We start from the raw sequence: 60,529 nt of genomic DNA on the forward strand, positions 1-60,529 counted from the left end.
GGATTCAGCTCCTACTCTTACCATTTATATTTTAACTCATTGTGAAATCGGAATCTGAAAGGTAGATTCCTCTGCCTGGGGGGGATCCACTCTGAGAGACCTGATTAGATTTGAGGAAGCTTCTTTGCAGAATAAGACTGATAACTAGTCTGCACTACTTAGGTAAAAAAAAAAAAAAAAAAGTAGGTAAAAATTAAGTAAATTAGGTTTAAAAAATTAGGTTAAAAAAGGTTAATTGAAAAAAAGTTTAAAAAAGGTTAATTGGGCCCGGAGAGATAGCACAGTGGCGTTTGCCTTACAAGCAGCCGATCAGGACCAAAGGTGGTTGGTTCGAATCCCGGTGTCCCATATGGTCCCCCATGCCTGCCAGGAGAGTAACCCTTGAGCACCGCCGGGTGTGGCCCAAAAACCAAAAAAAAAAAGGATAATTGATGGAGATTCTGTGGTTACATAATGATGGTTTCTCCTGCATGTAATTCCAGCACCACTGCTAGCACCAAGATAGGGGTTCTTGATAAAGGAGATAGTATCAAGGGATTTTTTTTTTTTGGTAAAGAACACAGTAAAATAGCCCATACAGGATCAATATTACACTCAAGTAAGTTTACTTTAGAAAAAAACTATGGCAGCATACACAAAATCAGCATTACAATAAATAAGTAAAATAACAAGTAGAGATAAAAGCAGAATAGCAGATTCAAGTCCTTTCAAGCGCTTAACCAAGCAAAAGTCAAGCAACTGAGCAAGGCTTTGATGTTATCTCAAGCAGCAAAGCAGACTGCATCTTTGTAGATGCTAATTATGTCCGATGAGCAAGCCAAGTTTTGAGTCTCCCTTTTAGTTGATGCAGGGTTGGAGAAGACAGTGACTCCTCAAAAGGTCAGCATGACAGGTGCATTCTTAAGGTGGTCTCGGGCTGCTATGTGCTGAAGGAAGTAGTTTGTGAGGCGTATTTTTTTTCTCTATTCCTCACCTAGATCGTTTATGTTTTTTCCTCAACCATATATTCTTTGTTACCAGGTCATCTTAGTTATTTATGTCTTCTTGACCTAAGCCTGGTGTAGCTATTCTTACTCAATCAAGTTCAGTTGCTTGTGTTTTTATCACTAATCATCCATCTGTCCTTTATTAGCAAACAAATTCAAAACATGCTTTCTGCTGCCTCCTCAAAACAAATTTTAGATTGCAAACATTTTTCTCAATGAGTCTGGTCTGACAAAATTTCAGTCATTTTATGAATTCAGTTTTTATGCTCAATCGAGACAGACATGCCTGCCTGCATGGTTACCTAAGCAGTTTTTATAAAGAGAAGAGGGATACCCATTTTTAGGAAGAGTAAATTGCACACCATACTAGCCAAGTTGACTTCCTCCTAGACTGGTTTTAGGAGCCTTAAGTATAAAATCTTTCAGAGATCTAAGTTAAAGATAACTATTTTTTTGTTTATTTGTTTTGGACTTTGTTTGCTCTTATTGTAGTTTATCTAACATGGTTATAATACTGTTAATACTTATAGTTTTGATGTACAAAGTTAGGGCACACCACTGTCATCAAAGTATCCAAGACCCCTTTTACAGTCTTTAGGTACTTCTAGCCTACCTTTGCCTTCCTCTTACCCACTCCCTTTTGTTGTTTAGTAATCCCAGTTCTATAATCCAAGGCCAATAGTTTACCATCATTTGATACTGTCTAATCCATTGTTTTGTTTCTCTGTATAACACATATGAATGAGATCATTCTATATTTGTTTTTCTGATTTATAGTGCATACTATTGCAGTTCTACATTGCAGTTTCATTCAAATTGGAGTAATCTACATCTTTTCTTATAGCTGCCTAGTAGTCCATTATGTATATACACCACAGCTATATTTTAGGATGTCTTTTCTTTAATTTAGATAGTATTTATTATATAAGCATTTTGAAATCATTTTTATGCCAATATAAAAATATAGAAGTTATAAATTTAAAAATCACAAAGACATTACTAGTATTACTGGTATTTTTGAATATATATTATATCAAACTCATCTCTATAAATCAAGAGAAAGTAAGTCTTAAAGCAGTTTGAAAAAGCTATCTACATAATTCATTATAAACAATTATATATTTAAATGATTATATGAAAAAGAGACCAATAACTCACTATCCAGTTATGAAGCAAACTTAGAATTTAGAACTAACTAATCATCTTCAATATGATTTAAAAAGCAGCTATTTTAAAAATCAGCTAATATCAGGGCCAGAGCAATAGCGCATTTGTCTTTCATGGGGCCAATACAGGATGGACTCTAGTTCGACTCCGGTCATCCCATATGATCCTCTGAGCCTACCAGGAACTTTCAGAGTGCAGAGTCAGGAGTAACCCCTGAGCACTGCTGGTGTGATCCAAAAACAAAAACAAAACAAACAAACAAAACAAAAACCATCAGCTAATATAAAAATATTTAATGCAATATTTTATTTTTGTTTGGGCCACACCTGACAGTATTCAGGGCTTACTCCTAGATCTACATTTAGGGATCACTACTGATGGTGCTCAGAAATTGAACCCTGGTTGCCCACCCTTATGAAGCAATATACCCACTATACTCTCTCTCCAGCCCTTAACATTATTGCAGAAGTTTAAGAAAAGAGAATACTAGGCGAGATTAAAATTATCACCATTCATACACAATTCTTCACTCAAAAACTAAAAATTGTATAAAATTATTCAGTATTAGGGCCAGAGAGATAGCATAGAGGTAGGGTGTTGGCCTTGCATGCAGAAGGATGGTTGTTTGAATCCTGGCATTCCATATGGTCCCCTGAAGCCTGCCAGGAGTGATTTTTGAGCGTTGAGCCAGGAGTAATCCCTGAGCGCTGCCAGGTGTGACCCAAAAATCAAAAAAATATTATTTAGTATTAAATAAGTGATTCAACAATGTCAGGGCCTGAAGATTAATATAGTTATTCTCTGGGTTTTTTGGTTTTTATTTTTTGGTGGGGAGGATAGGTGTAGACCCAGCAGCACTCAGATGTTACTCCTGGGTCTATGTTCAGAAATCTCTCCTGACAGGCTCCAGGGACCATATGGGATGCCAAGGCTTGAACCTGGGTTGACCACGTGCAAGGCAAATGTCATATCTGCTATGTTATTTCTCCAGCCCCATCTCTCTGGCGTTATTTTTTAATATTCTAATAAGGCTACTACATTTAATTTTATGTGTTCTCCTTGTATATATTTTAGTATAACATTTAACAATTTATATGCATGTATATATTTTGTCTTATCTACACCTATATACCTATTTGTATATATAGGAAAAAATTAGCTTACATGATACAAGAAACAATCACAGAAGGTTGATATCATCCTGAAGCTTTTTTCTTAAATATTAGAATACAAGGTAAGGGGTGCAGGGAACAGGAGAAGCTGAAGGAACCCAAAATAAGTGCATATATCTTTTCAAATTGATGTTTTTGTTTTGGGGGTGTTGATGCCAAGAATTAGAATCACTGGGCCATTGTGGTAGCTCTATTCTTAGATTTTAAAGCTTTCTCCACACTATTTCCATATTATAGAGGTTGAATCAGATGACATCCCCACCAATTGTGAAAGGAGATTGATTCTTTTTTTTTTACCATATCCCTGTCAATACTGGTTGTTTTAGCCTTTTTTAGTAAATGCCCTTCCCACTATATGAAATGATCTCCTGGTCATTTTTATTTGCATTTCATTGATAATAAGTAACAGTGAACACTTTTCATATGTTTAGCTTTCCTTGTTCTCTTCAAGAACATGTCTATGAAGTTCCTCTCCACATCCTTTTATGGGTTGCTTGGTTTTGTTTTGGTTTTTTTTTTTTTGTGTGTGTGTGTGTTTTTTTTGATGTTGTTGAATTTTGTGAGTTCTCTTTGTATATCTCTAATACTAGCCCTTTACCTGCTGCATTATGTACAAATACTATCATGTGGTAGATGTATTTTTATCTTTACCTATTTCTTTTTTTTATTTCTTATTTTTATTTTTTTATTTCTTATTTTTCTATTTCTTATGTCATGCAAAATATTTTTGTTTTGATGTAGTTTCATTTGTTTTTCTTGCTTTGTTATCCTTACCAAGTAGTCAAATCACTGAAGATAGCCGAGTCCATATGCTGGAGAGTTTTTCCTGTATTTTCCTCACTGTGTTTTATCAAAGTTGTAGTTAAAGAATAAGCTCAACTTATTCTTATTTAGACCTTTTGAGAAAAGGAAAAAATAAAGACAACTGTCCCTGCCCCAAAGAACTTTTACAATTTGGCAGTGGCAGGGAGAGATGGGATCAGTTTCAGTAATGTATCTATCCCCATACTCAATTCGCATTATGAAAATGTCTTTATAAAACACTCCAATAAACCCTTTTCCTCTGGTTTATGTCCTCTATTAGGACCTGAAGCATATGATCATTCAGACCACTGAAACAGTCAACTGCGAATCACAGACTTATGTTACAGGACCTACTCATCAAACATGTTTTGACCAAATAACACATCTTCTCTCTCTCTCTCTCTCTCTCTCTCTCTCTCTCTCTCTCTCTCTCTCATATTTTCCCTCTCTACTCCCCACTTCTTTCTTTTTCCCCTTTCTTATTCTTCCTCTTCTTCTTCTTCCTCCTCATTAATTCAATGTCAAATAAAACCCACACTGTTAGTTTCTCTTTAAAAAAGAAACTTCAATACATAAGATGCAGCGGACAATAGTACATAGGGTAGCCATCTACATCGCTAGACCTCATTACCACATTGTTTAGTACCCGAGACATGAAACCTATGTGTATCCTAAACTGTGCGAGCCATTATCTAACCCTGAAACCTTCAGTAAGGTTTCTATCCAAATAACAACCTAATAAGTAGGTGTCATATTCTTATTACTGTTTTAATATTAGCTGTTAACTCATGTTATTTCACTAGGAGGAAGTATAATAAAATTCTGAAATTTAAGATTATCTTTGTTTTGTTTTGTTTTTGGAAAAGGAGGGGTTGGGCCACAACCAGTGGTGCTCAGGGGTTACTCTTGGCTCTGCACTCAGAAATTGCTCCTGACAGGCTCGGGGGACCCTATGGGATCCCAGGAATTGAACCAGGTCGGCCGCACGTGATACCTCTGTGCTATCTCTCCTGCCTCTTGACTATTTTTGATATGTTAATTTGCTTAGAAAAAATTAGTGCTTCTTTATACTTATTATTTGGTTGTATTATCTTGGTAATTTATAACTATTATTTATATTGTTTATTTATAATTATATTATTTGTTATTTATAATATTATTATATTGGTAATGATATGGCCCATTGGTATAGCTCAATCCTTGAGACATAAAGCCCTAGGTTCTATTCCTGTCACTGTAATACTTACACACACACACTCACCGGACCAGAGAGATGGCTTAAAGGGCTGAGTGTATGCTTTGCATACAGGAAGCTAGTTCAATCCCTAGTACTTTTTGGTCCCCAACCACTGAGCAACCCTGAAGCACCAGTGTTTGGCCTAAAATAAAAAATGATAAACAAAATTTTCAAATGTTTGCTTTCTTTCACTTAAAAGTGAAAAGTAGAGACCATAAATATTCAACCTACCTGTGTCATACTTTTAATGACTCAGTGTGTGGGTTTTATGACTGATTTTTGTTTTACATACAATTTCAATTTGTTAGCAGTTCAAAAGAAAGTCTGATTAGGCTCTCTTATGTGAAGCAAAAAAAAATCCTAGTTTCTCAGTTTCAAACATAAAACATTTCACAAATTTGTGGAGGTTTTTCCATATATCAAACAAATATCATCAGCTGTGTACAATATTATATTGAAAAATAGCTTGTGAGTCAACAAATAAAAGGCCTAATCACACAAAACTGCACACCTACACAAACTCATATACTTCAGAATATCAATGGATTCCAATGACCCCCCTTTTAGGTTCAATAAATTTGCTAGAATAACTCCCATAACTCAAGAAAACTATTTTAAAATATTTGAGAAAGGATACAAATGAACAGTGAAATTATATATATATATATATATATATATATATATATAATATAAAGTCTGGAAGGGTTCCAAGTGTAAGAACTACCATACCCATAGACTTGGAGCAGACCCCTCCATGTTTGTAATTTACTTACCAATCTGAATGCTCTCCAAACCCCATGCTACTGGGATTCTATGAAGGTGTCCTCATATAGGCATTATCAGCTATTAATTAGCTTCTAGCTCCTCTCCTGTTACTCTAACACGAAGGGTTAGAATTATCAGAAAATACTAAAATCCAAATCCTGGCTTGTAAATTTTGCCAGTTCCTATTCAGTCCTGGTTACCAGCAGTCAAACTCAACTCATTTGAACAAAAGATATTTTAAAAGCAAAGTTTTAGAGCCCTGAAACAAGAACTGAATCAAAGACAAATATTAGAATTAATGTTTCTAGTGTTCCTTTATCTTAGGAAACATAAGAGTTTTAGAAGCTCTGTGCTAAGAACTGGATATGCAGAAACCAACAAGAAACCTTGAGAAGAAAAAAAAATTCTCAAGGACAGTAAACTAATCTTAATGAGGACTCTTTAGGTTTTGGGGGGAATTGGGGGTGTTTTGTTTTGGTTTTTTTTGGGGGGGTCACACCTGGCAGCATTCAGGGGCTACTCCTGGCTCTGAACTCATAAATTACTCCTGGCAGGCACAGGGGACCATTTAGGATGCCAGGATTTGAACCACCATCCATCCTGGATCGCCTGCATGCAAGGCAAATGCCTTGCCACTATGCTCTCTCTCTGGCCCTCTTTTAGATTCTTAACTGAAATAATGGAGCTTCATCAGAAATGCAGGGAGGGAAAGAATATTGAACTGTATTGTCATAGGGAAGGGGGAAGACTCATGGGTACTTTGATGGATAGGGTGGGCAGTATCTTTGTATATTAATAATTAATATACAAACACTATTGTAACCTTCCTAACTAAACAATAATTTTAAACTATATATGTATATAAGTATGCATATATCACTAAATGTAAATACATATATGTATTATATTTTTAAACCAGGGAATTTCAGTATTCCTTTTGATATAATTCATCTGTTTATTTCCTAGAATAGAATAGCAGCAATAAATTTTCACTGATAACTTCCACATGAAATTGGGTTTCATACCTCTCTCATTGAGTAATTTTCAGTGAGATACACATGCCAATTTCTCCTAGTCTCCATATTTTTTTAATGTTCATAATATGAATATATTAAAAGACATTTAGGAATTACCACAATAAGTGTAATGGAGCAGTTTAAAGAACAAGCAAACCAAGAAGGCCAGACACCAACATCCACTGAGCATTTTGTTTATTGTAAGAGCTTATAATTTTACAGGTTTATTAGATAAAAATGTCTTGTCCAAATTCAGGGGCTGCTATTTTCCCCTGCTTTATGAAACTATCTATTGGCAGGCCTTTGATCTTCCTGAGCCATGCCATTCTGTGGGCTTTTTCTGGATTGAGTATTCCAGTGGACTTTGTCACCTGATATTCCTTCAATTTAGCTTCCCTATACTCATTCTCCTCCTTCACAGTCATCAGCATGAAATCAGTGTTCATTCTAAATGGATCAAGGGATGAGTAGAAGTGAGGCCTTTCTTTCTTGAGAGACAGGGATGCTGTGCCACCTGGTGGAGCCAACATTCGAGTTGGTTTAATTACATGCATACTAGTTAAGGGGCTGTGGCTGCGTACTATCCCATCAATTGCATTTATATTCTGATCTTTACCCTTTAAATTCCTAGTGGATGTTGGATGGATAAGCATGGGCTCGGGTATGGTGGACTGGATTTCAGAACTATGCAAAGATTTCTTCAAATTTGGCTTCAGTTTCTGGATTTTAAGAGGAGTATTTGTTTGATACATATCTATGGGAAGGTGACTACTTCTTAACCTATCAACTTCAGGTTGTAATGCTTTTCCTTTGAAACTCAGAACCTTTCTTTGGTACAAAATTGAAGGTCCCCAGGCTTTGATGGCTTGGCTGTGGGGCTTATGGTGATAGGCAAATGTCCCTGCCTCATGGTCTGTATGCAGGGCATTCACGGTCAGGAGTAACCGGTCAGGTGTCATAGGAATTTTCCAGTACTTTTTCATTGGAATTTCTAATTGTTCTTGTTTTTGTACTTTCTCCGTATCTGGTTTTATAAAAAAGAAAAGAAAGAAAATAAGAACAAAGCTCGTTCCATGAAAATGTTAATTAATTTCTTTGGAAAGTTGAATTTATTAAGACCTTTATTGGTCAATGGGCATATTATGTAGGCAGAAGATTACTAGAGCACCAGAAATCATGGCATATTCAACACAGATTTTTAACAGATATGCTAGTTCTTGTATAAAATGTATAATAGCCTCTAGATATACATATTTTTGAAGGAACATATATAATTCAAATGTTTCATGCATTTTTAAACTTGGAAAGGCCTTAACATCTTATTTATGATCCAGACAAAATAGGCCTTACTAATTTATAGAAATAGACCTTTATTTTTAATAAAAAAAATAGTGTCATTAAGTTTAAGCTCTAGTTCATTAATATTTGACTCAGTGATCTATGAACTTTTCTCAAAATCAAACCTATCTTTGAAAAATGTGAATAATACATTACAAAATTTATAAATAGGAATTACCAAAATGTTTTGAAAAGATGCCATGGCATAAATGAACTTTTAGGGGAGCTCAGCCCACTAGATGTATCCCTAGATTTTTCTGGTGGAGTGAATTGAAATAACCCCCATGGGGTTCCTCAAAAGCCCCATGCTGGGCACCATATGCTGCAGGCACCTTGCATCTCAGCATCTCTAGTGGGGAGCAAATCCTTCATGAGAGGAAAATGGGTAACACGAGCGACCTAATATGAAATATGAAATAGTGAAACCACACACAGAGTATGTGGGGTCAACACATCTTATGGCAGGAGTGCAACAAGTTTAATTTTTTTTTGGGGGGGGTCACACCCAGCAGCACTCAGGGGCTACTCCTGGCTCCATGCTCAGAAATCGCTTCTGGCAACCTCAGGGGACCATATGGGGTGCCGGGATTCGAACAACCGTCCTTCTGCATCTAAGGCAAACACCTTACCACTGTGCTATCTCTCCAGCCCCAACTTTAATTTTTTAAGCAAAGGGATCTATAGGGGTAAAACCAGCCATAGGTATAGAAAAGAATAATTACAATCACAAAGTAAAGTTTAACAGTAAACATGCTTAAACTATGGATGTGAGCTATAAGAATTCTGAGCTACAAAGGAGAAGGTTATAACTTAAGGCAGCTCTTTGCAAGCTTACTTCGAATGCAAAATCAGGGATTATTAGGAAGTAAAAAATATCTAGAAACATGGTCTTCGCTGAGCTGGGCTCTATTGTTTTAGAGGTCAAGTAAAGGAAGGATACAAATCCCCTTAGGTGTGGTTAGGTGTGGTTCCCTTTTTCTAAGGAGAGTCAATAGCCAGGGTGTGCTTTCTGGCTTCATCCTTGATTATCAGAAACTGCAGCTGCAAAGACATATTTGAAAAAGAGAAAAAATAGTCCTTGCTTTTAGGTGCTAAATATTATCCAGAAAAGTGGTTCTCATAGTAATCTTTGGTGCTGGAATTTCTGAGTCAAATTATTTGATAGAGGTCATAATTTGCCTGAGATTTTACAAAGGAGAGATGGCCAAGTAATGGCAGAAAATGTAATACCAAGCATGAATTTTTCTCTTCAGGAATTTCTCAACTATCCACAAGGGGAAAAGGCGTCCACAGTGTGCCTTTTGAGGAACCCGATGGGGAGTTATTTCAGTTCATCCCACCAGGAAAATCTGGGGATACATCTAGTGGGCTGAGCTCCCCTAAAAGTTCATGTATGCCATGGCAAAAATATACAGAAAAATCTACTGACAAGGACAATAACTTATTCCTTCTGGCTTACTACTTATGGTCAAATCCTTCATTGTGTCTGTGACACTTTTTCTTCACAGGTGAGCAAATCTATATCTGACTCATTTGGATTTTTTAATCTTTATTATATTTCATATAAACTGAACGTTTAACATTCCCATTTTACATAAAAATTAACTGAGTCTTGGATGGACATAGAATTATCACCATCATTTGTGGGATATTAATAGATAGTGTGGTAATAAAACCTAAAGACAGTAGAGACAAGGGCCAAGAGAATAGGTCTGTGGTAGGAAGCTTGCCACAAAGACCAGGGAATGCAGTTAGGAAAGAGAAGGGACGGGACCAGTATGACAATGATAGTTGGAAATGATACCTCTGGACAAGAATTGGGTACTGAAAGAAGGTAAAGTGATATGCATATTGTTACCCCCTTCAGTAATCAGCAACAATATTTAAAACTACAGCATATAAAGGGAATGAGAGGAAAAGTGTGTGCATGCATGAGAGAGACAGTAAAGAAAAATGTCTGTCATAAAGGCAGGCAGGGGAGGCATGAGGGAAACTAAAGACATTGGTGGTGGGAAAGGTGCACTAATGAAGAGATGGGCGTTGGGAATTGTATGATTGAAATTCAATCATGAACAATTTTGTAACTTTGTCTCATAGTGATTCAATTTTAAAAAGTATTAAAATATAAGATTAAATGAGACATAAAAATCATAAACCATCTAGTCTGACATGGAGATTAAAAGTCTAAGCCCCAAACTATACCAGTCTATGACTAGGAAAGAGCATGCAACAATATATTAAGAAAAGTAAGCATTGTTTTAAATACATAATTTTCCTTATTCAGACTGGTTTTACCCTAAATTCTATATGATGTCTATACAAGACTTAAGTGAAAATTTAAATGTCTCCCTGACTGCTACCTTGTTAATTATATTTTATTCTAACAAAACAAAATTGATAAATCTAAGCCTCTTTTACAGTCCCAGAATAAATTTTCATAAGTTTTTACGTGCTATGTTTATGTGACAAAATATATGTTTTCTCTTTTTATACAAAAGAATTGTGTGATATTGCAACTCACTAAGTTTTTTATATAATAATATATTTTATCTCTTCCTAAGTTAATATATGTAGATCTTAGTAATACCATTCTTAGTTATGGTTATATTCCATAATATGAGTATATCATTTACTAATGGAATTGCTGATGAATTTTACTTTGCTGTTAATCAGTCTTAAAGAAATCCAAAATCATTGTAATTTATTTAAGCAAGGAAAAGATAACTTATAATCAGAGCTGGCATAGGTACAGTATAGTAAAGAGTCAATACATTGTTTAGTAATTATCTTTCTAGATTAAAATACAATAATCCTTTGAGTTAGCAATGCCACTTCATGAATTTGGGGGGTATACATATTCAAACAGACACAGGTACATATAAGAATACCCATTGTTCATATATTCTAACATTTTATTGTTGAAACTAGACTTGTTTAAGTTTGTCTCTGCAGGGAATTTAATTCAAAGGAACAGTTATTAAAAGAAGTTGTAAATATTAAAGTCTCTCAAATGTTACAAGAGAACATACCAATCCTGATGGCCAACAACTCTTCATAAGAATTCCTTACCCATCTTTTTACCTTCTCTTTATTTAATATTCATAAAACCTACAACAAATCTATCCTGACCTGATGAAATCCCCTAAAATGCTTTCTAAAACCAATCCTAATATTGCCTTTTGTCCCATCTACTTTGTGTCTTACTCAGATTGATGGTGGAAAAACCACAGAGGAAACTACATGGCAGACAGTGATTCCAAAATTGAATACTCAGAGAGCCAGAGAGATGGGATAAAGGTTAAGCACTTGCTTTGCTAGTGACTATGGTGTGATCACTAACACTAATTGGTCCACTGAACAGTTAGCTTACAAGTAAGTTAGTTACAAGTAAGCTTTGAACACCACCATGCTGTGAGCCAAAGCCCCACGTTGGGCGCCAATTGCTGTGAGCCAAATTTTGTTTGCAGTTTACAGCACCTGCAAACAAATCCTTCGTGGAGTTCGGGAAAAATTCCATGGGAAAAGGTGGGCACGCGGAATGGCTAATGACGGAAATATATTGTAGAAATGAAATGAAACCACACAAATTGCATGGGGACCTACGTTCAAGGAACGAAGACAAATTTATTTTTTAAGCTGGCAGCTTTTAAAAGGTAGAGGCAGGGAAAAAAAGGTGCAAATTCTAGACGTCAGAGAGACTGGGGAAAGAAAGGAAAGACCCTGGCTAGATTAGCATATGAAAGAGCTGATACTGAATGTGAAAATGTGGCTTGTAATTATCAGGGAAGTTGGGAGAGTGAGGAATGTTTCAGAGTTTCGGGGGGGAAAAGTGAAAATTACTTTGTTTTGAGCTAAGTTATGGAAAAATCTGTTTATTGGCACCAAGGTAGCAAAAATTACAGGGAGCTGTTAAATGGGAGACTTTTGGCTGGATTGATTGCTGTCCTAGAAAGAATTTACTAAGGCCTGATTTCTAATAAAGGTTTAAAATAAAGAGAGAGATAGTTATAGCCACTATTTAGAATTATTGCCAAACCCTCCACGCAAAGGGTCAAGTGATTTTGACTGCTCTAAGCGGGCCTTTTTGGCAAATAATTCCTTTTCAGGAGAGCACTACACTTTGGTGTGTGCTTCTCCTGAGTGGGAATGTGGCACCACCAGATATAGGTACCTTATATACTCGAGTATAAGCCAAGTATATTTGTGCTGAGTAAAATTTGTGCCGAAAACCCAAACTCAGTTTATACTCGGGTCATACAGGTTATTTGATTTGGTGAGCACACACCATATCAAATGCACGTAGTCTCCAGTCATCGTCTGCCATCTGCTGAAGGGGGCAGTGCTTCAGCTCAGTCCACAAGTCGAGGCTGAGCTGAAGAGGTAGGCGGCTAAACTGAACTATTTAACCCACAATATTCTGCACTTTGTATGAGACCGACAGCAGTGATGATGATACCTTCGAACTCAGTGATGATGACAATGTCTGTACCCTCACATTAGATACAACTGAAGCTCTGTTTGAACATACAGATGAGAAGGAGGAGAAAACCACTTTTGAAGGATTTTAACCTTTGTGATTTAGCTTGATTACCTGTTAAGCTCTGGTTTTCTGCACTTTACACTTAAAGTTTTAAAGTTATTGTTGCTAGTTTAGTTTTTCTTTTCCTTTTTCTTTTCTTTTTTTTTTTTGGGGGGGTGGTTTGAGGTCACACTCGGCAGCGCTCAGGGGTTACTCCTGGCTCTATGCTCAGAAATCGCTCCTGGCAGGTTGACCATATGGGATGAAAGGATTCGAACCACCATCCTTCTGCATGCAAGGCAAATGGCCTACTTCCATGCTATCTCTCCGGCCCCACGTTTACAGTTTTTCTTTAACAATATAAATATTGAAAAAATTGACCTACTGATTCCTCAATTATTGTAATTGTTTTGGGTATATATTTTTATTTTTGAAATTTACCAGTGGCTGCTGCAATTTACACCTTGGCTTAAACTTGAATCACTAAGTTTTTCAGTTTTTAGGGTAATATTGGGGGGTCAGCTTATAAATGAGTATATATGGTTTATCTCATTACTACCAGCCAAAAATAAACCTGAAGACTTAGTCCTGTGAAAAGTTAGTAAAGAAATGAGTAAGGGAAGTCCAATTTTCATTGGAAAAGATTGACATCATTATGAATTCTCAAAGGTAAGCAAAATTGTTAACTATTAAACAGAAAGAATGAGGAGGAGGTAAAAGGGAGGGCCTTGCAGTTAACTCAGAAAAATGTATTACCATTCAAGTTATTGACTTCCATGGATTTTGCTTCCAATTTCTTTATGTCCTTTATTTCCTGAACACAGCTTCTTATCTTCTTACCTTCGGTTTGGGCTATTTTTGGCTTTCCTTGAATTTTATGTGCTATGTTAATGATGTTAATTAATTGAGAAAAATTTTAACAGTAATGTATTAAGTCAAACTAATTGAGGCATAGAACTTTTAACAATAATTATACAGTGCATTAGGACCAAATAATGGAAACATAGAACAATTAATTTTTAACCAGTGTTCCCTTTTTGTTCATTATATCAAACTAGGTAGTCCCTATAGTCCAGTGCTTCTCAAATAGTGGGGAGTGCCCCCCAGGGGGGCACCAGGTTCCATAAAGGGGAGCGCTTTTTACCTCAGTAAACATTGTCATAACAAGCTAAGCCCCATGTTTATGTCTCTGTATGTCTCTGGAACTGAGAGTTGCTGTATCTGCTTCAAACCCCACTTCAAAAAGCTATGCATTGCAAAAAGTGCTCATTGTAGCCATTAATCCAGACATCACCTCTGATTCAAAAATCAGCTCAAATTATTTTATATATTTTTGTTTTGCAGGTTAAAGTTTTTTTAATAAAGATACTATTTATAGTCACGTGGGGGGGGGCGCGAAAAATATTTTCTTCTTCCTAGGGGGACATGGCAGAAAATAATTGAGAAGCACTGCTATAGTCCAAAATTCTAAGTCATCTCCTGACTTAACTTCTACCCAATTTCTACTAATTCTCAAACGTAATAGACTTATCACAAATTCTCAAGTTCACTCTCCTCAAAAAAAAAAAAAAATAGCCATTTGAATTATAATACATGGGGTTATCTACTAAAGTTCTCTATAAACCTTTGAGTCCATTTTCACATGTCATATACAAGAAAGGTAAATGGGAAAAAAATCTGATTTCTCTACTCTACACATGACATTCTTTAAACTTGTATAAATGAATGAGTCGTGCCACACATAACCCCTTACTATATAGATACTTAAAAACACATGTGTCTGCTCCATTAACAATAATTTCCAGTTACACACTATTAATCATGAGTGACATAATATGCATATAACATTCTTCCAAAGTGTATCTTGTCTTCCTCCTATGAAACGAAACATACAATGTATGCTTGGATTGGGGAATGGGAGAAACTAGTGCTATCTACTTCACAAAGATTCTAACACATGTGAAAACCTGGGCCATATAAATTCAGGAGATACCTATTAACTGGCAAAAAAAATTGAGAGATTAAAATGGCTCTTGAAGTTAAGATTCATTTAAAAAATTCATTAAATTTAAATTAAAATTAGCCTACAAAGAAAATAGTCCTAACACCTTCTTCCCAACTCTACTGTTACCGCTGAGAATGTCTCATTCAGTTTCCTTACCTTTATGAATCCTGGAAATCATTTGGGGAATCCGGGCCTTGTGAGGTTGACTCAACAGGAACTCTGATGCCATGATATATTTATTAGATGTGGAGTCTTTCAGGCTGCAAGCCTGAGTGCTAGATTTGGAGGAAATATCTGTGAGGCCATTTTCTTCCCTGTCATCCTCTCTGTCCTTTTTCTGCTTGACCCGTTCTGTAGAGTACTGCCATTTTGTATTCTCAAACTGGAACAAGAGAACATTGCTCTCTGTGTTGATCACCATACTGGAACCAAAAGAAGAAGATTGCCCATCACAAAGAGAACCTGAGGCATTCACTGTACATTTCAATATCCAATCCTGGGACCAACGAAACAGTGTTCATTAAATATCTGCACAAATGGTACACTGTTGGAAAGCTTAGAACAGTGAAAGGTTTGTAGGCCACGTAGCTCAGGTTATTAGCTCTGTAGTTATTCTCTTTCCGAATAAAAGTGAGTGAGCACGTATTACTTTGCTTCTTGCATTAGAATATTTTTAAATTAGTATCAGTTCATGAAAAAATGCCTTCTGTGCCCAAGAAGAAGGCTTAGGTACTCAGCACACAACTGTATTGAATTCATTAATTAAATTAAAATCCATTCATTTTAAAGCAGAGTATTCAAACATCATGTTTTTTATTACTATGATAAGAATAAGGACACTTTAATAGGGACTTCTCTATATGTTGATCCCGTTCTCTATTACATCACTTCTAGTTTCTGTTCAAGTGTTACATTTAAGCTGAACAGTTGTAATTAATAAAATGATTATTTCTGGGGGCCGGGCGGTGGCGCTGGAGGTAAGGTGCCTGCCTTACCTGCGCTAGCCTAGGAGACGGACCGCGGTTCGATCCCCCGGCGTCCCATATGGTCCCCCAAGCCAGGAGCGACTTCTGAGCGCATAGCCAGGAGTAACCCCTGAGCGTTACCGGGTGTGGCCCAAAAACCAAAAAAAAAAAATAAAATAAAATAAAATGATTATTTCTGGAGCTCCTAGTTCCCACTTTCCCTAGTAGAAAAAAAGAGTTCCAAATTTGGACCCTCCCCAATACTGTCTCACACCTACTGATTGATTTCCTGCTTCTCAATGCTCCCAGGGTACAATGCTTTTCTCTCATAGAAGGAGATTGCCTTTGACAATAAGAATCAGGGTTCTCAAACTCGTGGCCTGCGGGCAGTTTGCGGCCTTCCGCACAACATTTTATGGCCCTGCCCTAGAGGAATCTTTTTGTTTTGTTTTGTTTTGTTTTAGTTGTTTGGGTCACACCCCCCAATGTTCAAGGCTTAGTACTGACTTTGCACCCGACTTTGCCTCCTGCGGCCCCCAGGTAAATTGAGTTTGAGACCCCTGAAGGGGCTGGAGCCATAGCACAGTGGTAGGGCATTTGCCTTGCATGTGGCTGACCTAGGACGGATCCAGGTTTAAACCCTGGCATTCAATATGGTCCCCTGAGCCTACCAGGAGTGATTTCTGAGCGCAGAGCCAGAAGTAACCCCTGAGCACCAGTGAGTATGACTCAAAAGCCAAAAACAAAGAAAGAAATAGAAAGACTAAATGTGGATTCCTTTCTACACTTAGATTCTTTCATTATAACCTTAACTATACATTGTCTATTGAAGTAACATGTTTAGAAATGCTGAAATGGAATTTGGGATATTACCTTAGACTTATTTTATTCATGTCGAAAAAAATCTCCCTCTTTGGACACCACGAAAGAGGAAAAATCAGATATTTTAATTTGTTTTGCGACAGTATTACTTCATAATGGAAAGTGTTTTTAACTGAAATTTATTAAGACCCTCTCTTTGAAAAGTGATAAGTGTTAGTGTTAGTAAAAAGAAGGCAAGATAAGCTTATGGTGAAATTTAAAAGTTAATTCTATTTGGGTATTTTCACAAAATATTGCCCTGTAGCTAGCATACAGTAAATATGATATTCTATGAGCAGTTTATTTATGGCTCTGGCTACATATTTGCAAAGCTGTGGTCTTTGCAGTAAACTATATTGCATTCATTGCATGCTTTTTTTATTTTTCAAAATAAAATAAGAATAATTTTTATAAAGTCCAATTAGTCCCCATATTTTGCTGTTGTCAAAGTTGGAAAAGAACACTGTGAAACTCTTTTCTTACAGCTTGAAAATCTAGGACAAAAGGAGGAGACAAAGTCATCCGAGTAGAATTGTTCATTTCTCTTACCTCCATACTTACCACCCACCTGTTACCGTGAATAAAGAAGGACAGCACTGGATCACCCCTGCCATTAACTTTTATCACCTTAAGGCAGTTTCCATTTAGGAAATTATAAATACGAATCTTGCCATCTGCACAGGCACTGATCACTCGAAGAAAGAGAAGAGCCACATGGAGAACCTCCCTGAAAAGGAATAGAGCAATAGGAAATACTTATTTTCTGGTAAACTGCTGGAGTTTGTATGTAGCTTATGATATTTTTTGTATAGTTGCAAAATAGTGGTCATGACCTTAAAGTTATATTTGCATCTTCAATGAATATAAAGTAAAACATTAACCGTCATAGCATAGCTATCAATTCTCCCCCAATCAATAGTTATAGTTTTACATAGTTTTCCTAAAATTTGGTCACAGCAACACAAAATAGCAACATACAAAGATTTATGATTTTTTTGTTATTTTTTATTGTTATTTTTTGTTAGAGGTTCCCTGCAGGGAGGTTTGTGGGAGTTTCTTGATGTGTCATCATGGCTTTTTGATTGGTTTATTTGGGGAAAACACCTGGAAATGCCCAGAGGTTACTCCTGGCTCTTGCTCAGGGACCAGATAGGATGCTGAGGATCAAATCCAGATTGACCACATACAAGACAAGCATCCTACTTACTGTCCTATCTCTCCAGTCCATCAGAATTTTTCTCCCTGGCTATTTGATTCCTAGAAATGGACTTCTACAAGTCATGCTGAGAATTATTTTTTATTTATTTTCCCATTGAATTACTATAAAAATAAAGAAAAATATGGGAGTGAAACAATCTTCTTTGCATGAAGCAAAACATTGGTATTTGAGCCATTTATTTTGGGCCTTAATTTGTGGTTTTTATTCTTTCATTGAGACATTCTAAAGCTACCAAAGTACTCAGAGATGGCATATATGATTTCCCTCATATGGTAGCAGAAAAGGGAAGAGAATGAGAAAACTTGGAAAAAAGTCACTAATAAAATCTTCTCTACAATGACTAGTGCCATGGTGAAGTCTAATATATAGAGTATTCAATTCTGAGAAGTATAATTACCTCATTTATATAAATTTTTTTTCAATTAAAATTGATTTAAATTTTATGCTGCTTGTTAGAACCTATATGGAATGAAAATCTCTCCTATCTTTATTCTTCCAAATCCTTTCATGCTCTAAATAACATGCCACCTTCTCCATATAACTATTCATTATTTCCATTTTCCTCCAATATATACACACATATATAAACCTTAAGTAGATTGGAAAACTATATTGGACACAATCATGTCTGATCTTTGCATGTCCTGCATCTTGCAATAATGCCTTGTCAATAACAGATCCTCGGTATTTCTTGGAAACATGACCATCTTGGGCCCTATCTTATTAACCAAAAATACCAAAAGAAATATCAAAGTCTTTGAAATGTAGGAGCAAGTTCAATACATTCAAATAAAAGGGGGCACTGTAATAGATTAGATGATAGATCAATATAATCATAAGAATAAAGTTTTCTGGAGCCATAGAGATAGCATGAAGGTAGGACGTTTGCCTTGCATGCAGAAGGATGGTAGTTCAAATCCTGGCATCCCATATGGCCCCCTGAGCCTGCCAGGAGTGATTTCTGAGCATAGAGCCAGTAGTAACCCCTGAGCGCTGCTGGGGGTAACCCAAAAACCAAATAATAATAATAATAGTAATAATAATAAAGTTTTCTGCCCTACCACTTTGGTTATATTAATTTAAAAAATTTAGGTACCATTTAATGATTGTGTTTCATGTATACAATCTTTCAACACCACATTGTCCAGTGTTTGCTTCTCTCAATTTACCCTTCCCCTACTTCCTCACCACGGTAAATTCAGTTCTGTACACCACTTCTTAGATTGTTGCTTTTGGACATTTGTTTTCCCCTTACTTTTGGCAGTGTTCAGGGCTTACTCCTGGAAGTGATCATACATGGTGAAGGGGACCATGTTTGGTGTTGGGGATCAAATCAGGGTCAGCCAGGTCTCAGGAAAGTACCTTATCATCTGTACTATCTGTTTCTTCATATCCCATATATGAGAGATTATTTTGTGTCAATCCCTCTTCTTTTGACCTCACTCAGCATCATCCTTCCAGAGCCATCCATGTAACAGAAAATTGCATGATTTAATTTTTTAATAGCTTCATCGTATTCCATTGTATATATACCACAGCTTCTTAATCCAGTGCTCTGTTACTGGAAACTTGCAGTGTTTCCAGATTTTGGCTATTGTGAATAATGTTTCAGTAGACTTAGGAGTGCAAATGTCTTCTGAATAGAGTTATTGGGCCCTTGAGGTAAAGTTGTTGGTTCTTGGTTTAGTTTGATTTGGGTTTTTGACAGATGGAAGTCCAATCATTTTATTAGTGCCCTCAAAGTATCTTGGTCCACCTATAAGGGAATTCAGCTCTAGGGAAAATACTATGTAATATAAGAATTTGCCTCTGTGTATCTCTTGATCTTATGAACTCTAGATCAGTCATGTCTCATAGATTCCTGCAGCATAATATATTTAATCTTTAGCATTATAGTTTAATTTTTAGGGCCAAAGGTTTTAGGATAAGAAGACCTAGATCAAAACCAAGTGTGTACTGGACCTACATTCTACAATAAATTTTGAAACTTTTAGAAATATCTTAATCTGTGATTCTTCTATATTCTCTTTTATGATAAAGCAATAGAAATTTCTGCCTTGGGGGATTATTCTCAAGATGAAATTAATTACTTATCCCAGTACCAAATACTATCTTATCAATATCTTTAGAATTTATTTCCTACTAAGAAATAATGTGTCTTATTCTTTGCACCTTTTTCATCAAAATACACTTCAGAATAATGTCATTGGAAACAAGAAGTAAAGAACTCAATTCAATCTTTCCACCAACAATAAAACTGGGAAAACAATAGTCAAATTCAGCTTTTTCAGGACTCTGGACAATAACCAAAGTCTTAAAGTAACCTAGAGTTCAATTAGTCAAAAAAAGAATTTAGTCCAGTAAGAATAGTGAAACTTTGTGGTATGTGATTTACTTAGTCCCATTCCTCTCCTAATTCAGTAGTAGCCTGAAAATAACACTCCACAGTGCACCAGGTGATAGTAAAATAGGTAAGTCATTTGCCCTGAACAAAACCAACCCATTGGGTCTGATCCTAAAACAAAAACAGAACAGCTCACATTCCTGTCACTAGAGAAAATAAAAGAGACCTCATAAACTGAATTATTTTGTCAGCCTTGTGACATCTCAAAAGACTGGCTCAAAAAGGCTGTCTTTAGGGGCCAGAGTGATGGCGCAGTAGTAGGTCATTTTCTTGCACACTGCTGACCCAGGACAGACCGAGGTTTGTTCCCCCGGCATCCCATATGGTCCCCAAGCCAGGAGTGATTTCTGAGCGCATAGCCAGGATTAACCCCTGAGTGTCAATAAGTGTGGCCCCCCAAAAAAAATCAAAAAAAAATACTGCCTTTATTTCACCTTACTAAGAATGCTAAAGATTTACTTGGGAGACATTTATTTAAAAGTATAGGCAAAGGTTTTAGACACTGCTGCCATATGAGCCAAAAAAAATATCTATACTGGGAAAACAATAATTGAATTTAAAAAAACTTGAGAGAAAATCATATGAGTTAATGGATAATCCATAGGCCTTTGAAAAACTCAGCTGTATTCTTGGGAATTTTTCTGGCTACATGCATGTCTAGGTAGGCTTATATGCATACTTTGTAGACTTGAGAAATAGCAAGGTTCTGTTCTCATCCTTAACTGGTCTTGATATTTGGCATAAGCAGAATGTGGAAGATAAGACCAACTTATAAATGTGATCACTGATTGTTGAAGTCTTTCTTGACATATTCAGAAAGCCCATTACCAAAGAAAGAAAGATGTTTTATTTCTAAATATATAAATCAATATCTTTTCCATAGCAATGGCCAAATAAAAGAATAGGCACTGAACAAACTAAAATAAACAATGCTTAAAAAAAACCTGGAAATTAGATAAATTTTTATTTCAGAGTTGTCATATTAGAAATTAGAACATTAGGGGCCGGGCGGTGGCGCTAAAGGTAAGGTGTCTGCCTTGCCAGCACTAGCCTAGGACGGACCGCGGTTCGATGCCCCGGTGTCCCATATGGTCCCCCAAGCCAGGAGCGACTTCTGAGCGCATAGCCAGGAGTAACCCCTGAGTGTTACCGGGTGTGGCCCAAAAACCAAAAAAAAAAAAAAAAAAAAAAAAAAAGAAATTAGAACATTATTAGAAATGTTCAGTTCTGGGGCCAGGCGGTGGCGCTAAAGGTAAGGTGCCTGCCTTACCTGCGCTAGCCTAGGACGGACCGCGGTTCGATCCCCCGGCGTCCCATATGGTCCCCCAAGCCAGGAGCGACTTCTGAGCGCATAGCCAGGAGTAACCCCTGAGCGTCACCAGGTGTGGCCCAAAAACCAAAAAAAAAAAAAAAAAAAAAGAAATGTTCAGTTCATAAGTACAGTAAGGAATATAGGTCAAACACCACAAACACATCATGTCTGTACCCAGCCAGCTCCATAGTTTCACTCTTCTCAAAAGAGATAAAAATGAGGCCTTGAGAGGCTGAAGAGATAACATGGAAGTAGAGCATTTGTTTTGCATGCAAAAGGACGGTGGTTGAATCCTGGCATCCCATATGGTCCCCTGAGCCTGCTAGGAGCGATTTCTGAGCATGGAGCCAGGAGTAGCCTCTGAGCACTGCCGGGTGTGACCCAAAAACCAAAAAAAAAAAAAAAAAATGAAGCCTTAAATCATCATGGGTACACCAGCCACACAGCTAAAAGATGGCAAACTCAGGAGGAGAGGCAGACCAAGCCCCTGTCCTACCAAAGCCACACCTGCTGCATCCATCACCCATAGTCACTATTTGTCTATGACGCTGCTTCACCACTCCTACAACTCTGCAGACACACCAAAGTGACCAAACTCCAGGTATTCTGGTATTTGAGCTGATATCACCTGGACATTTTGGAGTGAGTGGGGGCACCCTTCCCACACATACACCTTTTTACATTTCCAAGAGAGCTGACAGTTGAAAGCCCACAAATGTAGTTGTCATGTCTGTACCCTGTACCCAGCCATCTCCATCATCTCACTCTGTTCTTAAAAAAGATATAAAACAAGCTTGGAAAAGTCATGGGTACACTAGCCAGCTACACAGCTGAAACTCACAATCTTGGGAGGAAAGGATGGTTCAAGCTTTGCCCTGCCATGTCTCCTACATCCAACACCCATAATCACCACTTAGTCCATAGGCCTGCTTCACCACTTCTTTACAACTCTCTGCAAAGACATCAGTCTGACCAAATTACAGGTATGCTGGCATTTGAACATATATCATCAGGATTTTTTGGAGTGAATCCGGGCACCCTCCTCCCACCTTTCATACTTCCAAAAGACCTAGTCGAAACATGTCCACAAAAGCCACAGTATACGTAGTAGTGCTTTGAATTCCTGGATCTGTATAACTCCTCAACAACTACATCTTTGATTAATACTGTCATCCCCACCATTGGAACACAACAATATAAATTCCAAAGTATAGTTGAGTCAGAAGCAAATAAAATAACAGAATGATCACCTAGCAACAAGAACATACTAAATCTGACAATGATCTAATGACTTCATTAGAGATACAATAACTTTAACAAAGTTGCTTGTCACTGTCCATTTTTGTTTCTTCACTTCCTTTTTGTCTTTATTTTTATAAATAATTTTACTTTTGCTTATCTAGAAATAAATGTATTATGATAAACTGGGTGAAATATGTGATATGTGGGCTTTAATAAACTAAAATGTTTAAAAGACTATAGATCATAATTAACAGGGAGAAAACAAACAAAACTGTTCCTAGGAAACTCAGTGGTTGGACTTCCCAAACAAAGCTTTAATTCAGTCCAAATATGTTATTTAAAGGTATATATTTTAAATAGGATCAAAAAGGAAACCATGGGCACCAAACAGAAAAGGAAAGGGAAATTAAAAAAAAACTGTCTCACAAAATTATAAAATAATCCAAATTTAAGTAGGCAGAAAACACAAAGTTTCTAATAGATAGTACTAAGTCTGAGAAACAAAAGAAAAGAATAATGAGAAAAAAATACCAAGAGCCTTGGAAACTTGTGTGACATCATCAGACATGCTAATATATGTACATAATTGGAGTTCCATAATGAGTAAAATGAACAAATATTTGAAGATACTGTGGCTAAAACTTTTCCAAATATGAGAAACATTCAGTATGCCTAAGAGACTAAACAAACTCTAAGATAAACTCAGAGATTCATACCTAATCATTTTAATTAACTGCAAAAAGCCAAAGAGAATTTTGAATACTGTGCAAGAGAAAAATTTCATACGATAAAAGCCATATTCAGTAAGATTGAAAACTGATTTCTTGTTAGAAACCATGGAGATCAGAAGACAATGAAATGACATATTCAAAGTACTGGAAGAGAAAGCTCTGTTAACAAGAATTCTATATCTACCAAAACTATTATAAAATTTGATAAATTAAGACACTTTCAGAGAACCAAAAACTGAGTTTATTCCATGCATATATCTTACAATAAATACTAAATAGGGGCCCGAGCAATAGCACAGCAATATGGCGTTTGCCTTGAATGTGGCTAACCTAGGAGGGACCCAGTTCAATTCCCAGCATCCCATATGGTCCCCCAGCCTGCCAGGGGTGACTTCTGAGTGCAGAGCCAGGAGTAATTCCTGAGCATTGCCAGGTGTGGCCCAGAAACCAATTAATCAATCAATCAATCAATCAATGAATAAATAAATAGATAAATAAATAAAATTAAAAAAAAGAAATGCTAACTGGAGCATAAGATACAGTAAGGTAAGAAGAGTACTTACCTTGCATATGACAGACCCAGTAAGATTTATTTCCAAGCAGCCCATAAGAGACCCTGATCACCAGTAGTCATCCCTGAACATAGAGCCATAATTAAGCCCTGAGCACAGATGGGGTGTGACCCCCAAAAAATAATTGTTTTAAATAAAAAAGAAAAATGTCTAACTGAGTCCTTTGAGGTAAATTAGGACACTACACAACAGTGCAAGTTCCAGTGAAAGTTAACTACTGGGGCCCGAGAGATAGAGATAGCACAACAGTAGGGCATCTGCCTTGCACAAAGCCAGGTTCTATCCCCTGCATCCCATATGGTCCCCAAGCCTGCCAGGAGCAATTTCTGAGTGCAGAGCCAGGAGTAACCCTAAGCATCTCTGGGTGTGGCCCAAAAACTCCAAAAAATGCTTACAATTCATTTTTTCTCATTTAAAAACCTATCACAGATAACAATTATAAGTCAATGATAATGAACACAAAAATATGAAAATTTTATTTATAATAACAGTATAAAAGATGGGGAGAAGCTGTGTGGAAAAATTACACAGTATTAAAAAGGGGGGCTGGAGAGTTAGCACAGCAGTAGTGTGTTTGCCTTGCATGCAGCCAACCTGGGAGGGACCAGGTTCGATTCTCAACATCCTATATGGTAATTACTATCACTGAACTGGAATTGTTATCATAATATGCTGCTCTAGAATAGAATCTAATCCTTAGATCTTTTTTAATCCTTAGATTTTTAAGTTCCCTCAGTGAGCACTTAGTTTTTATCATTGTGATTCTGTGATTTACAATACTATTAATGGTTTCTTGGGCATATGATTCCAATACTGTACACTACAGAAGTTGTTTTTTAGGTCTTTGGTGCCCAGATAATTTTACGTTTTTGTGAACCAGTTTACTGAGTTAAAATCAATACAAAATTTAAGTTTACTAAAATTAATATGGTTTTTCTAATATCCATATGGTAGGCAACACATACAAATATATCATATGTGCCAGAGTATAGATTTTAAAAGTTTACATGGATTGTTATTTCTTGAGAAGGAGGGAAGGGGAGATGGTAAAATGAATACCAAAAGGGAAATGCTGGTAACAGGATGAAGGGAGGAAAGAAAAAATGTGTTGGACATGAGAGAAACAGATGTACTGGTCTGCCCAGAACTGAGATCTGTGATTAGAAGAGAGTACCACATTCATCAGTCAGAATTTCCTGAAACCTACTTTGGATGTTTGAAGGCCATTAGGCATCTCTCATATTTCTCCACCATGCTCCAGGCCATTACCAGGCCATCAGAACTTCCTGAGAGTAGATGCCACTGGTCAAAGTACAGACATTTCACAGCTTCTTCGTGACCAATAAGAGACTGAAGGAAAAAAAGCAATTGTTTCCAAGTCATTCATCAGCTCATATTGTGAGTTTTTACAAGGCTAGGTCTAAATATTTGTTTAGACAAATCTAATGCCACATTCCACCAATCAATAACTTTCTCTTGACAATGATATGAGCTAATTTTTTTTTTTGCTCCATGATAGCCAGTGAGTTTATGTCGCCCCTCCAGAGCCTTTCCCCAACTAAAAAGTAATGTAATTAGGAAGAAAGTCTAATTTTTCTATTGATCATCTACTCTCCCTATGTAAGGATAAATTTGATCAGAAAAAAAGTGTAGTCTTTCTCCTAATCATCTATTCTCCCCAGTTAAGGAAGCAAGTAATCAGGAAAAAAGCCTCTTATCTTTCTGATAAAGGCTATTAATGGGAAGATTTTATCTTCCTAGAATAGCTGAGGGTCAGAATTAATATTTTTCTAATGTCTGAAGGTGAATGTTCTTAAGGTGTTCCATATTCAGCTTCTTACCAGGTCAGAGAGGACCATCTGGAGAACCCTCTGACTACATCTTCTTGTTAAATTATGGTGACCAAGACTGGTGGGGCAAAAAAACATTCTTTGGTGACATCAGAAGCTTCTCACTGTTACTGTTTTCCTTGCACAACTGATATCACATTCTACCCCAGCTATATCTAAGTGGTTTCATATAGAGCAAAATTATATTTTTATGTGTGAACTTTAAATTTCTTTCAAAATGGCCAGTATTTTCTCATTATCATAGAGTAATAAGAAAAGCAGATGATATTTTGTCCATTCTCTTACCCCATACTAGAATCAGAGTGCAATATTCTAGAAGATAAGGCACTTCATAGCTGTTGCTACTAAAAGACAGTGGAGACCCATGTTGATTCAACACAATACACCCTTGACCACCCTCATGATATGGTCACATGTTCCCTGACCTTCTGCTAACTCAGAATGTCCTCTTATTTTTTTAAAAGCAGGATTTTATCATTGGCTCATCAGAACTGTCCTGTTAGTGACTATAATTCAGTGTCATACAAGTAATTTCGAGACCTGTATAGGAGATACCATTTTCCCCTCCCATGTTACCATGGATTGGTTCTCTCTTCTTCCCTACATCTTTCTCACCTTTACCAGCTGGGCAGTAACAATGTTCCATACTTTGACTAGTCCTCGCTCACAACTGCTCACAATGTAAGTGCCATTGATCTTGATGGCCAAAATGGGATTTTTTTGTTTTAAGGTCTTGAGACACTTTCCAGTCTCTAGATCCCATTCTGAAAGGAAAAGGAAGAGAAGCAGGGAGGGAGGAAAAGCAGGTGAGAGAGGATTAGAGTGAAGTTCTATATTCCTTTACAGAAGCTAAGACTAAGACCTCAAGGTCTACCTGATCTAGTACCCATGCATGTTCATTTACAGCTACATATATTCATAAACCTTGGGAGAGCCAGGAATGCATAATCTTGACTGTCCCACCTTATAGTTATTGCCAATCTTCATATATTGTATGCCCATTAGCATAGACATTATTATGATATATGTAGTAGTCTTTTAAATTAGATGGAAATTATAAACTAAAGCCAAAATCATTAATATTCTCTTCTATACTTTCCTAAGTATTTTACTGGTTGCTCTTATTTCTTCATGGAACTTGAATTGCTGTCCATTGACTTTTTATTTCACCTTGAAGGACTTGGTTTATCTTTTCATGTAAAACATATTCACTAATGATAAGTTCTTAGTATTTTATTATTTAGAAAAATCTGAATTTATCAATTATTATGACAATTTGATATATGTAGAATTTTTGTAGATAGTTCCCTGGGTTAAATTTTTTTAAGTTTGAAAGAATATTTAAGGTCCTCAACTGTCTCCTTTCTTAACCCTGGCAAGTGGGAAGAGCCCAATGGAAGCTTGAAAGCTAATTACTAAAGGCAGGATTAGAGTGAAATTAGACATCTTTTGATACATTATCACTGAGTATTTTATACATTGATTTTGAATTTTTAATGATTACATTAAGTAAGTGTATTTATTACTAATTTTTATCACATGATGTGAAAGTCTAACTCTGCTTACCATAAAAAATTAACAATATGAGAGTTGTGGAGAAGCAGGGAAGGGGAAAGAGAAGAGAGAAAAACTACAGAAAAATGTCACATGAACTCTCAAACAGTCAAATTCATAAAACCCTCAAGCAATCAAAACAACTGGGCCCTAATACAGAAAATAACTAAGAACTGTGGAAATCGATAGGGAAAAATTAGTGCAAGAACAAAACCTTTTCCCTGAGAATAAAAATGAATAAAACATCATAATTCCATTCACATCACAGAACTGCTGATGTAAGTTAGATAGGTAGGTTGGTAGAAGGGTGGATTAGTGGGTGGATGAATGGATGAATGTAATGATGGATGGGTGGGTGGATGGATGGATGGATGGATGGATGGATGGATGGATGGATGGATGGATGGATGGATGGATGGATGACAGATGGATGATAGATGGGTGGATGAATGGATGGATAGACAGACAGATAATTTACACCTGGTAGTGTCCTGGGTCAGGGGAACCATATGCAGTTCTGGAGACCAAACATACTTTGGCTGCATGTAAGCAAATGTAGTATCTTTCCAGTTCATAGTCATCTTCAATATCCTGCCTTTCTCTTTTAACATTCTGCATCCTTGGGATTAACAAAATAACAAAAGTATACCCAATCAACTTCATGATTACAAAGATATAAAACAAAAATGAAGGGCTAGCATCTCCACCATAGCAACTCGCACTGGGGCCCATCTTGCCAGGAGCTTTCCTTTCTCAACAAATCTGCTTTGGTTCATCATTTTCATTTTATCTCTTGCTTCTAATCTTAGATTATTAGAGGAAAAAAGCTGACAGCATTAAGAATAAAACCATGATCAAAAACAGTTTGCTCAGAAACCTACCTGTAGCCATGCATGCACTGGACACTGAAATGTTACAAATGACCAGTATATGAATTTCTACCAGAGGTGCTGAAGAAAATTGGAGCCTGCACAAGCACATAGACTTAACACCAAGGTACATGCTAATTATCCAGTAAGGTATATTGAACTATGGAAAACTGTAAAGTGGACGAGATCTCTCCTGTGCCTACAGAGTAAACAGACTTGCAATAAATATCATCACTTTCTGCTTTTATAACTTACTCTCTTGAATAAATTAATTTCTTTAAGAGTACAAAGAACTAAGGTCCAACAGGTCCTAACCTGCTGCCCCTTCCGCAGCATACACTTATATTTGTCCCTGCTCCACAGGACTTTCACAATATAGATGATTTTTCTTCTCTTCATTTCTAAACACTCAGCCTTTCTTTCCTTTTACTCTACAATTCAAAAGCATCATGGCAGCAAGACATTTCATAAGACAGACTAAGAAGAGGTAGGAAGTAATATTTTAATCAAGTCTGAGGTTTTGTATATATAAATCACTATTTTTCCTTCACACATCTTTTTGTCTACCTCTAGTCTTAGTGATTTTTCAAGTCTTTATGTCTTTTATATATATATATTTTCATTCAAAGCACCAAGATTTGCAATACTGTTAATGATCGGGCTTCATGTATACTACAATCCAGCATCATACCCTGTACAATTGTGTCTACTTCCCTACATAATTGGTTACAAGGTACCCTCACATACACCTCACTAGACAACTATCATTGGTAAGGTCAGTTCTATAGACCTATTCTCTGGTTCTATTGACTTTGACTATTCATTATTCCCATTCTATGTTTCTTTATATGCCACGTCTGAGAGATAACTCTGTTATCTATTTCTTTTTTTCTGATTTACTTCCCTCAGCCTGATGTCCTCCAGAACTATCCAGGTAGAAGCAAATTTCACAATTTTATTTTTCATATATGAGTAGTTTTAAATGTTGGCAACTTTTTTTTTTTGGTTTTTTTTTTTTCTTTTGGTTTTTGGGCCACACCCTGTGACGCTCAGGGGTTACTCCTGGCTATTCGCTCAGAAGTTGCTCCTGGCTTCTTGGGGGACCATATGGGATGCCGGGGGATCGAACCGTGGTCTGTCCTATGCTAGCGCAGGCAAGGCAGGCACCTTACCTCCAGCGCCACCGCCCAGCCCCAAATGTTGGTAACTTTTAAAAATGTTTTTATATACTTAAATATTGACCCTTTGACAGATGAGAAGTGGCAAAGTATTTTCCTATTCTTCAGAGTATCTTTATTGTAGCTATTTACTTTGTGGTGAAGAAGCTTCTTAACTTGATGTCATCCTTCCATTTTTGTTTATATTTCCTTTCATTTTCTTGACCAGTGACATTCAGCCATTGAAGCTACATATAAATTTAATGTCATTAGGATTTTACCTATGTTTTTCTCAATACAGTTCATATTTTCATATCTACTTATTAGATATTTTTAATTTTTAAAAATTACTTTATGTAAATACCATGGTGTACATGGTTATTCATATTGCAGTTTTTCCCAGTTACAAAGCTCTGATTGAGTCATGAACAACATGTACAAAGCCATGCACATTTTCCACCACCAATGTTCCAGTTTCCCTCCTGCCTTACTCCCTGTACTGTCCCCTGCCTGCTTCTATGGCATACATTTTTCTTCTTTCTATCTGTATATTTTGCTATTTTTCTTTTATTACTGAAGGGATACCATGCATATCACTTTATCTCCTTTCAGCACCCAGTCCTTGTCCAGCATGATGATTTCCAAATATCATTATCATATCTTTTCTGACCTAAATTCACTCTCCTGCTATTTGTGGCAAGTTTCTACCATAGGCTGATCCTGGCCATTGTCTAGTATTTCCAGATAGTATTACCATACTATGAGTGCAATCATTCTATGTCTATTCCATATAAAATAGTGTCAAAATACATCAAGTATTGAGATAAAAGAGGTGAGAGACCTATAGCACAAGACAGTATCTTCAAACTGTATTTAAATTGTATTCATTAAAACATGTTAGGGGTCTAAGCGATGGCACAGCAATAGGGCATTTGCCACCGCAGTTCAATCCTCCAGTGTTCCATTTGGTCCCCTGAGCCAGAAGTGATTTCTAAGCACATAGTCAGGAATAACCCCTGAGAGTGACTGGGTGTAGCCCCATTGGTCTATAGTACATTGCTTTAACTATATTGAGAAAAATTCCTTCTATTTCCACTTTTTAAATAGATAAATGTTGTATGTTGTCAATGATCTCTCTGCAACCATTAATACCACATGGCTTTTACTCTTCTATGTATTAACATAATATTTACATTAATTTATATGCATATATTAAGATGATTGCATTCTTTGAATAAATTCTATTGATCATGGTGAATTATCTTTTTAATATATCATTGGATTCTTTTTATAGTTTGTTAAGCATCTTTGCATTTATGTTTTTCAGGTATATTTTCTTTAATTTTTTTATTTAATTTTTCTCCTATGGGTGTCAGGCTAATGTTTGCCTCATAGAAACTGGGAGGATTTCTATTGCTTGCAATTTTGGGAAGAACCTGAGAAGTATTAGAAATCAATGTTCTTTAAAGACTTGGAAGAACTCACTAGTAAACCAGTCTGGGCCCTGACTTTTATTTGGTGGTGGTGTTTTCTTTTCACTATCATTTCAATTTCTTTGCTACTAATTGGTCTGTTTGAGTACTCTGTTCTTGATTCAGCATTGGATAATAATAATAATAATAATAATAATAGTCAATCATAATAATCCAAAATAAAAATACAAAAAGGTATCCATTTCTTCCAATTTTGTGACATAGGACTTTCACAGTAATCACTAATAATCCTTTGAATTTCTGTGGTATCTATTATAATATATTCCCTTTTAGTACAATTCAAGAAATAATCTATCTCTTACCTCACTTTTCATTCAAGATTCAACCTATCCTAAGTGCTAACCACTAAACTGGTATTTTGGGAGCACAGACCAGTAAAGATACACATGGACCTGCTTCCTGAAAACCCTACCTAGACCTCATCAACAAATCCATACTCAACGTGTCAGCTTTCTTCTGTTGCTATTATAACAAATTACAAGCTTATTTGCTAAAAACAAAACAGATTTATTAGTCTACAGAAGTCCACCATTACCTTATAAGTTAAATTCATGATGTCTATGCCGAAAAACCTGGACTCTGCTTATAACTCGGGTCATACAGGTTATTTGCCTGTGCACCAAATCAAATGCACCTAGTCTCCAGTCATCTTCTGCCATCTGCTGGAGGGGTGGGTGCTTCAGTTCAGTCCACAAGTCGCAGCTGAGCTGAAGGGGTAGGCGGCTGAACTGAACTGGATGCCACTGAACTATTTAACCCACAATATTCTGCACTTTATATGAGACTGAGAGCAGTGTTGATGATATCTGTGAGCTCAGTGATGGTGAAATTTGTCTATGCTGATATTCTCACATCAGATATAACTGAAGCTCTGTTTGGATATACAGATGATGAAGAGGAAGAATCCACTTCTGAAGGATTTTAACCTTTGTGATTTAGCTTGGTTACCTGTTAAGCTACGGTTTTCTGCACTTTATTTAAATTGTAAAGTTATTGTTGCTAGTTTACAGTTGTTTCTTTAGCAATAAATACTGAAAAACATTTAACCTACTGATTCCTCGATTATTGTAATTGTTTTGGGTATATATTTTTATTTTTGAAATTTAGCAGTGCAATTTCCACCTTGACTTATAATCTAGTCACTAAGTTTTCCCAGTTTTTAGGGTAAAATTAAGGGGGTTGGTTTATACTTGGGTAGACTTATACTCGAATATATACGGTTTATCTCATTACCATCAACCAAAAATAAACCTGAAGACTTAGTCCTGTGAAAAGTTAGTAAAGGAATGAGTAAGGGAAGTCCAGGTTTTATAGGAGAAGATAGATATCATTATGAATTCTCAAAGGTAAGCAAAACTTCTAACTATTAAACAGAAAGAATGAGGCGGAGATAAAAGGGAGGACCTTGCAGTTAAATCAGAAAAATGTATTACCCTTCAAGTTATTGACTTCCATGGATTTTTCACCTCGGCTTATGCACGAGTCACTAAGTTTTCCCAGATTTTAGGATAAAATTAGGGGCATTGGCTTATATTCGGGCCATCTTATACTTGAGTATATAGGTATATATCTTCAAGGAGATTCAATGAAATAATTAATTTTCTGGTCTTTATATCTCCTGATTATGAATATTAATTCTAACCTCAAAAGCCAGCATGACTGACTCTTCATTCACAATTGATCTTCTGTTTTTAAAGATATATTTAAATATGATCTATTTATACAAAATAATCTGTATATTGTTAATCCTGTAATCATATATGCAAAGTAACTTTTACCTTAAAATGTAAGGTCATAGGTTCCAGAGATTAAGATATAAATAACTTAGGTTGACCATTATTCTACCTACCATACTGAGCATGTCCACAATTGAGTCATCATAGCCTCTTCCACCTTTCCTCTCCTTAATCTACACTTAACCTAAAGTTCCTAATTCCTTAATAATTACCATTTATCCAGGGATTAGAATGAAGAAGTCTGGCCTCATTTGTCTGTCCTTTTACCTTTCTCACATATCATACCTTAGAATCACCCATCAATTGGGCCATCTCATGTACACTTCATCCAAGTTTCTTCACATTTATATATTCTATGTTCTCAAATATTTTGAAGGCACCAAAGTAATTCTGAAGATTGAGTAAGGTCTTGACATATGTTCACAGAGTCACCATCTCCAAACACACTCCAAACATTATCACTAGCATAATCTATCTAAAAATATATTTCGTCATGTCAATCCGCAGCTTAAAATACATTTAAAACTTCTCATGTCCTAAGGAAAAAATTAAATTTTCTATTATAAAGTCAAAGAACCTTGATAATTTGTTCTCAAACAACCATATCTCCAGCATCATGTTACTTCATGTTCCAATACCACGTTACACCATATATAACATATGTACCATATGTTACACCATGGTAGCCAGCTATATGAGGCTCATTGAATATACATATACCTAAATATACAATTTTCCCTCCACATTCTTTGAATTTGTTGCTACTTTCTTACGCACTCTTCCTCTCTTTGAAAACTATTTTTCTTCAAAAATACATTCAAATAAGACTGCTTGAAGTGCTTTCTCTTTTACTCTTATTTTTCAGGGTTCTTTAGAATTCTGCATATTAGAATCATATGGCATACAACTATGTTTTTTATCTTTTTTAATTCTTCATCTGTATCTTTTCTCATAGAATTCTTTTCAGGGTTAAGAAATGTAATAATGAGCCAGAACAATAGTACAGTAGATAAAACATTTGGCTTGGCCAATCTATGTTTGATCCTCGGGATCCCCTGAGCATAGAGCCAGGAGTATCCCCTGAGCACTGCTGTATGTGACCCAAAATCAAACAAATAAAAATTTATTAAATGCAAAATATCCATCACAGTACCTATTATACAGTTAGTGTTCAAACAAATCATACCAATCACTTGTTTATTATAACCTCAATTATATGTTTGTATCTTCGCCATTTGAAAGACTGTGTACCTCTTAAGTAAGCAAAAAAGGCCATGCATTTAATTTTTCTCTTCAACATCTAGAACAGTTTATGGAATTATATATTATTTATATTTAACTAAAGTTATAAAATCAATTGTTGATATATGTATATATAGGAAGACAAAAGACTATATTAATGCTGGAAATAACTCAAAGTGTATGTTTATATGTAAGAATTCTAAGTTTGATTCCTGGTACCACAGGAGTAGTTCCCCAAGCATCACTCAAGAGTGATGCCCAAATACTAAACCAGAGAGTAGGCCTGAACACCACCAGGCATAACCCAAAAATAAAATAAAGTTACTGCCTACAGAAGTGAGTAAAATATGTTTTTGGTAACCTACCAATTTATGGAAACCTCTTAGTAAGTTCAAGACATGTCTTTCTCACCTTTTATCTGGCAATCTCTTGCTCCAGAAACTAAAGTATTCTTATATACATCCATGCAAGTGATTGTGCCCCGGTGTCCACTGAAGATTTGTATGCAAGCTCCACTTTTCAAATCCCAATATCTGAAGTAATAAGGCCAAAAATAACTTTTGAGATGTTTGAAGAGCACAAAGAATACTATACAGCATTTCTTTAGATCAGTAGGTAGCGTGAGGGTTACAAAGTTTCCTGGTTGTGCTCAGTCAGAGGCCTGAATTTAAATCTGAGTTGTAGTACCTATTAGATTTCATTTTATTTCTTCACTGATAAAAAATGGAAACAGGAATGATTTCTGTCCTTAGAGTACAGTATTTAAAGACAGTTTTGGTTGTTATAAGCATGTAGAAAGGTACTTGATATCTAGTGCATAGATTCCAAAGATACTGCCGAACATTATTACAGAAGACAGTCCTCACATAGAGAATTTTCAGTTCTAAATGTTTTTATTAGTGTAAAGACTAATATTAGAACAGTGAACAACATGTAAAAAAACTGATTATTGGTATAAGGTGGAAGTATCCCTAGAATGACCACAGCACTGAAGGAATAACAATACTGAGCTACAAACAAGAACAGAATAATTAACCTCAGCCATTTAGACCTCAAATACCTTATGAATATTTCTAAAGTGTATCAGAGATTTATAAGAACATGTATGAGCCATGTTGTTTTTTAAGCAAGTTACCTGAGGCCTCTCAGGTATCACTGATATAGATTTGCCTTCCTTTATCCACATAGCTTTGGTAACAAAACAAAGTGTAATATCAGAATATTTTGAAATGTCAAATTATTTTGAAGACAACCCGACGAAGATGTGATCCCATGTCTATCATTTACTATCTGTATGATCTTAGATAAGTTAACTTTACTTCTTATTTAATAGTGGCATTTACCTCATAATTTCATACATATGTGAAACTTGTCACAGAATAAACTACTTTCTTTTTATTTGGATGTTAAACTTTTTCTTCTAACATTTCCCAAAGTCCATGGTCTTTTAAGAACCTATTGTATACCTATGATGTATTTAACAATATCTTACTGTCATGGAAAAATATTTGTTTTGAAATTATTTTTGTTTACTTTTTATTTGAGATAATATGTTGTAGTTCTTTGGGCTACTTCTGGCTCTGTTATTAGCAGTTATTTCTGATTGTGTTCAGAGGGCCATGCTATTTTAGGGATCAAGCCTGGGCCTCCAACATGTAAAGCATGCATTCAACTCATTGAGCTATCTCTCTGGCCACTGAAATTGCTTCTAACAACAAGATTTACTATGTATCTAGGTTTGTTTGTTTGTTTGTTTTTACATTTTTGGGAGGGGCCACACCTGAAAGTGCTCAGGGATTACTACTGGCTATGCACTCAGGAATTGCTCCTGACTTGGGGGACCATATTGGATGCCAAGGGATCAAACTGCTGTCCATCCTAGGCTAGTGCACGCAAGACAAACGCCTTACTGCTTGCACCACCGTACCGCCCCCCCCCCCACTTTTTTTACATTTTTAATATATATATATTTTGGGGGGGTCACACCCTGCAGCGCTCTGGGGCCATTTCTGGCTCTACACTCAGAAATCGCTCCTGGCAGGCTCAGGGGATCATATGGGATGCCAGGATTCGAACCACCGTCCTTCTGCATGCAAGGCAAACGTTCCACTTTTTTAATATATTTTTATAGGAGGCATACCCAGTGATACTGAGGTTGGGAGATCACTTTGTGATACTCAACCAATTAGTGTCAGCCTGAGGCTCTAGTATTTAGATATGACACTGCAGTGCCTGAATCTGGCAGTGCTGGGGACCCCTCCAGACTCACACTTGGTCATGCAGTGATGGGAAACACACATTCCAGGCATGTACTCTATCTTTTGAATTATTCTCTGGCCCTTGGGTTGTTCTTTTTGATTTATATAGAAACATGTTGGCAAGCACTTATTACAAAATAGTACTAAAAGTAACTTAAACACAGGATATTCTCACTTATGTGTGGTAGATAGAATGAATGAGAGAGTGAAATATTTTAAAGTTAGGATGTCCATATCATCCTTGGCCTCAGAATATAGAGATTAAAAGGGCAGAGAAGAAATAAAATTGAGGCAGGAAAAAGAGACAGACAGGAAACAATGAAGAGCAAAAGAAAGGTGTAGCCAAATATCTAAAACACAGAGTCAACAATACTGAAAACAGATCCAAACTTCAACAACCAAATCTTGTTTTTTGTTTTTGTTGTTTTAGTTATTATAGCTTTTTATTTTAAATTTTTATTGTAATTTTTTATTTTGACAAAAGTGGCTTACATATCTTTCACAATAATATTTTAGGTACATATTAACATTGAATTAGGAATTCCCATCTCCAAAGTTGTCCTCCCTCTACCCCCATTCCCATCCTGCATCCCATATCCCCTACCCTCACCCCCCAGGCTACCAGTATAAGTGGTTCCCTCTGTGTCTAGCTTACTACTTTGTGATTATACAACTGTTTGGTCTTGGTACCCTCCATTATTTCCCCCTCTATTTGAGAGGCAGGACTAGATAGTTCAAGTTATGTGGCAATAAAATGGGGTAAAAATCAAATAACCCGAAAATGGGCGGAGTCCTTCTAGAAGCTCTCAACCTCAGTTTGATAGAGGAAAGGGAAAGAGGAAGTGAGACACAACAATACAAAAGTAAATATCAAATAAAAAATCCACTGAACACTACAGCAATAAAGACAAGCACCACATAATAACCACGATCCTGAAATAAAACAACAACAAAGTGCAAAAAGGAAAAAAAAAATTGGAAACAACTTCAATATCCAGACCAAAACAAAGAAATCAAAAAAAAATAGATAAATAAATAAATAAAAAAGATTATTTTATGCCTTTTTTTTCTGCATAGGCACAGTAAATATTGGGGACATTAGAAAGGGAGTTCCCTTGGCCTAAGATATACAGGGTTTCTCCCCCTTTTAAGCATACTGTCATGGGAATAATTATAGACTCCTTGCATGTTCATTTACTCTCCCCTCGGTGCATTTGTAGTGTATGAAAGACTTCTGAACAAACAAATCTTAAAGTGTCTTTGTCAAAGTATCAAGATGATTGGGGGGAAGAGGACAGGTATCTGGGGACCCTGGTAGAGAGAAGATGACACTAATAGTAGATGTATGTCACACAGACAGCTAATCCAGTCCCTAGCACCACATATGGTTCTCTCCTAGGTGTCCAATCCTAGATGCATACCCTTAAAAATTATAACAATGTCTATGTGAAAAATAAAAGATGTTTAAGGTAAAATTATTTGGAGAAAACCTAAAATTTCTTTGTTGAAAAACAAGTAGGTGGGGCTGGTGAGGTGGAGTTAGAGGTAAGGTGTCTGCCTTGCAAGCGCTAGCCAAGGAAGGACCGCAGTTCGATCCCCCGGTGCCCCATATGGTCCCCCCCCAAGCCAGGGGCAATTTCTGAGTGCTTAGCCAGGAGTAACTGCTGAGCATCATACGGGTGTGGCCCGAAAAAAAAAAAAATTAGGTAAAATATTTATGAAGACCTTTGAGCATAAACAACATTTAAAATCAACTTAGTAAGGCCAGAAAAACAGCACATGATTGGCACTTGATTTGCACATGGATAATTTAAGTTTAATCCTCAACATACAATATGATTCCCTGAAAACCCCACTAGAAGTAATCCCTAACTACAGAGCCAAGAAGTCATATGAATATCCTGGTGGACCCAAATTTAAAAAAAAAAAATCAAATTGGCTACATAGATGAAATTTAAAGTAATACTGTGGGTAAAATTATAAATATCTACACCATAAACACACATTATAAAAATGCACAAATAAAAATACATAAGTCTCAGGAAAGACATTAGCATTTGTGGTTCTGATCTTTGAGAGCATGAAAAAAACTATGGCTCTCTATGCAAAAATATGTGACTTACTGGTAAACCACCCATCTGTATGCATGAAACTATATACCCTGAACACCCTAATGCTGAGTATGATTTCAGACCTTAGAAGATAATCCCTGGAACTAACAAAAGTATAGTTAGCTGTTGTGTAGAAAAGGTTAAATATAAAAAATAAAGATTATTTAAAATAGAGCCAGTGAAAACATATAACAATAGAATAGATAAATGAAGCAACAGGAGAATAAGTAGTATGCATTTTATAGGATAAAAATTATAATAATAAATATTATTATAAAATGTATAAATATTTTCATTCAGTAAAATTGCTACAGCTTAGTGAAAATAAACTGTCAGCTCAAAATCACAGTTAAGTGCAAGAGTCAAATGCAGGTGAATTTTTAATATAGCCTATATATGTTAAATACAAAAACTAGGCAAAAGTACTTGTAAATGTTTAGAAATAAAAATAGATATTAAAACAATTTTAATCTGTAAAGAAAATATAAGGGAATAATTGGTGTAAAATTTAGGTTAATACTGTCACTGTTCATTGATGAATATAATAATGAAGCTATTTGGGAACAAGGGTGACTGTAATGTTCTATGTATTAGCCTGACTATTTGGTGCATGAATATCTGTTACTTAAAGAGTATATTTATATTTGCATTTAACACAGTTTTGCTTCTACATTAAATTCATTCTAATAGAAATCACTCCACCAAATTATAAAAAGATATATGTTGTATCTTCCAATAAGAATGCTAAAAAGATACTTTATGATTTATAGTCTTCAACTAGAAAATGAATTTGATAATTATTCTAAATATACCTCATTCATAGTTTAAACAGTATTCATATTCTTGTTTTTTGTGTTGCTCCAAAACAAAATGTTGGAAGAATATTTTGTTTTTAGGATGACATTTCAATTATTACAAGAAAGAAAAGCATGCATATTTCTTCAACTGACTTTTAGCCTTGCATGGCAAAGGGACCAACCACAACTTCCTTGGACTCTTACCTGATACTCAGGTCATAACTTCCACTTAGGAGAAAGTTTTCCCTCTCGCACAACACAAGGCTGTGGATACTGCCTACATGGCCTTTGAACTCAACATCTATCTTCTTTGCTTTTCTGATGTTCAAAAGGTAGACCTTCCAATTGGATGTAACAGCCACAAGATCTCCCCCAGAATAGTGAATGACTCTGTTTGGATTCCACCTGAATTGTCAGAGGAAAAGAATGATCTATGAAAGAAATGTCCTTCAAGGAACTCATTGCCATGTATTCTATCTATAGTAATGGTGTAATGGAATAGTCAGAGTTCTTTTACAAGGAAGGGAGAAAGCAAGGCCTAGTGCTAATGGGTTGATGGATCATTACTTTAGACCTTAACAAAAATCATCTCAGGCTAATTTAAAACCTAAAGATAAAAAGCAGAACTATATATGTATGTATACACATATATTTAACCTAAAGACAAAAAGCAAAACTATATATATATATATATATACACATATATCTGCTAACTTGTGATAACATCTTTGAGAGAAAATAATGAATATGGCATTTCCCAAACTTGACCATAATAATATTTTTTCATTTATAGCTCAGAGGAATACAATGGAAATCCTACACCTACTACATAATCTACTGGGCTTTTCTTAACTAATATACAGTGTGCATAATTAGGTTTAAAGTCTATACAGATAGGACCTTGGGAAATAAAAAGATTAGTAATATGAATCTAGCTCTCAATGAGCCTGTAGTCCAATAAAATTGAGTGAGTTAATTAAGTTTCCAATCTTAGTATTATTAGTAAAATTATAAGATATGAACAATGTGACCAAATAACTTGTCCAAACATGTATATTTTTTATTTTGGTTTTTGGGTCACACTCGGCAATGCTCAGGGGTCATTCCTGGCTCTACACTCAGAAATCACTCCTGGCAGGCTTGGGGGACAATATTGGATGCTGGGACTCGAACCACCATCCTTCTGCATGCAAGGCAAACACCCTACCGCCATGCTATCTCTCCAGCCCCAAACATGCATTTTTACTGTGAAACAGTCTACTCATATCACCATAGAGAAGTGTAGGATAGTTTCAATAAACCTGAAAGTATATTTAGTCTACTTATGAAGACTAGATTAGACTTATGAAGTCTAGATGCTCTTTTCATCAATCCATCTGTCATATCTAAAATTTAACCAGTTTTTATATTATCTGAAGAGGATTTATCTTTCATAAAAACATAACATTGTCATGCTGTCTTCTCCCTACTGAAAATTTATTCTCACGATAGAAATTTTAAGTGGGTTTCATGGCCAAAAATAAATAGCATGGTCTTCACAAAACTTTGTGAATAAAGAGTGAATACTAACATGGCAGAAAGCTGATTATTAAAACAACTTTTTAGGGGCTGGAGCAGTGGCGCAGCAATAAGGCATTTGCCTTCCACACATCTGACCTAGGATGGACCGCAGTTTAATTCTGCCGGTGTCCCTTCTGGTCCCCAAGCCAGGAGTGATTTCTGAGTGCATAGCCAGGAGTAAGCCCTGAGCAGCATCACCGGTGTGGCCCAAAATCAAAAAAGTAAAAAATGAAAAAAAACAGATTTTTACTTCTGATATATCCAAAAGATGCCATGCTATATAATAAACTATTATAAAAAACTATTTTAACAATTAACATGAATATATAAACATAAATTTGTTACAATAGACTGCATAATATATATAAATAACACTATTCTTTTTAAATATTCAGGCAATGATAAAAGTAGAGGATACATATCACTATTAAAGGTTATTATATTTATATAAAAATCATAGATCTTTATTTCTCTCTATATTTCTGACAGAGGAATTTTTTCAATAAGCATACATTACTTCTAAGATTCTAAAATTAAATAAAAAATATTCCAAAAAAAGAAAGGTTTGATGCAAATGAATGTTAAAAAGATTTTTGACTAATATTCCCCAAATTTATTAATTTTGGTGACTGTCCTTCACTCACCAAGAATGTTATAAAAAACAAAGCATCTGTTCTCCAAATGGGATCTCATGTTAGTCTGGGACTGGAGTTTAAGGGAAGATTGGCCTTCTAAGTTAATAAAACCAAGGAAATCCCAGAAAGCCAATGTGAGAAATCAGTGGTTCCAACAGATTATGATTTCTGATTCTGATCCTAGAACTTACATGTCAGATAAAATGCGAACATTATAAGTGCCACAGAAGACATTTCTCTCCTCCATCTGGATTAGTTGGGTTTCCTGGTTCTGGTATGCACTCCATAAGTTGAAGTCATTCTAGCAAGGAACACTTAAAGTCAAACTACCACAGCAACTTTACGCAGGGCCCTAGATACAAATATGCCCTGACAAGCAGGGCCACAGATTCTTCAGCTTCAAGCTGTGGCTGCTTCTAAATGGTGACTGTCAGGGGTCTATATTCCATAAATTATAAAATTTGAAGCCAAGGGTTCTCGCTCTTTTGTCACTTCTTTTTATGCCCTATGTGTTCTAATTCCATGAACTTTTTTATATCACTGATATCAGCAAATTTTAAAAAATAAGTCCACAAATGCATGCTTGTAAAACTTATGGGTGCCCACTGTTGAAAATAAAATATTTCTGGGGCTGGTGAGGTGGTGCTAGAGGTAAGGTGTCTGCCTTGCAAGCGCTAGCCAAGGAAGGACCGTGGTTCGATCCCCCGGCGTCCCATATGGTCCCCCCAAGCCAGGGGCAATTTCTGAGTGCTTAGCCAGGAGTAACCCCTGAGCATCAAACGGGTGTGGCCCAAAAACCAAAAAAAAAAAGAAAAGAAAATATTTCTGATTTATTTATCATGCAATACTATATAATGTTAGGCGCATAGCTTCACACATACATAGAAGACTCACTATCTCTATCAGTAAAGTTCCAAGGCTGGCATCACTAAAATTACTTCCTTTACCTATTCCTTCCCTTATCATTTCCCCTTTCATTTGATGAATCATTCCACTGACGTCAGAGTTTTTTGTTGTTTTTGTTTGTTTGTTTGTTTTTTGTTTTGGGGGTCATACCCAGTAATGCTCAGGAGTTACTCCTGGCTCTGCACTCAGAAATTGCTCCTGGCAGGCATGGGGGACCATATGGGACACCAGGATTCGAACCACCATCCATCCTGGATTGGCTGCATGCAAGACGATTGCCCTACTGCTGTGCTATCTCTCTGGCCCTGAAGTCATAGTTTTACATTTCTATTGCATATACCTTACAGTACAAAGCATAGCCATAGGAAATCAATCCATGTGTAAAACTACTACTAGACAGCATTGCCGTCCAAAATTCTCCATATCTACAATCTTAATTTGGGTTTTTTTTTTGTTTTTTTGTTTGTTTGTTTTTGTTTTCATTTGTTTTTTTGTTTTTGGGTCACACCCGGCAGCGCTTAGGGATTACTCCTGGCTCTATGCTCAGAAATCACTCCTGGGAGGCATGGTGGACCATATGGGATTCAAATCACCATCTGCCCTGGATAGATTGCTTGCAAGGCAAATGCCCTACCACTGTGCTATCTCTCCAGCCCCTACAATCTTAATTTGTTCTTATAGCTGCTCCCCAAGGTACATGATGTGCATTATGATAAAAGAATTGGATGTTTCCTGTCTGAACAGGAATGCTTCCTTTCTCTTTCCAAAGACTTTTTCTCCTTTCATTTCCTTCCTTCTTTCCTTGATTTCCACCCTAACTTTATAAATTTTTATGAGCATCTCTAAGATTCATGGTATGCTAAATTCTGGCACTATGGATAATTCTCTTCTTACCAGCTACACTTCCACCTTCAATAGTATGAAATAACCATCAAACTAGCAAGAAACCCAAATACAGGATGTTTACTATGAAGACAACTAGGCCATAGCATCACATTTGCATCTGGAAGTTTTTATGGAGACATCTTTTCTTTGATTCCTTCTAAATCTTAGCCTTCTTCCAAATATTAAGCCTTCATTAGGGTGTTTGTACCTCAGCTGACTTACTTTATCATTAACAAAATAGTGATATTTTCCCTGAAATCTCTCCCAAAAGAACCCATTAACCTGCTTCCTTTCCATTTCCAAGCAGCTCTGATGGTCTGTTTAAATTAAACGAGGTTTTCTTGGCTTCTCACATCCCAGAATGGAATCCCTTAGTTCATGATCATCAGTTAAGGTTTTCAGAGCCCACAAATTACACAGTAGAGCCACTGAGAGAAAAAAAATCTGGGTAAAAACTCCACTCTGTGGCTGAAGAAACTGTGGTACATATACACAATGGAATACTATGCAGCCATCAGGAGAGATGAAGTCATGAAATTTTCCAATACATGGATGTACATGGAATCTATTATGCTGAGTGAAGTAAGTCAGAGGGAGAGAGAAAGACGCAGAATGGTTTCACTCATCTATGGGCTTGAAGAAAAATGAAGGACATTTTTAACAATATCTCAGAGACAAGAGAGATGAGGGCTGGTAGGTGCAGCTCAGGACATGCAGCTCATCACATAGAGTGATGAGTGCAGTTGCAGAGATGACTACACTGAAAACTATCATAAAATGTGAATGAATGAGGGAAGTAGAAAGCCTGTCTCGAGTACAGGTGTAGGGGGGTGGGGAGGAGGGAGATCTGAGAAATTGGTGGTGGGAATGTTGCACCGGTGAAGGGGGGTGCTCTTTACATGACTGTAATCATACAACTATAATCATGTTTGTAATCACGGTGTTTAAATAAAGATAAAAAAAAAATAAATAAATAAAAAAAAAAAAAAACTCCACTCTGCCATTGCCTGCCATTAGACCTTGGACAAGATTAACATAAAATCCTTTTCCACATTCATAAACTGAGAGAAATAACATCTATCAGACTGAAGATCAAATAAATGAAGCTCACAGAGCCCTTGCCACTCTTTGGCATGCTGTTTTAGTAGCGATTTCTCACTGTACTCAAAACTAATAGTACTCACTTCAACCTTTAAGATGTAGATTAAATCTAATCACATCTACCTGTAATCATCAACACTAGTTATAGTACTCAGTTCTACCTTTTCTCAGTAAACCCCATAACTATTTAATTTGCTGCTTTTATATCTCCTGCAAAGTATCTATACAGTCTTGTTTCTTTAAGTTACACATTGATAAAATATCAAACTGTCCGAGTAATCTTTTGGGTATATTATTAACTATATCACCAAGGAAAATATCTTAAGATTTCATTTTTGTTGTTTTTATTTTGATTTGTTTTGTGAGGTTTGTTTTTTGTTTTTTGTGTTTTCAGTTTTGGTTTTTGGGTCACATCTGGAGGTGTTTAGGAGTAACTCCTGGCTCTGCACTCAGAAATCTCTCCTGGCAGGCACGAGGGACCATATGGGATGTCGGGATTTGAACCACCATCTGTCCTGAATTGGCTGTGTGCAATATAAACGCCCTACCGCTGTGCTATCTCTCCGGCCTTGAGGTTTGGTGTTTTTTGTTTTATTTTGTTTTGTTTTTTCTCTTTCTTTTGGTGCCGTGACCCGGATGCGGAGGTTTGGTTTTTAAGGGTTTTTTTTGTTGTTGTTGGACATTGAAGCAGGGCCTTACACATGTGAAGCTTTCATTCTATAGGTAAACCCAGCCCCAGACTGACTATTAATTTTGTTGTATTAAACAAAGCAATAGAATTGAAAACAAGTAAGGCAACTGTATCTCTGCAACTCTACTGGATGAAAGATCTAAACCTTTTTAGCATCTTTTCTTTCCACAAGTGAATGGACCAAATTAGAAACGGGAAATCTTGGTCCATACAGTTTTTATTAACTTTATAGATTTTATTTTTGGAGTGTGTCTGTGTTCCTGGGAATCAAACTCAGGGCTTCACATGTGCAAAACATTCATTAGAGCTCCTAACTTATTTTTTAACCATCCCTACCCCACTAGCGCAGAGCTCCTAACTTAATTGGGGCTTAGGATTTAAAAAAAACATCCACAAAATGCTTCAGATTTCAATCTTCCCTTGAATGCTCAGATTGTCTGAGATATCAAGTCCTATATGTAAAGAATGCTCCACCCACCAGTGAAGGGATTGGTGTGGAAATACTGAGTCTCAAACTGAGTCATGAATAACTGTAATTTCACAGTGACTCTATAAAACAAAATTTAATTTAATTTACAACAACAACAAAAAGTACTTTATCTATGAATATTTATTCTTACCCAAGATCTGGTGGGAAGGTCTATGGTTAAGTGACTTTCCTCTCACATCCTAGAACCATGATGAACCAGGAAGTGAGAGAAGTTTCACTCATTCTAGGCATAGATTAATAGGCATGAAGGGGCATCCCTGCTGTCAGTGACTTTATTCTTACTCCTAAGCTCTGTTTCTGAGTTCCACTCTATTACTTGTTACTATGAATGGCAGAGATAGCTATGGGATTTGAAATATGAAGAACTCTGAAAGAACAGCCAATGTGACCCACATATTTAACAGATGAGAAAAATAAGACTTAAGGAAAGGAAGTGGCTTTCTTAAGGGCTCCATACAGAATAACTTTGATATCCCATAGGAAATGCTTCCTCTATGTCACACACTATATATCATATCTCCCATTTCCTAGATGCCTGCATGAGGGCTAAGTCTGTATTCACCTTAAATAACTAATAATGTCATTCACTATTTCTCTCCACAGACACCATCAGAACCCACCTTTGTTCTCAGTTTCCATTTTTGATTTTTCATACGTGTCTGTTTTCCATCATCTACCATTTTAGGCACTGGGATAAAAAGCTTGTTGGCATAGTTTGGATCTATTCCCTTGATGTAGAAACCCTTGGGGGAAAACAAAAATGGTTACTTTTGACTCCTATTCTGAAGAAGACGAAAACTAATTTGGAACAAGATTTGAAAGGCTAGTAAATTCTAAGGAAGTCTTAGGTCTGGCCCTAAGTAGATATTGGTTCAAAAAGGAAAATGAGTACCACACATCTGGAGGGAATAGACAAGAGATGGTCAAGAAACCCCAAGTTTCATTGTTCCCTGTTTTATAATGCTTGTTTCTCCTTAACTTCTGTCATCTACATCTGCTGGAAAAATCCATGCAATTCATGGTTTAGGGCGGAGAAGAAACACTAGTAAAAATGCAAAAGATATTTACTATAAGTGACAGGAGTTGGATATTAATCTAAAAGTATACTCACTGACCTTGTAGTTATCATTTTTCCATATTGGGATTTTCCAGAAACATATTCATAACTTTCTTATTAAAATACTTTCCTGTAAGATGGCCCAAAACATCTGTGTTTCTATACATATTATTTTTTTCTAGATGTGTTAACTATGGAGATTAAATTATCATTAACAGGAAGTCAAGACAAAAAGGAAGTGGCTGCTAAAACTATGAAACAGAAAAATAGCTAAAGATCTAGCAAACAGACTGAAAGGCCCTTACTCAGATCAACCTCAACACAAATGTAAGACTAAATAGTCCCTTCCCAGAAAGAAAGTACCTGCAAGTATATAATCTTGTTCTGAAGAAATGTATGCATTGCCAATTCCATCTTGACCTGTTGTGTCAGGAAGGCCCAGTGCTGGCTCACACAGGCACATCTGTTCAGGGTGATTTTACTCAGCATACCTTAAAAAGGATAAAAGATGGAGTTATAACTGAGTCAAGATGGGAAGTCTCTTAAGAAACCCCCAATACACCCTGAACATACCTAGAATATACTTAGAGAGGTGGACTGGCAAGAAACGAATGAAATCGCGATATTTGCTGGCCCCAGAAGACAAGTCAACAACAGCCTCTAAACTAATCAACAAATCTGAGTGAGTACACCATGACTTGTTTGGTTTTACAGAAAACAGTTTGTTCATCTTGGAAATACACTGAAGTAGATTCTTTGATAGATCTATTAGAATGAAGACAAAGAAAGATAGATAATCAAGTCAAATCTACTATAACTCCACATTTTGAATCCCAAAGAAATTTTTTTAGGATCTACTTTACTTATCTCATTGAATTTATATGTTTTGACAAAACTAATCTAGAAAATACACAAGAATTTTTACCCTTCCCAATTTAGGAAACTATCTATCACATTAAAGTCCTAACCTGCTCAGATAAACAGAAGATTCCTATTAATAACTTTGACAAGAAAAAGCTCGAACAATATTTGAAGGAGCAATAAATTTAATAAATTGGGAAAATGTTGATAATTACTGGAGTGATTAATGATTATTTGAATAATCATTTTACTAAATTTTATATAGAAATCTAAAATTGTCTATATAAAAAGGTATAATCTATGATTTGTTATTTTTCTATAAGTAATTCATAGTATATCTTCAAAAACTAACAGAGAAGAGCCTTGAAATCAGCCTAAATTCCCATTATTATTGTTTCCTCCTCATGTCTAGATTTGATGCTGTTTTTTTAAAAGACCTCTAATGTTGAATTATAGAGTTTGCCTCTAGTCAAAACTCAGGGACCAGCTGAGGTACTATGGCCTGTGACAGAAGGAAACTTTAATGGAAACTCTCAGTAGGTTGCTTTTATTATGGTCTCTAATTTCAAGTATGTCTTACAAACATCCTAGTGAAGAAGTGAAAACTTAGACCTTAGGGTCCTACTGGCTGACTTTATTCCTTGCATTTCCCTCCCCCAATGTGAGTTAAATGGGAGATAAATATCTGATAATATTTATCTGATATATATATATATTTATATTTACAGATGACTTACCAGTTTTAGATGACTCTTCTCCAATGTTTTCTAGCAAATTTTCTGTTTCTGAAGTGGACGAGGGGAAGAATTTATTGTTGGCTTCATTTATCCAATATGCAGCATCAGATTGTAAGCTTTTATCAGGGAAGAGAAATAGATTGTTGCAATCTTGTTTGATCCCTGAAAAAAAACAAAATACCAAGACATGGCTGCTTTTTGAAGCAAGTATTCAGAGAAAAAAGAGGTTGACAAATACTATTTTGTTTCTTCTCACTTCTTTTAGATCTACACAAAATGTACCAATTTAATTGTAGTTATTTGGTAACTCTCAAAAATTGCAGAAACCCCTTCACTGAATTTTGTCTGCCTGCCTACATTGTGACAAGTCACCAGAGCTACATACAAGGAGAGAGCAAGAGAGACAGAGACAGAGAAAAAAGAGAGAGTACTCAGTACTGTGAGCAGAATTTGGCAGAACTGCTTTTCTAAAACTCTTGCTTAATCTTTTCAACAATATGAATAATTCCATTGGAATCTAGTTATAAAATTTACTTTTTTAAAGTTTCCACTAGGAGAAAAACTTTCCATACCAATAATTGTACTTACACAGCTCTAATGCAAACAGCTGAATTCTATGGTGGGTAGTGAAAGTTGACAAATACCAAAGGCTGCAAAACCCTTTATAGTCAAAAGGTTTATATACAGAAAGTTAGACAAGCTAGTCAGTAGTCTGCTCAGGGAGAGATGCTCTTAGCAGGAGCCTCTTCCTGAGTAACTCAATTTAGTTAGAACAAGACACTCAGGTTCCTTGTACTTTGGTTTCCTCATCCATAATTAAGTAATTGGACTGACTTATCTGTAATCTAACCAGTATGGGAAGTGAAGAGAGCCCTCCAAGTTTTTAATCTTCTGGCCTGGTGCACTGGAAGCAAAGCAGAAAGCAAATCAGCAGCTTCCTCATTTCATACCTCCAAATCCAATCCAATTTCTAACCCTCTATTGTAAAATCACTTCTGCACTAAGTAGTAAAGGCCCAGACCAGATGTTTCTGCACCTTAAGAGATGTAGAAATCCATTTTCAATGACACTTAAGTTTTCTGTGCTTCCTCCTACATTTGTCATATGACAGTTACAAAAGTAATTTAATTTCTCCATTGGTAAACAAGATCATGTATCAAGACAAAGAACTCTATATTGTGTTCTGTAAAATGCTACTTGCTTTTTCCACACCTCTAATTCTTTTTTTTTTAACTTTTTTATTTATTAATTGATTAACTGATTGATTGGTTGTTGGGCCACACCCCAACGGTGCTCAGGGGTCACTCCTGGCTCTGCACTCAGAAATCGTCCCTGGCAGGCTAGGGGACCATATGGGTGCCGGGAATCAAGCCAGGTCCCTCCCTGATCTGCCACATGCAAGGCAAATGTCCCGCTTCTGTGCTCTCTCCAGCCCCACACCTCTAATTCTTTTACAGAGTAAAAGAAAATTACTCCTTGCTTCTTAGTCCTTGGGACGACCTCTGGCGTCTATCTAAGATGTTTGTTACCTGAGTTCTGCTCTTTCAAAAACAGGTTTCTGATGACACTGGCAGCAGTGAGTAGTAACTTGGGCTCACACATCTGTAGCAGCAAAAGGGTATAATTTACTTTAGTCTCGTGGGTACTGTTCCTAAACCAGTATAAAATCTCCTTCATCTTCTCTTCTATTGTTTTATCCAACACTTGGTTCAAGGAGGACTTCACAGTTTTCCCCTCCTTACTGACATTGATTCGGGAGCTGTTGTAGATGAAATCCTTCCCCTGAGTGGTCTGAAGGATACTTTGAAAGTACTGTAACAAATATATGCTGTCTAACTGCACCAGGATGCTGATTAGAAACCTCCTCTGTGCTATCTCACTGATTCGTTGGAACCACTCTTTGGTAGAGAAGACCCTCCACGCCAAGATACACGTCTCACACTTCTGGCACATAGGGAAAGAATCAGCTTTATTCTCGCAAGAAAGGGAGATATTCCTGCATTTTGATCCCAACTTTTCCATGATCCTGAGTTGACCAGCTCATTTTATCCTTGCCTGTTGTGGACTTCACCACAGGAAGGAACAGGGGTAGCTGTTAAGTGTCCATAAATGAACCTTTTCTGTTATCAACATCTCTCTGAGAAAAAGCAACCTGCGCTGATGGATGGAAAGCTGTTCTTTCCCAGAAACTGCCGGTAGAAGTCTGGCTTTTTGTACTGATCTCAAAGGAAGCATGACATTACCGTATATCTCCTAAAAATGGCACTCTGACATGGAGGCAGTTGTTATATTTTCTGAAAGAGATGGTCATCTCCTTTCTAGAACTGCACAAACAGTAAGTAAACTTTAAGTTAGAAATGGCCCCTGTTTAAAGGAAATATATAGTGGGGCTTGGTGATAGGCTCAACAGTAGTTATTAATGTCATTAAATAGTCAATACAAAATCAGATATAAACTTACTAGTTTTTAGCTGCTTGGTTATAGTGTAGCTAAATTCCAGTGATGCTAAATATTTATGTCCATATTTTCTTAATTCACTATCAAAGTAAAGCAAAAAATTTTAATATAAATTTAAGTAATTTGGACACTTGAAAAATTTAACCCAAAACTTTGAAGTTAGCCACTCAGTAGAAAAGCCATTACTGGAATTGAAACAATTAGAAGGACTTCCAAATCTGAATAACATTTCCATCCAGGTATCTGGGAAGTAGTACAGCTTAGCCATGAAGAGTATAGGAGTTTCAGTCCCAATCTAGCTGATTACCTGCAGAACTTCCTGGCAGTTACAAGGACATGTTGACTAACTATGCTTCAGTTTCCTCTGTAATTAAAGACAGCAGTAGCTCCGCACCATAGGATCAAGTGATCTTCAATTAGTATGAAAAGCTCATGGGAAAATCCCTGACACATATTTGGTCCTCAATTAAAGCTATCTGTTGCTCCAGTTGTCATTAGGACCATTGCTATGGGCAACCAAATAATCCATGTTAACTTCAACCTTTATTAGTGCTTTTTATTGTTTGTTTTACTGTAGCTTAGGTAATGTTGTTATAACTTTTATGGTTTTGATGAACAATTTTCTGCACCTTTACTACCACCACAGTAACCAAGACCTTCTACCACTGCCTGAATGTCACTCTTCTTTCTGCTCTTCTCTACTGCTAAGTAATCTCAGCTTTGCAAATATAAAGGGTTTTTTCTGATTGGCATTATCTCTTTCCTTGTTTTGTTACCATTTATATTAAATATGAGTGAGATAATAAGTCATCTCTGACTTATTTCACTGAACATGATACTCTCTAGTTAGGTCCAAGTGTAGCAAACTACATGATTTTATTTTTTTCTACAGCTGCATTGAGTTCCATTTTGTATTTATAAAATTTCTTTGTCCAATAACCTAATTTTAACACATGAGTTATTTTCATATCCTGGCTATTATACTTAGTATTGCATTGAACAAAGATGTGTAAATATCTTTTTTAATTAATGTTTTTGTGTTCTTGAGATAGATGTCAATAAGTGGGATGAAAGATCATATGGTATCCTTATTCTTAGTTTAAGTCTCCATACTATTTCCACAAATACTGAATCTGACAAGTTCATTCAGGAAATGCCAACAGTAAAAAAAGAGTTCCCTTTTCTCTCCATCCCTGCCAACATTGGTTGTTTCCATATTTTCTTAATATATGGTTTCTCACTGATGTGAGATAGTACTTTATTATAATTTTGATTTCCCTGGTAGTAGGTGATGTTAAACACATTTTTCATATTGCAATTTAATATCTCTATGTTCTCTTCAAAGAAGTGTCTGTTCCACCTTTTTACAATTTTGTGATGGTATTTATGTTAGGTTTTGTGTTGTTTAATTCTTTTATGTAGTTTTATTCTTGTTGAATTTTATGAATATTATAGCTTGGATTGTCAATTTTATTCTGCTGCTGACATTTGCTACTGTAGTCTTTAACTCATTTATTTATTTGTTTGTTTTTAGTTTTGGGGTCATACTTGAAGTGCCTGGGACTTACTCATAACTCTGCACTAAGGGATTACTCCTGACAGTGCTTGGGGAACCATATGTGGTGCCAATGATTAAATCCAGTTCTGCACCAAATGTGAGGAAAGTGCCTTTTAAACTATAATATCTCTTAGACCCTGAGCTTCTTTATTTTCACTTGAGTAAGTTTCTTAATTTCTTTCAGTCAAGCCCTCTTCAAAAGTATTGGATTATCTATTTAGTTGTTTTGTTGTTCATTAAATACTGGGGAATTATTGTTCTAAATGTAATTTTAAAAGAACTAATGTCTATCTAGTGATACAGTGTCAAATTCTGGTACAAACAAAACTTCTCAAAAGAGCTTAATTTTGTTTTCAAATAAGTTTGAATGTAAACCAGGTGGATAAATACTATAATGTGGTGTACACACAGCTTGGGTAATGATAAGAATAGTAAATAAAACTTTGGGGGCTTTGGGGGCCAGAAAGATAGTACAGTGGGTAGGGCATTTGCCAACCTGGGTTGGCACGCCTGATTTGATGCCTGGAATTTCATATGGTTCCTCCCCACCCCGCTAATTTTTTGCAAAGGAGTTGAAAGTATACAATGGAGTAAAAACAGCCTCTTCAACAAATGGTGTTGGTACAACTGATAATTATATGCAAAAAATTAAAGTTGGATCCATATCTTACATCTTACACAAAATCCAACTCATAGTGGATCAAATACCTTGAGATCAGACTGTAAACTATAAATTATGTTGAGTAAAAGTTAATCCCATGACAGTATACTCCAAGGGTGGAGAAACCCCATATCTCTTAGGCCAAGTGAACTCCTTTTCGATTGACCCCAATATTTACTTTGCCAGTGCAGGAGGGGAAAAAAAAGCAAAAAGCACAAAACATTTTTATTTTTATATTATTTTTTAATTTCATTTATTATTATTATTTTTTATTTTTATTTACCTATCTACTTTTTGTCAATTATTTGTTTTGGTGTGGTTATTGAAGTTGTTCTCCCCATTTATACTTATTTTTTTTCTCTTCTTTTCTTTCTTTATGTGCTCTGCCATGTTTCTTATCTCAAGACCATGGTTTTTTGGGGTTTTTTTTTTGTGGTGCTTATTGTTATTGTTGAAGTCCTCACTGGATATTTGACACTTCTTTTTGTACTGCTGGGGAGTTTCACCTTCTTTTTCTCCTTCATCTCTCAAACCGATTATGAGAGCCTCTAGAAGGATTCCGCCCATTTTTGGCACATTAGACTTTTACCCCAGTTTATTACTTTTCTCTTCTTCAAACAAAACCACATAACTTGAACTAGCTAGTCCTGCCTCCCAGTTAGAGGCACCAAGACCAAATAGGTGCAAGACTACTAAGTAGTAAGCTAGGTACAAAGGGATCACATATTCTAGCAGCCTGGGGGGTGAGGGAGGAGGATATGGGAGGTAGGACGAAAACGAAGGTGTAGGGAGGACAAATCGGTGATGGGAATCCCCCCTGATTTTATGTAAATATGTACCTAAAATATTATTGTCAACAATATGTAAGCCACTATGATCAAAATAAAAATTATATTAAAAATTATGTTGAGTAAAATATAAGCAAAATGCTCCAAGATCTGAATCTCTAAGGTATATTCAATGATACTCTGCCATTAGCAAAGGCAGCAGAAAAAAAATCAAACAGCATCAAATGAAAGAGTTTCTGCATGGCAAAAGAGTGGGACAAAATATTTGCATTCAACGTATCAGCTAAATGGTTGATACCTAGAATACATAAAGTATGCAAAAATCAGCAACAACAACAAAATCCAAAATGCCTATTTTAAAAATGGTAAATAAAAATGGACAGAGACTTCTCTAAAAACCAACAGACAGATAAAAGCATTCATTGTTACTTATTTTTAGGGAAATCCAAATCAAGGTAACAATATAATATTATCTCACACTAATGAAAATGTCACATACCAAAAATACTGAAAATAAACTGTGTTGTGGGGTTTTGTTGAAAAAAAACCTTTCAACCACTTTTGGTGGGAATGCTGTCTGATTCAACTCCTATATAAAACAGTATGGAAAATTTTCAGTAAATTGAAAGGCCATATGATCATATGAGCAGCATTTCGACTTGAGTCACAAAAACATTAATTCAGAAGTACATTTGTAGAATTTAATACAATATCTAAAATATGAAATTAACCCAGGTTTCTAATAGTAGATGAGTGGATCATGAATATATATATGTGTGTATATATATATATACATATATATTGGTTTTTGGGTCACACCCGGCAGTGCTCAGGGGTTACTCCTGACTCTATGCTCAGAAATTGCTCCTGGCAGGCTCAGGGGAACATATGGGATGCCGGGATTCGAACCACCGACCTTCTGCATGCAAGGCAAATGCCTTAACTCCATGCTATCTCTCCGGCCCTATATATATATATAATTGTAATAATAAAATCATGCAATTTGCTGCAATGTGAATATAAAAGGAAGATATATTAAATCGAGCAAGCCAGAAGAAGGACAAACACAGGATGATATCACTAATATGTGGTATGAGGAATAACTGTATGGGGAGAGGGGGAGAATGCAATGTCTTAAAGGAGTCTAAAGAAGCAGAGATTTTTATGGCTCCTGGTTAGCTATAGCAGCTACTGTCCCTTTAAGGATGAAGACATCAGTTACCAAATGCCTGCACCTTATAACTGTCTCTAGAGCGTCATTGGGGGAGGAGGGTAACATAAAGCCCAGAACTGAAGTGCCAGGGGGTATAGAGAAACTGTTTACTGGACTCCTGGCTTCTGCTGCTTTTTGCTTTCTCTACTACTGGTCTGGGCCTAATCACCTTTGGTCGGAATATAGGAAAGAGAAGGACAGAAAAGAAGGTAATTCAGATACATCTGTCGTGTAGAGGAGTGGTGTGGCTAAATAACCAAACCATAGAGTCAGCAAGACTAAAAACATGGTGACCAGGCTTCCACAACCAAAAACAGTGGCAGGTTGGTTGTGGGAGGAAGATTGAGGAGTAGGGAGACATGGTTGTCAGGGAGAATGTGGGGACTATGGTGGAAGAGGTTGACAATGGTAGAGGGATTGACGCTGAAATATTGTTATGTCTAAAACTGAATTATGAATAACTTTGTATATCAGGACGTTAATAAAATTTTCTTTTTTATTTTATTTTGGGAATTTTTTAGGTTTTGAGACCAGGGAAAGAATAAAAGAAGAGCTGCCATTTGCAGCAATGTCAAAGTAAATATTCTCTTTATTTTGTTTATCTTTTATATCAAGAAAATAATTGTTGAAATGGAAAACAAATGAGCTCAAATGTTTAGAGGGTGATTAAACTTAAGAGCAATAGGGAGAGTAGGCTAGAGCAATATTCCAGTAAGTAGGACTCTTGCCTTGCATGCAGCCAATGAGGGTGTAATACCCTGGCATCTCAATATGGTCCCAAGGATTGGTTCCTGATCAATAAATAAGTCCTAAGCACTACCAAGTGTGGCAAAAAAAGGGGGGGGGGTAAAGAGACACTCAAAGATTTCCTTCTGTAAGTCTGAGCATTCTCTCCTATATAAACTACAATTTAGCTAAGGACACAGTTTCCAAGTATATTGAAATCCAGGCAGTTTAATAATTAGACATAAAGCAAATTACCTTGGTCAAATTGCCTTGGTTTGTAAAAAGAAAAGAAAATATATTCTGTAAACATTAGACTAAAAAACTGATATTAATCCACAACAGAATTCTACAATGGTTCTCAAATTTTTAAGTATTTAGAAAATTAAGTAGCCAGCTCCAACCACTGCAGAGTTTTAAATAAAAAGGTAAATCAAAATAATTTCATGTTCTCTTTTAAGATAAAAGCATGAGTGATTTTCAACTGTGAGTGTTGCCTGTGCATGTTTTTCCACTGTCCTGTCTCTGAAACCTCTTGGGAGTGGGCTGAAAAGGGCCCAGGAAAATAGCTCTCCCAGAGGCTCTTCCAAGGATCCAAGCATCAAGAAACTGTGTCTGACCATGAAAACCGGCTCTCCGCAGTATTCTGCAGAAAGGAAGGTCCCCTGTTTGTGACATCAGGCTGGGAAAATCTACACCCACCCAGTGATTCCTGACTGTGAGTGTTGCCTGTGCGTGTTTTTCCACTGAACTGTCTGCGAAACCTCTTGGGAGTGGGCCAAAAATGGCCCAGAAAAATAGCTCTCCCAGAGGCTTCGTGGCCGTGCACACTTTCTAACCAATGAACCCCACCACAACATGCAAAAAAAATCATAAGCGTGACAATGGGGAAACCTCGCAGGCAAACACCATGCACAGAGAATGAAGACGATAGCTCAGCTGACCTAAAAAAATCCCAACCATCTGATTAACCTCTTGGATAAGGAGTTTAGAATAGCAATATGGAAGATGTTTGTAGAACTCAAAAAAAGCCATAGATCGATCTGAAGAGAACACAAAGACAGAAATCAGAAAATTCCAAACTGAAATAACAGATCTGAAAAACACGGTAGCTGAATTGAAAAACTCAGTGGATGGCCTCACCAGCAGGGTAACAGCAGCTGAAGACAGAATCGTCCTGCTGGAAGATGAGATGCAGAAAAACTCAACACAGCAGAAAAATTTGGAAAAGAACCTTAAGACAAACGATCAGATGCCTCACCGATAATACTGCACAAAGCCGGACTCAAGTTCAGGTTTGAAGGAAGGATACATAATTTCATGGAAAAACAACAGCTCAGAAACTTCACAGATGATAAACCAGCCTTAAAGGAAAAACTGATAGGTCTACTCTAAGACAAGAGAGACCAACAAACACAGCAAATTTATCTACAAAGATGACATTAAATCCTATGACAATCATCTCCCTCAATGTCAATGGACTAAATTTACCAATTAAAAGACACAGAGTGGCAAAATGGGTGGGTCAAAAAGATGAATCCAACCTTCTGCTGCCTACAAGAAACACATCTGAATACTCAGAACAAACATAGACTCAAAATCAAAGGCTGGAGGAAAATCATCCAAGAAAACAACACCCTTAAGAAAGCTGGAGTGGCCATATTAATATCTTGTGAGACCAACTTTATACTCAAAAAAGTGGTAAGGGACAAAAATGAACACTATGTACTAATCAAGGGATATGTGCAACAGGAAGAAATCAGACTATTAAACATATATGCACCCAATGAGAGACCAGAAAATTATCTAATACAATTACTGACAAATCTGAAAGAAGACATTAATAATAACACAATAATTGTGGGAGACCTCAACACGGCCCTATCAACACTTATAGGTCAACCAGACTGAAACCCAACAAAAACATACTAGCCCTGAAAAGAGTAATGGAAGAAAGAGGACTAGTAGATATATATAGGACATTCCACCCCAAAAAACCTGTATACACATTCTTCTCCAATGTACATGGGTCATTCTCCAGGATAGACCACATGCTGACACATAAAACATACCTTCATAAAATCAAGAGGATAGAAATCTTGCAGGCCACCTTTGCTTACCACAAGGCTCTGAAATTAGATGTGAACTACAAAGGCACACAGAAGAAAAACTTTAACAATTGGAAATTAAACAGCCTGCTATTGAACAACCAGTGGGTCCGAGATGAAATCAAAGAGGAAGTCAAAATTTCCCTGGAAAAAGTGATAAAGAAGACACAAACTACCAGAATCTATGGGACACAGCAAAAGTGGTCCTGAGAGGAAAATTTATAGCTTTACAAGAACACATCAGGAAGGAAGAAGGGGCATACCTGAATAACTTAATGATGCAGCTCATAAAATTAGAAAATGACCAACAAAAGGAACCAAAAATAGGGAGACAGAAGGAAATAACAAAACTGAAAGCATAACTCAATGAAGTGGAAAACCAAAAAACAATCCAAAAGATCAATGAAAGCAGAAGTTGGTTCTTTGAAAAAAATAAACAAGATTGATAGACCATTGGCAAAACTCACAAAGAAAGAGAGAGAGAAACCTGATAACCCGTATTAGAAATGAGTAGGGGGAGATCATGACATATACTGCAGAGATCCAAAGGGTAATAAGAGTCTACTTTGAGAAAATTTATGCTACTAAACATGAGAACCTAGGAGAAATGGATAAATTCTTGGACACTTATACCTTCCACAGTTAAGTAAGGAGGATGTAGCATATCTAAACACCCCCATCACTATTGAGGAAATTGAAACTGTAATCAAACATCTGTCCAAAAAGAAAAGCCCAGGTCCAGATGGATTTACTAATGAATTTTTTCAAACCTTTCAAAGGAGCTACTACCAATCCTAGCCAGGCTCTTCCATAAAATTGAAAAAACGGGAACACTCCCAAACAGCTTTTATGAAGCCAATATCACCTTGATACCAAAACCAGACAGAGATGCTGCCAAAAAAGAAAATTACAGACCAATATCACTGATGAATGCAGGTGCAAAGATCTTCAACAAAAACCTGGCAAATAGGATCCAATGCATCATCAAGAAGATCATACACCAAATAGGTTTCATCCCAGGAATGCAAGGATGGTTTAACATCCGTAAATCTATCAACATCATACACAACATCAACAACAACAAAAAATAAAAATCACATGATCATATCAATAGACGCAGAGAAAGCATTTGATAAGGTCCAACACCCATTCTTGATCAAAACTCTCAGTAAGATGGGAATGGAAGGAACCTTTCTCAATCTAGTTAAAGCCATCTCTACCACAAGCCAATGGCAAATATTATCCTCAATGGAGAAAAACTAAAAGTCTTTCCTCTAAATTCTGGTACAAGACAAGGCTGTCTGCTCTCACCACTCCTCTTCAACATAGTACTGGAAGTGCTTGCTATAGCGATCAGGCAAGAAAAATATATCAAGGGAATCCAGATAGGAAGGGAAGAAGTCAAGCTCTCACTGTTTGCAGATGACATGATACTCTACTTAGAAAATCCTAAAGACTCTACCAAAAAGCTTCTAGAAACAATAGACTCATATAGCAAGGTGGCAGGCTACAAAATTAACACACAGAAATCAATGGCCTTTGTATACACCAATAATGACAGAGAAGAGATGGATGTCAAGAAGGCAATCCCATTCACATTAGTGCCACACAAACTCAAATATCTTGGAGTCAACTTGACCAAAGACGTGAAGGAGCTATACAAAGAAAACTATAAAGCCCTGCTCCAAGAAATAAGAGAGAGGACACACGGAAATGAAAACACATACCCTGCTCATGGATTGGCAGGATTAACATCATTAAAATGGCAATACTCCCCAAAGCATTGTACGATTTAATGCGGTCCCCTTAAAAATACCCATGACATTCTTCAAAGAAGTGGATCAAATACTTATGAAGTTCATCTGGAACAATAAACACCCTCGAATAGCTAAAGCACTTCTAGGGAAAAGGAAAATGGGAGGCATTACTTTCCCTAACTTTAAACTGTACTACAAAGCAATAGTTATCAAAACAGCATGGTATTGGGATAAAGACAGACCCTCAGATCAGTGGAATAGGCTTGAGTTCTCAGACAATGTTCCCCAGACATACAATCACCTAATTTTTGAGAAGGAAGCAAGAAATCCTAAGTGGAGCAGGGAAAACCTCTTCAACAAGTGGTACTGGCAGACCTGGTTAGCCACGTGCAAAGAAAGCGAACATAGACCCCCAGTTAACATCATGTCCGAAGGTAAAATCCAAATGGATTAAAGACCTTGATATCAGGCTTGATACCATAAGGTATATAGAACAACACATCGGTAAAACACTCCATGACATTTTGACTAAAGGCATCTTCAAGGAGGAAACTGCACTTTCCAAACAAGTGGAAGCAGAGATAAACAGATGGGAATACATTAAGCTGAGAAGCTTCTGCACCTCAAAAGAAATAGTGCCCAGGATACAAGAGCCACCCACCATGTGGGAGAAAATATTCACCCAATACCCATCAGATAAAGGGCTAATATACAAAACATACAGGGCACTGACAGAACTTTACAAGAAAAATACATCTAATTCTATCAAAAAATGGAGAGAAGAAATGAAGAGACACTTTGATAAAAAAAAAGAAATATAAATGGCCAAAAGTCACATAAAAAAATGCTCCTCATCACTGATCATCAGGGATATGCAAATCAAAACAATGATGAGATACCATCTCACACCACAGAGACTGGCACACATCACAAAGAATGAGAACAATCAGTGTTGGTGG

At 36.4% G+C, this 60,529-nt stretch overlaps 1 protein-coding gene across 1 annotated transcript; it reads right to left on the reverse strand.

Moving 5' to 3' along the window:
- Positions 1-7,374: 7,374 nt before the first annotated feature.
- FBXW10B (F-box and WD repeat domain containing 10B) lies at positions 7,375-50,327 on the reverse strand. The gene is made up of 13 exons (XM_049777658.1): positions 49,835-50,327; positions 48,306-48,467; positions 47,281-47,472; positions 47,071-47,198; positions 46,271-46,393; positions 41,769-41,878; positions 39,587-39,787; positions 34,628-34,749; positions 26,781-26,929; positions 25,523-25,665; positions 17,404-17,562; positions 15,166-15,431; positions 7,375-8,171 (listed from the first exon to the last, which is right to left on the reverse strand). The coding sequence occupies exons 1-13, from the start codon at positions 50,325-50,327 to the stop codon at positions 7,375-7,377; spliced, it is 3,045 nt and encodes a 1,014-aa protein (XP_049633615.1).
- Positions 50,328-60,529: the final 10,202 nt, after the last annotated feature.

Source organism: Suncus etruscus, chromosome 7, assembly GCF_024139225.1.
Source record: "Suncus etruscus isolate mSunEtr1 chromosome 7, mSunEtr1.pri.cur, whole genome shotgun sequence".
Taxonomy (NCBI): Eukaryota; Metazoa; Chordata; class Mammalia; order Eulipotyphla; family Soricidae; genus Suncus; species Suncus etruscus.

Coding starts and splice junctions, on each gene's coding strand:
- FBXW10B (XM_049777658.1), bottom strand. CDS start 50,327: ATGGAAAAGTTGGGATCAAAATGCAGGAATATCTCCCTTTCTTGCGAG. Junction 17,563..25,522: donor ATGGCCTTCAAACATCCAAA/GTAGGTTTCAGG, acceptor ATTCCTTTTCAG/GGAGGTTCTCCATGTGGCTC. Junction 15,432..17,403: donor TTCTTTATTCACGGTAACAG/GTGGGTGGTAAG, acceptor TTTTGGTTCCAG/TATGGTGATCAACACAGAGA.